The sequence below is a fragment of the Triticum urartu genome, chromosome 7 (genome assembly GCF_003073215.2).
Source record: "Triticum urartu cultivar G1812 chromosome 7, Tu2.1, whole genome shotgun sequence".
Taxonomy (NCBI): Eukaryota; Viridiplantae; Streptophyta; class Magnoliopsida; order Poales; family Poaceae; genus Triticum; species Triticum urartu.
In genome coordinates this window covers 687,530,689-687,602,777 of record NC_053028.1, presented here as the reverse complement: position 1 = coordinate 687,602,777, position 72,089 = coordinate 687,530,689, and the positions used below count along the sequence as shown (strand labels likewise).

General features: G+C 45.9%; 2 protein-coding genes and 1 pseudogene across 2 annotated transcripts; 1 reads left to right on the top strand and 2 right to left on the bottom strand.

The window, feature by feature from the left end:
- Positions 1 to 37,801: 37,801 nt before the first annotated feature.
- LOC125519420 lies at positions 37,802 to 40,236 on the bottom strand (annotated as a pseudogene).
- A 3,718-nt stretch (positions 40,237 to 43,954) lies between these two features.
- LOC125521571 lies at positions 43,955 to 46,520 on the bottom strand. Its single transcript, XM_048686634.1, has 4 exons — positions 45,507 to 46,520; positions 45,236 to 45,430; positions 44,883 to 45,162; positions 43,955 to 44,216 (listed from the first exon to the last, which is right to left on the bottom strand). The coding sequence occupies exons 1-4, from the start codon at positions 46,440 to 46,442 to the stop codon at positions 44,146 to 44,148; spliced, it is 1,482 nt and encodes a 493-aa protein (XP_048542591.1). The 5' UTR covers positions 46,443 to 46,520; the 3' UTR covers positions 43,955 to 44,145.
- A 23,565-nt stretch (positions 46,521 to 70,085) lies between these two features.
- LOC125523825 lies at positions 70,086 to 71,079 on the top strand. The gene is made up of 2 exons (XM_048688891.1): positions 70,086 to 70,510; positions 70,605 to 71,079. Exons 1-2 carry the CDS (start codon positions 70,222 to 70,224, stop codon positions 70,883 to 70,885), a joined length of 570 nt encoding a protein of 189 aa, XP_048544848.1. The 5' UTR covers positions 70,086 to 70,221; the 3' UTR covers positions 70,886 to 71,079.
- Positions 71,080 to 72,089: the final 1,010 nt, after the last annotated feature.

Here is a 72,089-nt window from a genome sequence, read left to right as displayed (position 1 = left end):
TCTCTTGCTCAGACTTATCCCACTTAGGCATTGCCACCGCGTAGCCACCTGGCCCCAGTTTATGGAACTGCTCCTTTTTTGCGGCATTGGCTTACTCTCAACCATTCCTTAGATAATTCTGATTCCTTGAATTTCACGAAATCGGGCCAGTGCTCTCTTTGCTTCTCTAGTGTTCCTGTGAATTCTGGAGTCTTCTTTCCTCCATCGGCGTACTTGGCCCATATACTTTTCTTGTGGTTGTTGAATGCAACTGCCATCTTCCTAAGAGCAGTGGCCTTCACTTTCTGCACATCTGCATCTGTGAAATGATCTGGTAGGGTGAAATGTTCCATGAGAGATTCCCAAAGTAGATCTTTTGCTCTGTCGTTGACCCAAGTAAGATCTGGACGTTGCTTTGCTGGCTTTTTTCCATTCTTGCATGGAGATCGGGAGTTGGTCCTTCACAAGAACTCCGCACTAACGAACAAACTTGTTCGCATTCTTCTTAGGCAAGATTTCTTCTCCATCAGTTTTGATGGCATCGATGTTGTACTTTACGCCCGGCTTCAACTTTTTGGCTGGGCCTCGCACTGTCCTGCTAGCTGATTTGCTCGATCTGGAGGGCTGAAAGAAGAAAGATCGATTGGTTAATATATCTTCAAATCATTTAAAACATGTGATGATCACCAGATGCCTTCTTATATAAATATACCTTGCCGGTCTCTGTTATTTCAAGATCAACATTTTCTTCATCATCATAATCATAGTTCTGGACTTCATCAATTCGCTCGTACCGATCGAATATCATATCACCCTCCCCGGTATTGTTAAGATATTGGGAGTCGTCATCTTCTTCATTCTGATCATCTGGTCTGCCAGGGGAGCGTATAATCTCGAATAGGGACTCTTCTCCTACTTTGTCGGTATTGTCCGCCATAGCTTTTATTTAACTAATCCAGAAGAAATATAAAACAATTTAGTATTCAAATTACAGTGCATACATGCAATCAATAAGGAAAAACTGAATCGTAGTACATAATATGCATCATCGAATATAATCTCGAATACATCGTCTCGAATATTATCGAATAATATATATATATATATATAATCTCGAATACATCGTCTCGAATAATATATATAATCTCGGATACATCATCTCGAATATTATATATCGAATACATAGCTAGCTAATAAAGATCGAATACTACAAAATAATCTAGTTCACTCACGGTTCCTGAGGCGCTGGCGGCGGAGACCTAAAGAGAAGGAACCATCATAGCATCATAGCTCGGGTGAGATCCCCGAAGAACCTGCCAGGTATTGGAGAACTTGATGTCCATAGCAGCCATGTAGTGACGGACGTGCTCTTCCTCCTCCCTGACACGGCGACGTACCACCTCCGGCGGGGCCGCCTCCCTCTGCACCGAAAGTGGCCCACGCGAACGCCACCAAAGGAGCTCAGGGTCGACGATGGGACCCAGCGCCGGGTTCCTCACCAAGCGGCGCCCCCTAAAGGTAGCACCTCCTAGTGCCAGCCCGGCGAAGCCCAGACCCGGACATGGGTCCTTTGAAGCAGGACGTCATCATGAACGGGTCGACGGCAAGGTCAAATTTTGCCAGGACAAGCGGCGGAAACGGCACCCCTTTAGTACCGGGTGGTGGCTCCAACCGGTAGTACAGACCCCCCCCCCCACCCTTTAGTACCGGTTGGATCCACGACCCAGTACTAAAGTGGGTGCGCTGGCACAGGTGCGGTGCGGCAAGTTTAGTCCCACCTCACTAGTCGAGGAGCCCCAACACCTGTTTATAAGCCCCGGCGCGGGCACTGCATTGAGCTCCTCTCTAATGCAGGCCTTCTGGGCCTAACTCTACTACTCTTCCCTGTGGGGCCTACTGGGCTTGGCAGCCTATATCCTGGCCCAACTACAGGTTGGGTTTCTAGTCGTATGCAGGCCGCTCTGGCCCAGTAAGTGGGCTTTTTTTATTTAGTTTTTTTCTATATTCTTCTTTTTTAAATTCTTTTATTTATTTCTGAGTTGTTTTTTGCTGTATTCAGAGTTTCTTTGTGAATATTTTTGCTTTAGGTACAAAAAATTACAAACTTTCTGTTAGTGCCAGTAGTTTTCAAATTTAAATAGTTTAAATTTGAATTATTTGAAATTTTTGTGAATAACTTAACTTTGAAAATAGATTTTCCAGTGATTATTTTTTCTTATGTATAATATTAGTGTGTTTTGTCATTATATTCAATTGCTAATGCTTAGGTTATTTACAAAATGAGATGCCTTTGTAACAGATGAGTTTTCATCCGAAACCCTGATACTTCAAAAGAGATTGTCCATTTTGTACACGAAGTGCATCCAGTTTTTGCCGTAACCCTCTCTACTTTTTTACACATGCTATGTGGGTGAAATGGTGATACCATGCAAACTTTCAACCTTTTCAGAGTTCATTTGTAGTGCTTTTCAATTTCAGGGTCATTTAGCTCAAAAAATTCAGTAAATACATGAAAAATAGAAAATGATGTCAGAAAGGTACATGTTTGTCCGAAGCACAAAAGTACACATTTAAAGTGTGAAAACACATAAGAACCCTAACTATTACAAACATATACAAGTCCAGAAACTCAATAGAGGAGAAAGTGATGACAGTGTCGCCGATCACATCCCAGAGTGGGATCTTTCGGCCATGTGAAACTTTTTCTTCACGTGTGTCCCCTTTGCGCCGTAACCATGGACAATCTTCATCGTTTAACTGGATGCTCGGGTCAATATTCACTCTGAATGGAGCAATTTCATCAAAATTTTCATAATCTTATGATATGTCTGTCTTGTCATCCACTCCCACGATGTTTCTTTTCCCTGAAAGAACAATGTGGCGCTTTGGCTCATCGTATGATGTATTCGCTTCCTTATCTTTTCTTTTTCTCGGCTTGGTAGATATGTCCTTCACATAGAAAACCTGCGCCACATCATTGGCTAGGACGAATGGTTCGTCTACGTACGCAAGATTGTTGAGATCCACTGTTCTCATTCCGTACTGCGGGTCTTCCGTTACCCCGCCTCGTGTCATATTGACTCATTTGCACCAAAACAAAGGGCGAATAAATTTCTTGTGATCCTCTAACATGCGCTGCAACTTCTTCTTCTCCTTGTCACTTGCGCAGTTTCTCTCTACATCGGCAATGGCCCGACTGAGGGAGTCCTGGATTAGGGGGTCTCCGGACAGCCGGACTATATCCTTTGGCCGGACTATTGGACTATGAAGATACGATATTGAAGACTTCGTCCCATGTCCGTATGGGACTCTACTTGGCGTGGAAGGCAAGCTAGGCAATACGGATATGGATATCTCCTCCTTTGTAACTGACCTTGTGTAACCCTAGCCTCCTCCGGTGTCTATATAAACCAGAGGGCTTTAGTCCGCAGGACAACATACAATCATACCATAGGCTAGCTTGTAGGGTTTAGCCTCTCTGATCTCGTGGTAGATCAACTCTTGTACTACTCATATTATCAAGAATAATCAAGCGGGACGTAGGGTTTTACCTCCATCAAGAGGGCCCGAACCTGGGTAAAACATCGTGTCCCCTGCCTCCTGTTACCATCCGCCTTAGATGCACAGTTCGGGACCCCCTACCCGAGATCCGCCGGTTTTAACACCGACATTGGTGCTTTCATTGAGAGTTCCTCTGTGCCGTCACCGTTAGGCTTGATGGCTCCTTTGATCATCGATAGCGATGCAGTCCAGGGTGAGACTTTTCTCCGCGGACAGATCTTTGTATTCGGCAGCTTCGCACTGCGGGCCAACTCGCTTGGCCATCTGGAGCAGATCGAGAGTTACGCCCCTGGCCACCAGGTCAGGTTTGGAAGCTTAAACTACACGGCCGACATCCGCGGAGACTTGATCTTGGATGGATTCGAGCCCCTGCCGAGTGCGCCGCACGGTCACGATGAGCATGATTTAGCTCTACCATCGGACAGTGTTCAGGACACTGCACCGGCAACCGCTCTGACCCTCAATTCGGAGCCAATTGCGCCATCCGTGGACCGGTGGATAGATCCTGCCACGGAGGCCGTATTCTCAGCGGTGATCGAGTCGAGTATCGACCTTACCCTTCACGGGAGCCGTGATGCCGAACTACCGGATTCTTCCCTGGCCACGGACTCCGAACCGCCTGCGCCCGTGCCTATCGAATCCGATTGGGCGCCGATCATGGAGTTCACCTCCGCGGATATCTTTCAGCACTCGCCCTTCGGCGACATACTGAACTCATTAAGGTCTCTCTCCCTGTCAGGAGAGTCTTGGCCGAACTATGTTCGGCAGGATTGGGATGCGGATGACGAAGAAATTCGCCGCCCACCCACCACCCACTTAGTAGCCACTATCAACAATTTGACCGACATGCTCGACTTCGACTCCGAAGACATCGACGATATGGACACGATGCGGGAGACGAAGAGGAACCACTGCCCACAGGGCACTGGACAGCCACCTCATCATATGATATATACATGGTGGACACACACAAAGAAGGCAATGGCGACGAGACAGCGGAGGATGACCCCTCCAAGAAGCAACCCAAGCGCCGACGTCAGCGACGCCGCTCTAAGTCTCGCCAAAGCAAAAGCGGTGACACCGGCACAGGAGATAATAGCACTCTGGACAGTGCTGAAGACGACAACAATCCCCTCCAGCAAGATTTGGAGCAGGAGGATGGAGAAGCCAGCCCTCCCGAGAGAGCGGCAGATGGAGAGGCGGAGGATGATAATTACATGCCTCCCTCCGAAGACGAGGCGAGCCTCGACGATGACAAATTGTTCGGGCCAAAGGATCCCGTCGAGCAAGAGCGCTTCAAGCGCTGGCTTATAGCCATGGCAAATAGCCTTAAGAAAAAGCAGCAGCAGCTTCAAGCTGATCAAGATTTGCTAGCTGACAGATGGACTGAAGTCCTTGCGGCCGAGGAATATGAACTCGAACGCCCTCCAAGAGTTACCCAAAATGCAGGTTGCTACCCCGACTAGAGGAGGAAGCATTAAAACATACATCTCCAGCATATGATGCGGCTGATCGGCCACCTAGTGGCCGCGATAGAGAGGCACTTCAGCCAAAAAATCAGCCTGCACCCCGACACCACTCAAATAAAAATGACAAGGCACGGGGAAACACGCTAGACTTGCAAGACGTATTGGAGGACAAAGCAAAACACGCAAGATCGATCTACGGATCACGGGGGCGCGCCACTACGCGAGACGATAACCGTCACGCCGGATACAGTAAAAGTAAATCCGGTCGGGCCGAACACGGCGGACAAGACTCATTCGAGCTACGTCGCGACACAGCCCACTACAGAGGCACCGCACACCCCATATACTTCACAGATGAAGTAATGGATCACCAAATCCCAGAGGGTTTCAAAACTGTAAATATCGAATCATACAACGGCACAACAGATCCTGTGGTATGGATCGAGGACTTCCTCCTGCACATACACATGGCCCGCGGTGACGATCTACACGCCATCAAATACCTCCCACTCAAGCTCAAAGGACCATCTCGGCATTGGCTCAATAGGCTGCCAGCAGAATCCATCGGCTGTTGGGAAGATCTGGAAGCCGCATTCCTCGACAACTTCCAGGGCACTTATGTGCGACCACCAGATGTCGATGACTTGAGCCACATAATTCAGCAGCCAGAGGAATCGGCCAGGCAATTCTGGACACAGTTCCTGACAAAGAAAAATCAAATCGTCGACTGTCCGGATCCAGAGGCTCTAGCAGCTTTTAAGCACAATATCCGCGACAAGTGGCTCGCCCGGCACCTTGGCCAGGAAACGCTGAAATCTATGGCAGCCCTCACGACACTCATGACCCGCTTTTGCGCGGGAGAAGACAGCTGGATGGCTCACAGCAAAAATATATCAAAGAACCATGGTACTTAGGATACCAAGGATGGCAATGGTAGGTCACATCGCAACAAACACAAGCGCCGCATCAACAATGACAATATCGAGGATACGGCAGTCAATGCCGGATTCAGAGGCTCTAAACCCGGTCAGCGGAAAAAGCCATTCAAAAGAAGCACTCTGGGCCCGTCCAGTTTGGACCGAATACTCGATCGCTCGTGCCAAATACATCGCACCCCCAACAAGCCAGCTAACCACACCAACAGGGAATGTTGGGTGTTCAAGCAGGCCGGCAAGTTAAATGCCAAAAACAAAGATAAGGGGTCACATGGCGATGACAAGGAGGAGCCCCGGCAGCCGAACACCGGAGGACAGAAGAGGTTCCCCCCACAAGTGCGTACGGTGAACATGGTATACGCAACCCACATCCCCAAGAGGGGGCGGAAGCGTGCGTTAAGGGATGTATATGCGTTGGAGCCAGTCGCCCCAAAGTTCAACCCATGGTCCTCCTGTCCGATCACCTTCGATCGGAGGGACCATCCCACTAGTATCCGTCGTGGCGGATTCGCCGCACTGGTCCTAGACCCAATCATCAACGGATTTCACCTCACTCGAGTCCTTATGGATGGCGGCAGCAGCCTGAACCTGCTTTATCAGGACACAGTGCGCAAAATGGGTATAGACCCTTCAAGTATCAAACCCACAAAAACGACCTTCAAAGGCGTCATACCATGTGTAGAGGCCCATTGCACAGGCTCAGTCACACTGCAAGTGGTCTTCGGATCCCTGGATAACTTCCGGAGCGAGGAGTTAATCTTCGATATAGTCCCGTTCCGCAGTGGCTATCATGCACTGCTCGGGCGAACCGCATTCGCGAGATTCAACGCAGTACCGCACTATGCATATCTCAAGCTCAAGATGCCAGGGCCTCGGGGTGTCATCACAATCAATGGAAACACAGAGCGCTCTCTTCACGGAGGAGCACACTGTGGTCCTCGCAGTAGAAGCGCAAAGCAGCCTCTTAAGGCAATCCACCAGTTCGGCGATTAAAACCCGGACACCTTCAAGCGCGCCCGGAGTAATCGGCAACAAGACCGCCTGGCACGTTCCGAGCTCACATAGAAATGTGGCCCCTACCCCAGTCCCAGCCAAACGGCGAAATCCGTGCCATGCGTACATAATTACGCATTGAAAATACCATGGGCACAGGTGGGGAGGGGGCACGACTACGGCACGCCCGAAGACGCGGCTCAACCGCACTAGGGGCTTCCCGCTTTGTTATTTTTTTTCTTTCAGTACGATTGCCGAACACACGATACAACAACCAAGGAGGCAGAAAGCTACGTCACATCAAGGAATTCTTAGGTGGTCTCTGATAACGAGTGAAATACCTGCTTTAAATACCATTCCTCAGCTTGCCCTTGGAGGGGACATGTCAAATAGTCCTACTTTTTGCTTATCGCACTACTTGTATCATTCTGCTTCGATGCACCTTTTTGAATAAACAATGCATAGCACTAGACTATTATCACATTCTTCTTATATATATATATGTTCATTCATGACATTCAGCAACCGTACACTCTGGTACGGCCAATACGCCAGGGGCTTAAGCGTACCCCATAATACGGTGTGAGAAGTCCGAACACTTTCGACAGTGCGGCACCCCGAACTTATAGCATTATATGCATCAGCTCCGAATCATGTCTTGGGTCAATAGTTGGGTTTTCCCGGCTCCCATGTTTTGGTACCTTACGTTCCGCTATATCGGCTAAGGTAGCACTGGGAGAACTACTGCGATTGTGACCCGGTTCATCTGGGCTAAGCACCTCAGTAGAGAAAGCTAAAACTGACTGTCATGATAAGGCGAGAGCTGGTCACTGTTCGAGAGGTCTCGAGTCCTTAAAGACTTATGCCGCTTAGAGCGAGGAGTCGGCTTTGTCCGGCTTAAGGCGTGTATAGCGCCCCAAATTCGGCCTTCCGAATACTAGGGGCTTCGCCAAAATTAAAAATTGTAGACTTCTATGGCTAAGTGGGAGTGATAAAGCATTATAGTCCGATTGCCTTGTTCGTTGTGCTGAGCTCCTCCCTTGAAGGACCCAACAATCGGAAAAAGAGTGCTCAAGTTTATCCCGGACACCCCAGCACTCGTGGCATGGGGGCAGAAGCCGACGACTGGCCATCTCTCAGATTTGATAAACAGCCGCACAGAAGGTAATATTTTAATTTCAAACAAGCGTTGCATAGCGCATATGAACAAGTTTTCATAGTACAGGATCACACGAGCAAGTTCATTCAAAAATTACATCCTTCGCACACTCGTCCGCCACAAGACGGGCTCCCTTCAGAACACCCTCATAATACATTTCGGGGTGGCGATGCTCCTTGCCCTGCGGCGGCCCCTCCTTCACCAGCTTCTCGGCATCCATCTTGGCCCAGTGCACCTTTGCACGGGCAAAAGCCCGGCGTGCACCCTCGATGCAGACGGACCGCTTTATGACTTCCAGCCGTGGGCATGCATCCACAAGCCGCCTCACCAGGCCGAAGTAGCTATTGGGAAGGGAATCGCCAGGCCACATCCGGACTATAAGGCCCCTCATGGCCTGTTCGGCCGCCTTGTGCAGCTCGACCAGTTACTTTAGCTGGTCGCTCATAGGCATCGGGTGTTCAGTCCCAGTATACTGAGACCAGAACAACTTCTCCGTCAAGCTTCCCTCCTCGGCCTGGTAATATTTCACGGCATCCAACACGCTGCGGGGCCAATCTGTGAATGCTCCTGGAGAGCTCCGGACTCGGGTAAGTAACAAGTAATTTACTTTCAGATGCTTGCTTTGCATATTGAATGCCTTACCCGCCGCTATCTTCCTCATCGCCTCAATCTCCTAGAGGGCCTTTTGGGCTTCAGCCTTGGCATGCTTTGTGCTCTTGAGGGCCGCGGCAAGCTCGGCCTCTCGCGTCTTTGAGTCAAGCTCCAAAGCCTCGTGCTTCTTCACGAGAGCCTGGAGCTCTTGCTGCACCTCGCCCACCCGTGCCTCTTGTTTTTCCCGCTCGGTGCGCTCCTTGGCCGCTTTGTTTTCGACCTCAGACAATGCTTGCTTCAGGGTCGCCACTTTGGTCGTGGCCCCTGGCACATCCCTGATGTTCCTACCATTTTGCAACTACATCTTATATATATATATATACATAAACACTATTCTGATCACGGGCTAGTAGTACGTTGAACTTCCCTGTGAACTAGGTTGAACTTCTGCCAACATTACCCAAATGGGGCTTGCGATATACCGTTGGAAAGCTATGGACCCCAATATCATGATCCAACTTAATTTTTTGGCAAAATATAAGCGGTTTAAGAGAAGTTTTGAAAACCGTTTTTTCTTCGCACAAAAAACGTGAATCGTATTTTCGATCGCATTTCTAAACCGTTTATCGGAATGAGTCATATAATATGGCATTGGAAAGCTGCTGCAAAACCGCTCCTTCCACATGTTGAAAGTTTTCTCTAATTCCCTATGGCTAAATAGTAATTTGAAAAAACGTAAAATTTCGTAAACCGAACAGCTGAGTTCATTTTTTGATGTCATTTCTAAACGGCTAATTCAATGGAGGCATATGATACGGCGTTGGAAAGCTTATGAAAATGCGCTACTTTTCATCTTTAAAGTTTTTTTCTAATTTTGAATGGTTTAAGAGTAATTTAGAAAATGGTCCAAGTCCTACCGAGTTCGTATTTTCAAGCTAATTTTTTAACCATGCGTCCGAATGCAGAAAATGATATGGCATTGGAAAGCTTGAACAAATGCGAAACTTTTTGGTATGTATTGTTTCTCTCAATTCTTTACGATTTTCAGTCAGTTTTGAAAATGGCGAAAAATGTATTTTCGCCGTAATTTCTACAAACTTTAATGGAAAGGCGCAAATAATATCCCGTTGAAAAGCTACAGAAAATGTGAAAATTTTTCATGTTGATGGTTTTCTCTGATTCTTAGCCGTTTTCAAGTAATTTCGAAAACGGCAGGATCATTCGTTCTACCTCTATCGCAAAACAGATTATTCCAAAATGCACCGCGTGAAGAACCTGAACTTCTCGGCGCGTGTACCTGAACTTCACTCTGTTTTTCACGTGATTTTTTTGCTCGCAGGTCTCCATCCACTTCTCGTAACTCTCCATCCATTCACCGGAATTGAGCAGGTGATATACCGATGGAAAGTTGTTGTAAGCACGCAAGTTTCCCGTGTTGATCGTTTTTTCGTACTCGCGACGATTTTTAAAGTTATTCATCTGAAATTCATTCAGTGCAGTAGTTGAACTTCCTGCTGTTTTCACGTTGAACTTCTGTGGCGTATTTTTGTTTGTAATTTTCTCATCCATTCATCTGTGTTACATAAATGATATTCCTTTTATACAAACCTCTCTCACAATAATTTTTTAAAATTTCTCCGACGAGGACTTGAACTTACACAAATGATATTCCTGCCATTTTGAAGTAATTTAGAAAATGACAAGATCATAATTTTTGCCTTCATCACGAATGGAAATGCACTGTGTGAAGTAGTTGAACTTCTCGGGCACGTTTGTTTGACCTTCACTCTGTTTCTGACGTGATGTTTTTTGCATGTAACTTCCAAATCACTTACCGGAATTGAGCAAATGATATACCGATGGAAAGCTTTTGCAAACACGCAACTTTTTCGTGTTGTTCAATTTTTCATACTCGCGATGTTTCAAAATATATTTTTTAATGCGTAAAAATGTGTTTTTAACGGTATACATAAAACTTTTAAACCATTCATCGGAATATAGCATATAATATACCATTGGAAAGCTTATGAATAGGAGCATCTCTTTCATGTAGACACACGTTACAAATTTTTATCGTTTGAGAGCAGTTTTAAAAATGGCAAAAACAACGTCGTTTTTTCCTGTTTTTTATACATAATTGAAGGTCGGACGTCTCGCGCTAGAGATCTTGAACTTCATCAGGAGGAGCACTTTAACTTCTTGCAACAAACCATTTTTAACCTTTTTCTTTTATATTTCTTATATTACTATCTGAAATGCATTCCTTGAAGTATTGAACTTCTCGTTGTTTTCACCTTGAACTTCTGTCACTTTTTTTGTTTAACCTCTCTCACAAGAATTTTTGAACTTTCTCGGGCCGAGCACTTAGTAACAAAACTTTCGGCCCTTTGCTTTTTGATTCTTTTTTTTGCATACCAATGCACATCGTGTAGTACGTGAACTTCTGGTAGTTATCAAACCGCACTTCTCTCGGTTACGTGAAAATATCTGAGTTTTTTATAGATAGTGAACTGATCTACCTTTTTTACTTCTAGCTTTTTTTAGAAACAAGAAAATTTGGTTTAAAAAATTAAACTAAAATATTTGTTTAATATATATATATCTTGATTTTCTAATAAATATTGAACTTCTTGTTATTATAATTTGAACTTCTAGGTTTTTTTGTAGAAATGAGTAAAATCCATTTCTCTATATTTTTTGAAGTGCTCTATTTATTCAAGTTGAATTTCTTGGTTTATTCATTGGTAACAATGGAAATCATAGTTTTTTAATAACATTTGAGCTGCTCCATCATTTAAATTTGACTCCTAGGTTTTTTTAGAAACGAGGAAATTTTGTTTTCTTTTGTTAAAAAATTAAACAATTCCGTTATTTCATTTTGACCTTCTTGGGGTTTTTAGAATTTGGAAAAATATATCTTTGTTACAACATCAAACACCTTTCTTATTTTAATTTTTGTTTAAAAAATATCAACAACACATGGCTCACTACATTTTTTTATTTGCACTAATTTTACTATATGTGAACTTGTCCTTATTTTATATTTGAACTTCTCACATGAAACTAATATTTTCATTGTACAAACTATGTGTTGCCAGCTACATTGGCAAGACACAAATGCATAATTTTTTGTAGAAAACATTGGATCCCCAAAGCACTCTGTATCTCTCAAAAGAATGTGTCGTTAACTTTTTTTTCTCACACCAAATGTCTCGAAAGTACATAGACAGAAATAACACATTAACGATTTCCACAATTTCTATGTCTCTCTCTCCATGAAACACAAGCCTCGATAGAAGCACACAAGAAGAATTAGCACTTCAGAGCGGGGATGCATTTTGGAGAAGAAAACTCCTTTTTCCCATTCATTTTTTGAAGGACCCATGAAACTGAAGCAACTTTTTTGCACCAATAGATACTACTGAACTTCAGACAAAAAGTCATTTTGAAACAATACATGGTCATAACAGCAGCAAGGAAGCGAGATTTCTGCTACAGGAGCAAATACAAAGCAGTAGTGATCTGATCATTTGTGTTTAAACTTAGTTGGGTTCACAACATAAACTTAAAAAAAATCTACACAGCATACATCACAGCACGCAAGCAACACACCCAGCGCTCACAAAAATGCCAGCACGCACACACACACCAGTGCATGAACAAACGCATTCAGCACGCACCCTACGTCTTGCTCAGGGAGCACTCGGAGGGCGTTGGTGGACTGGCCGCGGAGGTCGTGAGGACGCAAGGCAGACGCGGCGGCGGACGGGATGCGGAGCTCAGGGCAGATGGTGGTCGTGACGGCGCTCCATCCAAAAACGAGATCGCACACCACACAGTGCCTTGTATCCATTGACAAGATGCTAAAAGCAAGTAGTGCAAGTGATTAAGGACTCCGACGACCACAAAGAGGTAGAAGTTCAGTTTTCATGTAAACTTCAGATTCAGAGGTGCTTATCTTCCTCTATGAGTGACCGTACTAGCCAAAATTCAGAAAAGAAAACAGTGGTGAGAAGGAATGCTGATGTTTGTTGCACCTGGAGACATGCCGCGGGAGTGAGGCGCTGCGAAGGTGTTGAGGCACCTGGAGACATGGGCAGGTCGCGGGGGCGCCATGGGAAGGTCGCAGGGGCGCCATAGGAAGGTCGCGGGGGCGCCCTGGGGCAGGTCGCGGTGGCGGTTGACGGCAAACGGAGGCCACCTCCGTGGTGGAAGCAGGGGAGGAAGGCCGGCGACGATCTGAGTCGGCGGCGCGCGGCGGCGAGGTGGTCCGGGAAGGAGGCCGGTGACAGTGGAAGATTGAGGTTGGGGCGACGGCACCGGTGCTAGTGGATCCGGGAGTCAGCAGGGCCGGTGGAGCCGGGGCGCGGTGGTACGCATGGCCGGGGCTGGTGGCTGCACCGGCGGGTGGATGTGGTGGCCACTACACCGATTCGGCTTCCTGGCGGGGTCGACGGCGGCGGCATGGGGGTTCCTGGTGGTGGGTGGCCGCGGCGTTGTAGGTGGCCGGGGCCAGGCGACGGCGCGGGAGGTGGCCGGGGCCCGGCGGCGGCGCGGGGCGGGGAGGGAGGCGGTAGTGGCGCGATGCAGTTTGGTGGAGGCCAGATGGGATCGGGGGAGGTTAGGTTAGGGGCGGGGTGGGGTGGGGCGGTTTTTCTTTTTTTTCACTCATCGGGGATCTCAGGAACACCACGCGCCTTCTATATAGGGTCTAACGTGATCCAAATAACTATTCTAATCCTGGGATTAGAATAGTGTTGTCATATATATATATATATACAAGGCATTGCTTACCTTAGTTCTCCTCGAGCTGCCTCTTGGCAAGACCGAGCTCTTTCTCGGACCACTCGAGGTTCTGCTTTAGTGCGGCGACCTCCGCAGTCAATGCGGCAGAGGTCAGCAGCGAAGCCTGCATACGCATACAAACATACTTATATTAGACTCCTGCATATATTATTTGATCCTCTATTCGGCTTTTCTTTGTGAACACCAAACAGAGCATCAGGGGCTACTGTCTATGCGGTAATATTTTTCCCATATTTTAAATACTTACCTCAAAGCCTGTTAGAAGGCTGGCACAGGCTTCAGTCAGTCCGCTCTTGGCGGACTGAACCTTCTTGATCACCGCACTCATAATAGTGTGGTGCTCTTCGTCGACGGAAGCGCCATGAAGCGCTCCCAGTAGTTCGTCTGGTGCCTCTGGATAGACAGAGGTCACCGGCACGGACGGCTTGCCTCTCTTGTAAGAGGGCCGCCTGCCCGAGTCCAGAACCACTGGAGGTTCCGGCGTGGTGTCCGGTTGAGGGCCGAACTTGGAGCCTTGCTCCTGGAGTCCGGAAGGTCGCCTTGAGGCGCCTCCAGGACTGTCTCCCCCCGGCTCGGTGCCCCTTGAGACAATACCTCGGCATTGTCCGTAGGGCAAGGAGAGGAGGTGGTTGGAAGTGTATCACTATTCATGTCCGACGAGTCTAAGGAACCGTCCGACGATGATACGTCGATACGGGCTTGGGGCGGACTGCATAATCATATTCGACGTTAGGAGAAGCAGTGCAATAAAAGTATGCTATGAGTTACTCTGGTATCCGAATACTTACGACTTCGACAGGGGCTTGGCCCTGAGCAGCCACTCGTCTTCGCCGTCGGTGGCGGTGGTTGAACAGTCTGGAAGGAGAGTCCTTCCCTTCTTGGACCCTTCGGCTTCCCCGGTTGGGGCGGCCTTCCTCTTCTTGTCTCCCCGGCTGGAGGGGGAGAATCTTCATCTTTCTCCTCCTCGTTTTCACGGGAGGAGTGCGCCTCGGAGTTATCAGACGATGAGTCCGATACCACCTGGCGCCGGGAACTCTTTCGGGTTCCCTTGGCCTTATTCTTGGTCTTCTCCGGCACCTCATAAGGAGCCGGAGTCCGCATCTTCGTCAGGAGAGCGTCTGCAGGGTCTTTGGGCAAGGGGGGCGGACAGTTAATCTGCTCTGATGTCTCCACCCAGTCCTGTCAAGGCATGGGAGATCAGACCCCACACATGGTTAAGCTATGGGAAATAAATACCCTACTAGATGTACAGAACTTACCGGATTCGCAGGGTGCTTCACGCTTAGCCCGTGGTCCTCGGTAAGAGAAGGGGGACCTTGGCGCCCTTGAACAGCACCTTCCAGACGTCCTTATGCGTCGTGTCGAAGAGCTTGCATAGAGTCTGGTCCTGGGCCGGGTCGAACTCCCATAAGTTGAAATCCCGTTGTTGACACGGGAGGATCTGGCGGAAGAGCATGACCTCGACTATGTTGACAAGATTAAGTTTCTTGCTTATCATGTTCCGGATACACTTCTGGAGTCTGTCAAGCTCCACCGATGAACCGCAGGACAGGCCCTTCTCCTTCCAGGAAGTGAGCCGCGTGGGGATTCCGGATCAAAACTCGGGGGCCGCCACCTAGTTGGTGTCGCGCGGCTCGGTGATGTAGAACCACCCTAATTGCCACCCCTTTATGGTCTCCACGAAGGAGCCCTCGAGCCACGTAATGTTGGGCATTTTGCCCACCATGGCTCCGCCGCATTCCGCTTGTTGGCCGCCTACTACCTTCGGCTTGATATTGAAGGTCTTCAGCCATAGGCCGAAGTGGGGCCGGATGCGGAGGAAAGCCTCGCACACGACGATGAACGCTGAGATGTTGAGGATGAAATTCGGGGCCAGATCATGAAAGTCCAGCCCATAATAGAACATGAGGCCGCAGATGAATGGATGGAGGGGAAACCCCAGTCCACGGACGAAGTTGGGGAGGAAAACCACCCTTTCGTGAGGTTCCGGGGTAGGGACGATCTGCCTCGCGACTGGTAGCCGGTGCGCGATATCTGCGGCTAAGTATCCGGCTCCTCGTAGCTTTTTGATGTGACCCTCCGTGACAGAGGAGTCCATCCACTTGCCTCCCACTCCGGACATGTTTGGAGAGAGTAGAGGAGAAGTATGTGGACTTGGGCGCTGGAGCTTGAGTGCGTGAGAAATGGTGAGCAAGGAGGAAGAAGGCGTGGGTAGAAAAAGGTGAGACCTTATCCGTTTATAAGGGCGGACAAAACTATGTGCCCCCACAAGCCTGGTAAAACTCTTTTATCCCCCAAGTGCCGTAATTGATGGTGCGGTTGGGTTGCCCATGTTTGTATTGATGACAATCCTGTGATAAGGGGAACACGATCTCTACTTTGACAAGACGTGTCAAGAAACCGCCTCGCGTTATGTGCAGGGCTGGTTAAAGAAAAAACGGTTCAAATAATTACCGGACCGTGGCATGATGTCATGCTGCCGAAACGTGTCAGCAGATTAGATTTGTGGAAATATTATTCTCTCTACGGTGGAACTTATTTTGCAGGGTCGGACACTATCCTTGTATTCAAACTCTTCTGTGGTGTATTCGGAGGAGGAACCCACCTTGCAATGCCGAAGACAACACTGTGCGTCGGACTCATCGTCATTGAAGCCTGGTTCAGGGGCTATTGAGGGAGTCCTGGATTAGGGGGTCTCCGGATAGCCAGACTATATCCTTTGGTCGGACTGTTGGACTATGAAGATACAAGATTGAAGATTTCATCCCGTGTCCGGATGGGACTCTACTTGGCGTGGAAGGCAAGCTAGGCAATATGGATATGGATATCTCCTCCTTTGTAACCGACCTTGTGTAACCATAGCCTCCTCCGGTGTCTATATAAACCGGAGGACTTTAGTCCGTAGGACAACATACAATCATACCATAGGCTAGCTTCTAGGGTTTAGCCTCTCTGGTCTCGTGGTAGATCAACTCTTGTACTACTCATATTATCAAGAATAATCAAGCAATACGTAGGGTTTTACCTCCATCAAGAGGGCCTGAACCTGGGTAAAACATCGTGTCCCCTGCCTCATGTTACCATCTGCCTTAGACGCGTAGTTCGGGACCCCCTACCGGAGATCCCCCGGTTTTGACACCGACACCGACCTAGATCATCAGTTGGCTCATCTGATGCCTCTTCTTCAGCTTCTTCCCGCATTATTGGCTCAGCTTCTTCCTGCATTGCCGGCTCAGCTTCTTCCCCCATTGTTGTATCATCATATTCAGGGAACCCATGGCCAAGATAGCTATCATCATCCTCTTCTTCTTCGTTTTCTTCCATCGTAACCTCTCTTTCTCCGTGCTTGATCCAAACATTATAGTGGGGCATGAAACCGGACTCAAACAGGTGGACGTGAATGGTTCTTGAGTTAGAGTAATTGTGATCATTCTTGAAGCCAGCACATGGACACGGCATAAAACCATCCACCTGCTTGTTTGCCTGAGACGCAATCAGAAAAGTATGCACGCCCTCAACGAACTGGGGAGAGCATTGGTCATCGTACATCCATTGCCGGCTCATCTTCATTACACATCACCGAATAGACCAAATTAATACAAGTTCATACATAAAGTTCATACAACACTTATTCTCATAAAACAAACATATAAATAACTCTCTAGCTAAAGCATTTAAATGCAATAACAAATGCGATCAAGATCGCAAACTAAGGTAACAATTGATCCAACAACATAATGATACCAAGCCTCACTATCAATGGCATATTTTCTAATCTTTCTAATCTTCAAGCGCATTTTCTCCATCTTGATCGTGTGATCATCGACGACATCGGCAACATGCAACTCCAATTCCATCTTCTCCCCCTCAATTATTTTCAAATTTTCTTTCAAACACTCGTTTTCCCTTTCAACTAAATTTAACCTCTCGACAATAGGGTCAGTTGGAATTTCCGGTTCACATACCTCCTAGATAAAAATATCTATGTCAACTTGATGGGCATAATTTGTCGTAAATATGAAATGCAACAAATAGTTATAAAAGAAAATATACCGCATCCGAATCATAACCTGGACGAGGGCCGACAGGGACGAATATCAAAACCATGGCACTATGAATAACAAACAACGTACGGCTAAGATAATTATACAAGTAACTATATATCTAAATCACACAAACATGATTTTTTTTATAAAAAAAGATAAGAACAAGAGGCTCATCATAAGGACGTGGTGCCGGCGACAGGACGGTGCGGACGATCGACGGTGGTTAGGACGGAGACGGGAAGGCACTAAGTAAACCACACCTACATATGCAAACTAAGAGTTATTTTGAGCTCAAATTGCATATAAATCAAATAAACTACCACATATAATTCCTCCCAAATTGCTAAAACCCACAAATTAATCACTATATAAAGCATTGCAAGAGCTAATCTAGCAATGAGAGATGAAAGGACAAAGTTGCTTACCTCTCTGATCACTTGAATGGATGGGGGCCTTCAAATCTTGACAAATTTTGGGCAAAATGTGTGATGAGCTCGAGGAGGAGGGGAAGAACAGAGAGGAAAGGGGAAAGGGGAAAACAGAGCGAGCTCAATCACGGTTGGACGAAGGGTTTATATAGGACGACCTTTACTACCAGTTCATGGCATGAACTAGTACTAAAGGTGTTGGAGGGGCCCTAGTCTGACAACATCCTGCCACCACTCTCTTTAGCACTGATTCGTGACACGAACCGATGCTAAAGGTTCACAATGAACCGGTACTAATGAGAGCGGCCCGCCTAGCAGTTGGAACCGGCACTAATGGTCACATTAGTGCCGGCTCAAATACAAACTGGGACTAATGATCTGAACATTAGGCCCTTTTTCTACTAGTGATTCTCTCTCCCTTTTTCGATAAAGTATTCTCTCTCCCTTGTCGTGCTTTTTTACCCTCCCGCTTGTAGGTAATGCGAGCTTCTTGTAGGAAATATGCCCAAGAGGCAATGATAAAATAGTTATCATCATATTTCCTGTTCATGATAAATTTTTATTATTCATGCTAGAATTGTATTGACCGGAAACTTAAATACATGTGTGAATACATAAACTACACAGTTTCCCTAGTAAACCTCTACTAGACTAGCTCGTTGATCAAAGATGGTTAAGGTTTCCTAACCATGGACATGAGTTGTCATTTGATAATGGGATCACATCATTAGGATAATGATGTGATGGAAAGACCCAACCGTAAGCTTAGCATCAGATCGTTTAAGTTATTTGCTATAGCTTTCTTCATGTCAAGTATCTGTTCCTTCGACCTTGAGATCATGCCACTTCTAGATACCGGAGGGGTGCCTTGTGTGCTATCAAACGTCACGTCATAACTTGGTGATCATAAAGGTGATCTACGGGTATCTCCGAAGGCGTCTGTTGCGTTTCATGGATCGAGACTGGGATTTGTCGCTCCGTGTGACGGAGAGATATCTCTGGGCCCTCTCGATAATACAACATCATAAGAAGCTTCAGGTGACTAATGAGTTTAGTCACGAGATCTTGTATTATGGAATGAGTTTAGTCAACTATGGAGATACCAACGATCGAATCTCGGAAAAGTAACATATCGCCTGGTAAAGGGAATTGCATACGGTATTGACCGAATCCTTGACATTGTCTTCGTTGAATATGTAGGAATTGGTACCTCTTGAGAATGCGTTGGTTTTCCTTTGAAGAGGAAAGGGTGATGCGGCAAAGTAGCTTAAGTATTTCCCTCGATTTTTGAGAACCAAGGTATCAATCCAGTAGGAGACTACACGCAAGTCCCTCGTACCTGCACAAACAATCAAGAACCTTGCAATCAACGTGATAAAGGGGTTGTCAGTCCCTTCACGGCCACTTGCAAAAGTGAGATCTGATAAAGATAATAAGATAAATATTTTTGGTACTTTTGTTGTATAGATTGAAAAGTAAAGATTGCAAAATAAATTGCGATAGAAATAGCTAGTTGACAGGAAAATAATATAATGGAGAATAGACCCGGGGGCCATAGGTTTCACTAGTGGCTTCTCTCAAGATAGCATAATCTACGGTGGGTGAACAAATTACTGTCGAGCAATTGATAGAAAAGTGAATAGTTATGAGAATATCTAGGCATGATCATGTATATAGGCATCACGTCCGTGACAAGTAGACCGAAACGATTCTGCATTTACTACTATTACTCCACACATCGACCGCTATCCAGCATGCATCTAGAGTATTAAGTTCATAAGAACAGAGTAACACATTAGGCAAGATGACATGATGTAGAGGGATAAACTCAAGCAATATGATATAAACCCCATCTCTTTATCCTCGATGGCAACAATAAATACATGCCTTGCTGCCCCTGCTGTCACTGGGAAAGGACACCGCAAGATTGAACCCAAAGCTAAACACTTCTTCCATTGCAAGAACGATCAATCTAGTAGGCCAAACCAAACTGATAATTCGAAGAGACTTGCAAAGATATTTAAATCATGCATATAAGAATTCAGAGAAGAACCAAATATTGTTCATAGATAATCTTGGTCATAAATCCACAATTCATCGGATCTCGACAAACAGACCGCAAAAAGAATGACATCGAATAGATCTCCAAGAGAATCGAGGAGAACTTTGTATTGAGATCCAAAGAGAGAGAAGAAGCCATCTAGCTAATAACTATGGACCCAAAGGTCTGTGGGAAACTACTCACACATCATCGGAGAGGCTATGGTGTTGATGTAGAAGCCCTCCGTAATCGATTCCCCCTCCGGCGGAGCGCCAGAAAAGGCCCCAAGATGGGATCTCACGGGTACAAAAGGTTGCGGCGGTGGAAATAGGGTTTTGTGGTGCTCCTGGATGTTTTCAGGGTATATGGGTATATATAGGAGGAAGAAGTAGGTCGGTGGAGCTGCGAGGGGCCCACGAGGGTGGGGACGTGCCTGGCCCCCCTGGGTGCACCCTCCTGCCTCGTGGCCTCCTCGCTTCTTTCTTGACGTCCACTCCAAGTCTCCTGGATCATGTTTGTTCCAAAAACGATCCTCGCGAAGGTTTCATTCCATTTGGATTCCGTTTGATATCCCTTTTCTGCGAAACACTGAAATAGGCAAAAAAAATAGCAATTTGCACTGGGCCTTTGGTTAATAGGTTAGTCCCAAAAATAATAACAAAGTACATAATAAAGCCCATTAAACATCCAAAACAGATAATATAATAGCATGGAACAATCAAAAATTATAGATACGTTGGAGACGTGTCAAGCATCCCCAAGCTTAATTCCTGCTCGTCCTCGAGTAGGTAAATGATAAAAACAGATTTTTGATGTGGAATGCTACCTAACATATTTTTCAAAGTAATTCTCTTTATTGTGGCATGAATGTTCAGATTCGAAAGATTCAAGATAAAAGTTCAATATTTACGTAAAATAATAATACTTCAAGCATACTAACTAAGCAATTATGTAGTCTGGCCGAAGAAAGTTATCCCTACAAAATCATATAGTCTGGCTATGGTCTATCTTCACCACACAAAATATTTAAATCATGCACAACCCCGATGACAAGCCAAGCAATTGTTTCATACTTTAGACATTCTCAAACTTTTTCAATCTTCACGCAATACATGAGCGTGAGCCATGGATATAGCACTATAGGTGGAATAGAATGGTGGTTGTGGAGAAGACAAAAAGGATAAGATAGTCTCACATCAACTAAGTGTAACAACGGGCTATGGAGATGCCCATCAATAGATATCAATGTGAGTGAGTAGGGTTTGCCATGCAACGGATGCACTAGAGCTATAAGTGTATGAAAGCTCAAAAAGAAACTAAGTGGGTGCGCATCCAACTTGCTTGCTCACGAAGACCTAGGGCATTTTTAGGAAGCCCATCATTGGAATATACAAGCCAAGTTCTATAATGAAGAATTCCCACTAGAATATGAAAGTGACAACATAGGAGACTCTCTATCATGAAGATCATGGTGCTACTTTGAAGCACAAGTGTGGTAAAAGGATAGTAGCATTGTCCCTTCTCTCTTTTTCTCTCTTTTTTATTTTTTTATTTGGGCCTTTTCTCTTTTTTATGGCCTCTTTTTTTCGTCCGGAGTCTCATCCTGACTTGTGGGGGAATCATAGTCTCCATCATCCTTTCCTCACTGGGACAATGCTCTAATAATGATGATCATCACACTTTTATTTACTTACAACTCAAGAATTACAACTCGATACTAGAACAAAAATATGACTCTATGTGAATGCCTCTGGCGGTGTACCGGGATATGCGATGAATCAAGAGTGACATGTATGAAAATATTATGAACGGTGGCTTTGCCACAAATACGATGCCAACTACATGATCATGCAAGGCAATATGACAATGATGAAGCGTGTCATAATAAACGGAGTGGTGGAAAGTTGCATGGCAATATATCTCGGAATGGCTATGGAAATGCCAATATAGGTAGGTATGGTGGCTGTTTTGAGGAATATATATGGTGGGTTTATGGTACCGGCGAAAGTTGCGCGGTACTAGAGAGGCTAGCAATGGTGGAAGGGTGAGAGTGTGTATAGTCCATGGACTCAACATTAGTCATAAATAACTCACATACTTATTGCAAAAATCTATTAGTTATCAAAACAAAGTACTACGCGCATGCTCCTAGGGGGATAGATTGATAGGAAAAGACCAACGCTCATCCCCGACCGCCACTCATAAGGAAGACAATCAATAAATAAATCATGCTCCGACTTCATCACATAACAGTTCACCATACGTGCATGCTACGGGAAACACAAAATTTAACACAAGTATCTCTCAAATTCACAACTACTCAACTAGCATGACTCTAATATTACCATCTTCATATCTCAAAACAATCATCAAGTATCAAACTTCTCATAGTATTCGATGCACTTTATATGAAAGTTTTTATTATACCCATCTTGGATGCCTATCATATTAGGACAAATTTTATATCCAAAGCAAAATACCATGCTGTTCTAAAGGACTCTCAAAATGATATAAGTGAAGCATGAGAGATCAATAATTTCTAAAAATAAAACCACCACCGTGCTCTAAAAATATATAAGTGAAGCACTAGAGCAAAATTATCTAGCTCAAAAGATATAAGTGAAGCACATAGAGTATTCTAATAAATTCCGATTCATGTGTGTCTCTCCAAAAGGTGTGTACAGCAAGGATGATTGTGGTAAACTAAAAGGAAAAGACTCAAATCATACAATACGCTCGAAGCAAAACACATATCATGTGGTGAATAAAAATATAGCCTCAAGTAAAGTTACCGATGGACGAAGATGAAAGAGGGGATGCCTTCCGGGGCATCCCCAAGCTTAGGCTTTTGGTTGTCCTTGGATTTTACCTTGGGGTGCCTTGGGCATCCCCAAGCTTAGGCTCTTGCCACTCCTTAATCCAAAATCCATCAAATCTTTACCCAAAAACTTGAAAACTTCACAACACAAAACTCAACAGAAAATCTCATGAGCTCCGTTAGTATAAGAAAACAAACCACCACTTCAAGGTACTGTAATGAACTCATTCTTTATTTATATTGGTGTTAAACCTAATTTATTCTAACTTCTATATGGTTCATACCCCCCGATACTAGCCATAGATTCATCAAAATAAGCAAACTACACACGAAAAACAGAATCTGTCAGAAACAGAACAATCTGTAGTAATCTGTAGGTTTAGAATACTTCTGTAACTCCAAAAATCCTACCAAATTAGGAACACCTAATTTGTATATTGATCTACTTCAATTGGAATCAGCATTTTATCTCTATGTGGTTAAAAATGAAAATTATTCTCGTGAGTGCTTACTTTCTTTTTTTTCAGCAAAATCAAACAACAATCATCCAAGAAGATCCTAAAGGCTTTACTTGGCACAAAAACTAATTAAAACATAAAAAACACAATCATAAGAGAGGATATATGATTTATTTATTACTAAACAGAAATAAAAATAAAATTGGGTTGCCTCCCAACAAGCGCTATCGTTTAACGCCCCTAGCTAGGCATAAAAACACGAATAGATCTAGGTATTGTCATCTTTGGTATGCAATTCATAAGTGGCTCTCATAATAGATTCATAAGGTAATTTAATTTTCTTTCTAGGAAAGTGTTCCATGCCTTTCCTTAACGGAAATTGGAATCTAATATTTCCTTCTTTCATGTCAATAATTGCACCAATTGTTCTAACGAAAGGTCTACCAAGAATAATAGGACATGTAGCATTGCAATATATATCAAGAACAATGAAATCCACGGGCACATAATTCCTATTTGAAACAATAAGAACATCATTAATTCTTCCCATAGGTTTCTTAATGGTGGAATCCACAACATGCAAATTTAAAGAACAATCATCAAATTCATGGAAATCTAGCACATCACACAAAGGTTTTGGATTCATGGAAACACTAGCACCCAAATCACATAAAGCATAACACTCATGATCTTTAATCTTAATTTTAATAGTAGGTTCCCACTCATCATAAATTATTCTAGGGATAGAAACTTCTAATTCAAGTTTCTCTTCATAAGATTGCATTAAAGCATCAACAATATGTTTGGTAAAAGCTTTGTTTTGATCATAAGCATGAGGAGAATTTAGCACGGATTGCAACAAGGAAATAGAATCTATCAAAGAGCAATTATCGTAATTAAATTCCTTGAAATCCAAAATAGTGGGTTCATTGCTATGTAAAGTTTTGACCTCTTCAATCCCACTTTTATTAATTTTTGCATCAAGATCTAAAAACTCCGAATCATTGGGACGCCTTTTAACTAAAGTTGACTCATCTCTAGTCCCATCTTTATCAAGATTCATATTGGAAAACAAATATTTAATAGGGGACACATCAATCACTTTTAGATCTTCATCATTATTATCATGAAAACTAGAAGAACACGCTTTTACAAAGCAATCCTTTTTAGCACGCATCCTAGCGGTTCTTTCTTTGCACTCATCAATGGAAATTCTCATGAGACTCATTGATATCATGCTTAGGTGGAATAGATCTAAGTTTCAAAGAATCAACATCAAGAGAAATTCTATCCACGTTCCTAGCCAACTCGTCAATCTTAGACAATTTTTCTTCAAGAAAAGCATTGAAATTCTTTTGAGAAATCATAAATTCTTTAAAACTAGTCTCAAAATCAGAGGGCATCTTATTAAAATTTCCATAAGAGTTGTTGTAGGAATTACCATAATTATTAGAGGAATTACTAGGGAAAGGCCTAGAATTAAAGTTTCCTCTATACGCGTTGTTACCAAAATTGTTCCTACCAACAAAATTCACATCCATAGATTCATTATTATTCCCAATCAAAGTAGACAAAGGCATATCATTAGGATCAGAAGAAACACTCTTATTAGCAAACAACTTCATAAGTTCATCCATCTTTCCACTCAAAACATTAATCTCTTCTATCGCATGAACCTTTTTACTAGTAGATCTTTCGGTGTGCCATTGAGAATAATTAACCATAATATTATCTAGGAGTTTAGTAGCTTCTCCTAAAGTGATTTCCATAAAAGTGCCTCCCGTGGCCGAATCTAAAAGATTTCTAGAAGCAAAATTCAATCCAGCATAAAAATTTTGTATAATCATCCATAAATTCAAACCATGTGTAGGGCAGTTACGTATCATTAATTTCATCCTCTCCCAAGCTTGTGCAACATGCTCATGATCAAGTTGCTTACAATTCATAATATCGTTTCTAAGAGAGATGATCTTAGCGGGAGGAAAATACTGAGAGATAAAAGCATCTTTGCACTTATTCCCTGAATAAATACTATTTTTAGGCACAGAGGAAAACCAAGTTTTAGCATGATCTCTAAGCGAAAACGGAAATAGATTCAATTTAACAATACCGTTATCCACATCTTTCTTCTTTTGCATATCACATAAATCAACAAAGTTGTTTAGACGGGTAGCGGCATCTTCACTAGGAAGGCCAGCGAATTGATCTTTCATGACAAGATTCAGCAAAGCAGTATTTATTTCACAAGATTCGTCATTGGTAAGAGGAGCAATCGGAGTGCTAATAAAATCATTGTTGTTGGTATTGGAAAAGTCACACAATTTAGTATTATCTTGAGCCATCGTGACAAACAATCAATCCAACACACAAGCAAACAAGAGGCAAGCGAAAAGAAGGCGAACGGAAAAAGGGCGAACAGAAAAGAGGCGAATAAAACGGCAAGGGTGAAGTGGGGGAGTGGAAAACAAGAGGCAAATGGCAAATAATGTAATGCCAGGGATAAGAGTTTGTGATGGGTACTTGGTATGTCTTGACTTGTGCGTAGATCTCCCCGGCAACGGCGCCAGAAATCCTTCTTGCTACCTCTTGAGCATGCGTTGATTTTCCCTTGAAGAGGAAAGGGTGATGCATCAAAGTAGCGTAAGTATTTCCCTCAGTTTTTGAGAACCAATGTATCAATCCAGTAGGAGACTACACGCAAGTCCCTCGTACCTGCACAAACAATCAAGAACCTTGCAACCAACGCGATAAAGGGGTTGTCAGTCCCTTCACGGCCACTTGCAAAAGTGAGATCTGATAAAGATAATAAGATAAATATTTTTGGTATTTTTGTTGTATAGATCGAAAAGTAAAGACTGCAAAATAAACGGCGATAAAAATAGCTAGTTGACGAGAAAATAATATAATGGAGAATAGACCCGGGGGCCATAGGTTTCACTAGTGGCTTCTCTCAAGATAGCATAATCTACGGTGGGTGAACAAATTACTGTCGAGCAATTGATAGAAAAGCGAATAGTTATGAGAATATCTAGGCATGATCATGTATATAGGCATCACGTCCGTGACAAGTAGACCGAAACGATTTTGCATCTACTACTGTTACTCCACACATCGACCGCTATCCAGCATGCATCTAGAGTATTAAGTTCATAAGAACAGAGTAACGCATTAGGCAAGATGACATGATGTAGAGGGATAAACTCAAGCAATATGATATAAACCCCATCTTTTTATCCTCGATGGCAACAATACAATACATGCCTTGCTGCCCCTGCTGTCACTGGGAAAGGACACCGCAAGATTTAACCCAAAGCTAAGCACTTCTCCCATTGCAAGAAAGATCAATCTTGTAGGCCAAACCAAACTAATAATTGGAAGAGACTTGCAAAGATATTTAAATCATGCATATAATAATTCAGAGAAGAACCAAATATTGTTCATAGATAATCTTGGTCATAAACCCACAATTCATCGGATCTCGACAAACACACCGCAAAAAGAATTACATCGAATATATCTCCAAGAGAATCGAGGAGAACTTTGTATTGAGATCCAAAGAGACAAGAAGCCATCTAGCTAATAACTATGGACCCGAAGGTCTGTGGTAAACTACTCACACATCATCGGAGAGGCTATGGTGTTGATGTAGAAGCCCTCCCTGATCGAATCCCCCTCCGGCGGAGCGCCGGAAAAGGCCCCAAGATGGGATCTCATGGGTACAGAAGGTTGCGGCAGTGGAAATAGGGTTTCTTGGTGCTCCTGGATGTTTTCAGGGTATATGGGTATATATAGAAGGAAGAAGTAGGTCGGTGGAGCTGCAAGGGGCCCACGAGGGTGGGCAGCGTGCCTGGCCCCCCTGGACGCGCCCTCCTACCTCGTGGCCTCCTCGCTTCTTTCTTGACGTCCACTCCAAGTCTTCATATTAAAGCCCAAAAATAATACAAAAGTGCACTCGGCCTTTGGTTAATAGGTTAGTCCCAAAAATAATACAAAAGTGCATAATAAAGCCCATTAAACATCCAAAACAGATAATATAATAGCATGGAACAATCAAAAATTATAGATACGTTGGAGACGTATCAGGAATCACTATGGGTATCCAGGTCCTGCTATTGATTATTGATCGGAGAGGAGTCTCGGTCATGTCTGCATATTCCCGAACACGTAGGGTTGCACGCTTAACGTTCGGTAGCGCTAGGGTAGTATTGAGATATTAATAGTGGAAATCTGAAGGTCGTTCAGAGTCTTGGATTGGATCTTGGATGTCACGAGGAGCTCCGGAATGGTCATGAGGTAAATATTTATATATGGAAAGTTGTTTTCGGGGTTTCGGAAAAAAGTTTAGTTTTTCGGTATTGTACCGGGATGCCACCGGAAGGTTCCGGAGGGTTTCGGAGGGGTACGGAAGTCCTTGGAGGGTTCCACCACATCCCATATAGTAGCATGGGCTGTAGGGGGCGCCCTGGCCTTAATGGGCCAGGGGCACCAGCCCTACAAGGCCCATGCGCATGGGGGAGGGGAAACCCTAAGGGGGAGGGCCTCCACTTGGTTTGGAGGGAACTCCTCCCCCTTGGTCGCTGCCCCCTGCCTTGGGAGGGGGGCTAGGGCTGCCACGCCCCTCCCTCACCCCTATATATAGTGGGGAGGCGCGGGGGCAACCAACCCTTCCGTGCTTGCCCCATCTCCCTCCCATTACTCCTCCTCCACATTCTGTCAGTGCTTGGCGAAGCCCTGCCGGAGTTCCTGCCACCACCACCACTACGCCGTCGTGTTGGTTCAGATCTCATCTACCTCCTCTCCCTCACTTGCTGGATTAAGGAGAGGACGCGGCCGAGCCGTACGTGTGCTAAACTCGGAGGTGTCGCACGTGTGGTACTTGGATCGGATTGGATCGCGACGCGAGTACGACTACACCAACCACGATCTCTAGATCATTAACGCTTTCAGTCTACAAGGTATGTACACACCACTCCCCTCTCGTTGCTATACATCTCTTAGATTAGATCTAAGGTTTTCGTAGGAAATTTTTTAATTTTCATGCTTCATTCCTCATCACTTCTTCCCACCGATCGGCATGGAGGTGGTGCATGCAACGCCACAGCCTGTCAAGGCCGCTGTCAACTCTCTAATATGCGCCGCCGCGCAGCTCAAGGGCGGAGGAGCTCATTTTTTTCCCTCCCCCCAGGGTTAGTACATAGCTTCATCTGCCTCGACCCACCTCCATCGTGCTAGATTCGCCGATCTGCTTCGTCCACCTGCTGGACGACATCAAGTTCCCTGCTATCGAGATATTGTTTCTCTCGTGCTGCCTTGTCCACCTTGACACCTTGCTCCCCCGTTTCTCGTGTGTGTTGAGGGCTTGAGGCTGAAGTTCAATGACATTGAACACGTCAATGATACCTTGATGACACTCCAGTCGGCGTTGCTGCAGGAGTTTGTAGTCGAAACCAATGTTGTATGGACGCGCAGTGTCAACCTTGTTGCCCCCGCACTCAAGGATTTGGCAGGAGGTAGAGAAGCATATGGTGGCTGACTTCTCACGTGAGCTACATCTCATAACAGTCGGGCATGTTTTTGGAACACTCGTGTTTCATCCCTTTCGGATTAATTGGATTTCCATGCTATGCAAAGGCTTAAGATCGTCCTGGAGAGATCAATGGTAACCAATTCTCCGCTATGATGATACATCTCAAATGTACAATGTGTACTAGTTTACATTTAATTTTTTAGGTGAAAGAAGGGTGCCCATCACATTGTCCTTGTGAGTCTATGAAGTGGAGATCCCGAACTATCTCCTTCACTGATCTCGAAGAAGTGGAAATCAATGGCTTTGAAGGAGGGTATCATGAGTTCCATTTATTGAAACAAATATTCAGATGTGCGCCAATGCTTAAAAGAATAACTATGAAGCTGTCAACTTTCTATTTGAATGGCAAGTTTTAGTTTTTTGAGATTTATTTTTTATGGCAATTTTAGTGTAAAAAACGTGTTGACGGTACATGTCACACGTGTGGTAGTTATCAGCGCCAAAATTTTATGACATGCCAACTACGCATGGTACAAAAACAACGAAGCAACAGCCCAAAGAATCGTTGCCACAGATCCAAGCTGCAAAACAAACCAGGCCCGCAGAGTTGGTGCTCAAGATATTCCTGGTTTTATTTTGGGTTACCTTTCCATATTTTTTTTATTTTTGAGGGAAAGCCAGTTGACACTTTATTGCTGGTTTATAATAGTTACATCCTTCAAGACATGCGGGAGAAGAAAACTAGGGGGATGATCATCCCACCGATACATCATAAACATGCGGGAGAAGAAAACTAGTTTGAATCATACACATGTCTAGCTAGGAAATGTGCCAAATAGTTGGCTTGTGGGCAGTGTTCAAAACTAATTGAAGGAATATCGTGCGCCAATTGGAAGCAATCTGCCAGTATAGCTGAATAGGGAGCTAGGATATCTGAATCATCATTACATGCGTTGATTACCTCTAAGCAGTCCGATTCCACGGCCACTCGCGAGCATCCAATCTGGTGAAGTAGTCCACCACATATAGCCATCACTTCTGCTGCCGCTGCATTTACAGTATGGTCAATAGTTTCAACAACTCCTGCCATAGCCTCACCCCTATTGTTCCTTAAGATCGCTGCAACAGCCCTGAACCATCCTCAAAAAGAGTAATGCTACACATACAAAGGTTTACATGGATTTTACAAATAGATGAGTTGTGATTGGAGGTTAAGGAGGAGAAAGGGTCCACCCCATGAAAATCAGGGGAAGGGGGATGGTTAGTTACAAAGAAAGAAGCCTAGTCAGCGTGTAACTCTTTGTATGTTTAGCATTATTGCTCAAAAAAAGTGGCATCAGTATTCAAATACTACTATAATGAAGTCTGTTCAATTTTGTTCAAAACAAATCATGCCCAAATACGAGAGGAGAATCTGACCATTGGATTTCATAATGAACACAGATCAATCCTCGAGCTGAGGGTTCAGATGGATAAATATTCTGTTCATATGATACTATGATGCAGTAGTTGAGGAAACAGAGACATGTTTACGCAAATTTTAAGATTTCAAATACTCCCTCCGTCCCATAATATAAGAGTGTTTTTTACACAAATTTTAAGATTCCAAATACTCCCTCCGTCCCATAATATAAGAATGTTTAGTGTCAGCTTATATCTACAGGCAGTAATGTTAAACATACGAGGAGCATATATACTAAATTTCGTATCTTCCTCCTGGTTTAGTGTTTGGTGGGCTTTGATTCATTCCTCGACTATTTGCCTGTAACCCGTTCTGATGCCCTGCGCAGCATAGCAGTAGCTTCGTCCAAACCATGATCATCATTTCCAGTGGAACCAGCTTTATTTTGTTCCATGGTATCGAAACCGTCCTTGATGCTATGTTTAATGCTTGGTTTCTTGCCACCAGCAATTTTCCATGTTTCCTGGAGGGGGCACTTATGGCACCCCTGTTTTGCTGTTCCTTGGCAGTCCTGAATGTTGCCACTCTCTTTCTTGGCTTCAAATCATCATATGTTCTGTATCTGCCCATGCTTGACCTAGGTGAGATACTACTGCTTTGCCAGATTGGAACCCGATCAGCTTCTGCAGTTGTGGCACACAAGGAGTGCGAACCAGAGCTTTAGGGCCTGTTCGGCAACCCTCGACCTCTCAACTCCATTAAGTCCACAGTGGAGCTGAGCCGAGCGAACTCCATGGAGATCGAATCAAGAAGCTGGTTGTTCTCTTTAGATAAATTCGGGATGGTACAAGGTGTAGAAGTGAAGTGGTATTGCTCAAATGCTCACCCTGCCACCAGCTATAATGAATTCAATTTTCTTTCCCGCAATAAGCAGAAATTTGATATATCTAATCTAAGAAAGATGAAAGCCTGGCAAATGGTTACAAGAGAGAACATGACAACTGGTATTCCAGATGGTCCATTACACTTCATCATATCCCGTGACCAATTTTTTTCAAAGATTGGGACAATTTATTCAGGAATAAGACAACCACAATGGAACTTGAAGATGAACTCACCATCAGATTTACCAGGCTCGCTGCCCCATCAGTGGTGAAACAATCATTCCACACGAAAGCAGGTCACAATCAGCATCGACTTGGAAGCATATTTCACAACCTAATAGTGTCTTGGGTATTCTGCAAGGCTACATACAACAGTTACTCAAAACAATGTCAAATTAGAATAACCTCCTGGATGCTTTGGTTCAGTGGCTCAGCTCTCTCCCTTGTTAAGGTTGAGGCAATCAGTGATGGATGGGTTCTCGAGTGCAAAGAATACCATGAAGTCTGTTACAGCCAAGCAACAGTGCAGCAAAACAAGTGCAGAAGCTGCAGTAGTTTTATCGAAGGAACAGAGCAGCTTTATCTCCATGGTGTGATAGCCTCAGTTGTTCAGGATAAAATCAGATCGATTCAGGTGCATGGAATTGCTACTAATACTTTGTTGAATAACTAGTTGGAGGCTAGTAATGAATAATATAATAAACTAGATGATTTCCCGCGCGTTGCGGCGGGACTTTCTACATTTTATATGCAGCTTTAAAGAAAAGCACACATAGTATGAATGAAAAAATATGAAAAAAAATACATCAATTAAAGATCCAATTTGGATATAATGTTTACATATGAAAATTTGAATAAATGCGTTGTTTACAAACAACAAAGATTTAGCATTAACATGCAAGCATTCCTTTGGGTTGGCTTGAAAGAAATTGAAATAAACAAACATTGGGGGAAATAACTGGAAACACATCAAGAATCAAGTCTTCATCATTTGGTTACCACTCCATCAAGATCGCTGATGGGTGAGCGGAGGTTGCAATATCTTTTGATCAAACTGACACACCATATTGAGGTCACATGTGATTGGACAACAAAAAAAATTTAAGCATGAATTATATATCAAAAAATTATGTCTCATAGGTCAAGGAAAACATTCTGCAGTGTACGATAATTGCTTGACAATCTGATATAATCCTTTTATAGGTTTAATATTATCCATATTTATTATAATGATTAATTTATTTGTATAACAAAGATTTCCTACTGTTCCATTCAAACTAAATCATGAAACTGCAACCTTCCTTGTACCAAACCATCTTGTTCTGGTATAAGACATGAGATAGATCTCACAATTTGGCAACAACCCTGTAAACGAACTTATAAACATGGATCCTCGGGAAGTTGCCATGGCAATATATGAATGTTCATTCATCTTTGAGCAGAACTACCAAAGGCATGTACAAAAATAATAAACAAATAATGTGGAAACCAATAAAAATGGATCCTTCGGAAGTTCGTATGCCAAATAATATGAACGTTCATTCATCTAGAACATTACATACAGAATGTATGGTAAAAATAATAAACAAAAGTAGCAAGATAGTAGAGGAGGATTAGGATGGAACCATGGAGCAATTAGCGGATTAGGATGGAATCAGGTGCCATGGGATACACGAGTATTTCACCTTGTCCAACACGGTGGTGTCATGGGGGCGCCAGCAGGCAAGATACAGTCAACGGCGATGGTCTTGAAATTCGTCACCTGCACGTGGATTTACCCGCACCAGTTGTATTATCATAGATCGATCTACACACCACTTCAGATTCTCATGAACACACTGTATATGTTAACTACATCACACGCGCACGATCACCAAATTAAAATGAAATAGCAAGATGGGGAGGAAGAAGACAATGAACTGATTCATATATATAGTTGATTGATCCAGCAAGATAGAATGGAATCGTCTTAATGCCCCTACAACTTACCTGTCAATGCCAATGAGCCAATCAACCCAGGTGAGCTAGGAAGAAAACATATTTCTGCAGCGGCGAGGAGAGCATTAGACGTCCTCGACCATGCGGCATGGAGGAGGGCCTCAGCAGTGCCCGGCCTCGACCTCGTGCTTGTGGAAGATGCGGTCGCAGCCGCACGCGGCATGGATCAGAGAGGAGGGGGGCCAACGCCATGAACTCGCGGCAGCTGTATACAGCATACATATTGATGCCAAACGCCATGGTAGTGCACCACCTTGCCGTCATGTTGAGGAATAATAATATTCTAGCTGTGGTGGAGGCCATAGGAACAGAGCAGATCGGTTGCTTAAAAGGAATAACAGCTCTATCTGCAGTACAATCGTTTCCTTAAAAGGAGGAACAGCTATCTGTTACTCTTCCATCTGTTTCGGTGGAAGATGAAGACGAAGTAGATCGGTTGCCGGAGATTAATATAGCCACGTAATTAGTTGATGGATCGTGCAGGAAGCGGAGATTGAGAAGATGTTGGGGAAAGCCAAGGGAGGACGACTTTTGGATTACAGAGGCCTTTCGGTTTACAGACAATCGAATCATTTTTATTTTTATTTTGTAAAATAATGTGACTTGGTGAGATGCATGATCAAAATAATTAAGAGAAACTGATGATGTGGCAAGGGTGCTGAGGTGGATAGACTGCATGTCAAGAAAAATAGAATAGTGGGGATGAACTATTTAAGTATTATAGATATGTCATGGTTCCTTCCCTCTCTGTACAATTCAGCCTCTAGACATCAAGGCAGCGCTGTCCAACCCTCCGTCCCAGCCCTTACATTTCCAAGGCCCAATCTTTTTAAAATCAAAGGTTCAGTGCTGCATGATGCAGGCCTCACAATTTTTGTGCGCGATAACCTGGTTTAAAGCACCTCATCTGCAATCCAATTAACCAACGCCTGATATGGAACTACTGCTATTGAAAAAAGCAATATGTTAAGTGTGGTACCATTAAGAAAATACAGGAAGTTAATTCTGTATATCACAGGAAATAATTGTACAGGCAAAATCATCAATCGATTTGATGGAGGTCACCTGTCGAGTAAAAGAGCTTTTATTCCAACCTTCTCCTGTTCAATCAGTCCACAAAATTGTCTGCAAACAGACATCAGTCTCAATGAGACAGCATTCTGAACCTGCTCAGAAATTGGAGTACGAGTTTCACGGCTGCCAACATATACTTGAGTGGAAACGTGTGCACATGTTTAAAGGACAAGTAGTCCAGAAAAATTTAACAGTTTCAGGCTGCCACAATACTGAGTGAGCAACATCTACTTCGTCAAAATAATTAAATAGATCAACGGATAGTATAAAGTATATGCACTGAAGAATGTAGACAAGAACATTGTTGTGTGTTGTACATAGGCCCTGCTTGGCTCGGTGTAAGTTTGTACCACCTTTGGATTTAATTTACAGGTGAATCCGCCACGGGATGACGTCCGAATAGAAAGAACGGCTGGGAGGTCGATCGATACGGAGGATTTGGGAAGCAACCGACAATCCAAGCGGGTAGCAGTGATATTGAGGAAATCAGGACAGGCACGCTGACTTGGCTGATCATCTTGAATGGTAATTGAAGAAGAGAGTCAGCAAGTAATATCTGAACAGTAGATAATGACATAAATGTTTGGCCCTCTTTGCTAGACAAGATTTATGACGGCAAACATTAAATATAAAAGGTGCCAAGACACAAAATGTCTTGTCTAACCAGAAACAAGTTCAGTACAGGTTGGTTAGGTTTTAATGCCCATTATGAGTGGCATTTCTCAAACAAACAGTCAACTTAATGCGATTCAAACTGCAGGTCTCTGAGGCATGCTTTTGTCAACCAAGCGGGTTAGGTTAGTCTTTGGACTATGTACATGGACTCCAGTAAATCATGGGTTTCATACAAGTCCATCACTAAATATTTTGTAACTGTCAAGCCTTCTCCATCCTCTAGGTTCCTTACACGAAGCTAAGCTCTTTTCAACACAAGTGGGCCTACATTGTAAAGAGTGGAAAATGTTCTTCTTTAGCCTTCCCAGAGTTATCAGTTGCTGCTCTTCTTTTTCATATACTCTTACCAAAGATCTGAATTCGTTCGGTGGTTCTGTTCACCTTCACCAAGATTACCTCTAAGTTACTAAAAATTATCACAATTGGCATCCATTATGCTGGGGACATATCGGATGAGTCCAGATGAAATGAGAAAGGAGCGCTTACTTAAATTTAGCTAACTCAAAGGAGCTCACGATGATCTGTGTCTATACCATTATCAGAAGATATTTAATTTCCCATTCAGAGATTATATTTTTCAATATGCGTGCAATTAGGGCACCTCTGAATATTCAGTACAGAGGCATGTGTTACTTTGTTTCAGGAACTTGCAAGGGAAGCTCTTATGACACTTGTAAAGTGGCACAGATGACCTTCTGTTTCATCGTATAGGAGTGCAGTAGTTAGAAAGAAATAGGAAGATAAACTCTCAGTTTAGAAAATGAGCATCACAGAGCTCATTTTGGTTCATTAAGGTGAGCTATAAGCATAAAGGAGCCTGTACATGTACTGCTCATTTTACTTCCAATGAAAACATTGCAGTTGTGCCATCAAAATGAACGCCAGATAGCCAACTGAAAACCGTAGGTACACAGAATCACTCAGTTTAAGTAATCTGACTCCAACGTTGGGTGCATATACTTAAGTAGATTGAATGGCATAGAAACAAATCAAGATTAAATCCGCAAGCACCAGTATATATCTAGTAAACAAGTCCAACTGGCAAAACACCCGCAGATGATGCAGTTGAAATAACAAGCAAGTCTTTGAGACCAGGTCATGGACTTGGGTCAGCATGGGATAAGGATACCTTGTCGATGCAAAAGAGGTGAGATTCGTGATATACTGTCGAAGGGCCAATTTGGCTGCCTGCAATTAACCTGCAGCGGAGGCAAATTGAAAAGCCTGTTAAGCATCACAATGAGCAACATGTCAATGTGGTCACTGGCAAATAAACGAATGTGCTGAGAGCAGAGAACAATGGCAGTACATGCTGAAACAAATCTAACTCAGAACTAAATAACTTGTGCCAACCTGAAATTCCATGGAAATTCAGATGAGATAATAATTTCAGGTAATCAGAAACTGTCTTTTTTGGCTAATGAATACAGATGCAACCAGAATGTATTTCATTGGCAAATAAAATTGAAATACATGCTTCACCCAGATTACATAAGTTAATTATTAAACAAGATTATCACATTGACATCCATTATGTGCGAGGACATTACGGTGATTCATGGTGGTTAATTTTCGCCTTTTTGCGTTGCAGTAAGTTAGGGGCTATGATAGCACCAAGCATTTAAAACAACTGAAATATAACAAAACAACTTGCTTTTTCACATTTTCAAGTGTCATTTCAGCCAAATGCTAACAAAGAAAGAAATGGAAGCATATGCTTCCTCTTACTTCCTCTGTAACTAATATAAGGTAGTGGTATATTGCCACAAACTGCTTAAATAAGAGCAGACCATTGCTTGGCTACTCACTACAACTAGCTTCATAACCAATATGATAACAGGGATGGCAAAGCAGTTTAAAGAACATTGTAATAGAGTGCTAACTTAGTTGCAATAACAATTGTAAGTAAGAAACGAACTGCTGAAGAATTTCATAAATGAACCATACATTTAAATCAATTTGGGAAAGCGTGCCAAAACGGCAAACACTCAACAACTGGATGGCACAAGCTGTGATTCTGTGAACACTGTGATGCTAAAGAACACAGGAAATATGAGAAGGGTTCATTGTTCTTATTGCAAGGCAAAAATACTTCCAACTGAGCAGTCAACTGGCAACAGCCAGGAACTACTTGAAGGTGACACAGTAACAGCTTCGATATACATTGTATTAGAGATAAAATGACATCTGAATAAAACGGTCATCGACCAAATTACCTCGGTCTCATCATTCACACGATTCTTCCCAGTCTTCAACTTCGACGTCAGGCTGCAGTTGCTCACCGATTGCCCAACTTGGTGCTGCGCTGGATCCAGCACCAACGCGGGGAGCAGAACTGCTGGATCCTGTTTCAGTGCGAAGAGGAGGCTTACGTTTGTTGGTTGGCCCAGAGCTGGTTGCAGCATCGACTCCAGAGCATCAGCGGTTGATGAAACCCATGACGGAGCAGAGTATCACCACGTTCTTCCACACTGACCCTGAGCAATGACTGAGCACTGTCCCCGTCTCCAGTGGGTCGCTCAGATGAGAGCCTTCCATGGGCACTGAAACCCTCATCTCTCTCCAATCCACACATTGCTTCCAGAAGCCTGAGATGCTGCTTGGGCAACATGCAGACCCTGTAAGCAGGACCCATAATTCCAGCCGCCTCAGCCCGCGCTGGACGCTGGAGGACTGCAGCGCATTCTTGTCATTCAGCCGCAACCAACACTACTGCCCACCAGAACCTTAACTAGAGAGAACATCGGGCACCGCTGGCAGGTCCAGCTTGCAACGACGAGCCTCGATCCGATGTCTACCATGGGATCAAGTGGATTGGGACGCCGAGAACAGGGACACTCGCTTAGAGCCAGAACACGAGCAGGCCTGATCTTGGCTGACGGTAAAGCTTGGTGTCCAACCCCGGACGAAAGCTTCCACCTACTGCTCAATGAGCTGATAGATCTTCTTGTCCGTCATCATGTGACGAACATGGAACTATGTTGCTGAGAATTCCCCTCTTCCCAAGAACAAGGAACTTGCACTCCCCTATGGTCAGCACCCACTTTGGCTCCACGCCGTAAGATCGAGAAGCAATCGAACGCATTCGGTTCTCACCAAATGCATGTCATCCAGATTGGGCGGTGGTATGTCAAAAGCGTCTCAGCAGGACCTTTCCTTCCATTTTTGCACACTCCTCATCCAACAAAGTTTCCTCTGCCAAGAGGAACCTCTTGCCATTTGATTCCACTGGTTGGAGAGGCATTGGCAGCTGCTGCATGACGGAGTATCGAACGCACTATCACCATGTAGCTCACCAGCACTTGCAGGGCACAGCTCTGTAGTGATACGCCACAGAACAGGTATAGTCACCGGTGTTCACATCTCCATCTGGGCAACGGTGGCGTCTGGTTGCATGTGCAATTGCAAGTTGCTTGCTTTCCCTCCTTGGGACACCACATAACTGTCACATGAAACTCTGCCCCCAGAGCTTGAACTAGCTTCTCCATTTTGCAGGTGCGGGATCACATGGGCAGGATGCAGTCCTGCACAAGCATGCCAGATCCACATTGACGGTTCCTTTCACAGTGCTGGTTGCATCTGATTATCCTTTGAACCACAAGCGGACTGTTCCCAAATCACATGCCCCCACAATTTCTTGTGACTGGCACAACGCAGGTGGGCAGTCCCGAATGGCATTGATGCGAAGTCTGGATGCCCGCAGCTTGAGGGACCAATGCACTGGTGTGGGCATGATGGAGTGGTGTCCGCAGGCGTGTGGTGGGAATGGATGTCCTGCCACAGGCACAAGTTGAGATCATGGAAATATGGTCTCACTGCAGGGTCACAGTGACCGCTTGGCAGAGATGCTGGCAACCATGCTGTCCCAACGGAGCTTCTTGCACATGGGTACTGGGCAGAAATGGGATCCATGTTGTCACCTTGATGCTGACAAATGGCTTCGACAGAGGCAACAGCACTCACTGCACCTGTGCCTCCCGCGTTCTTCTTGCGGCCACAGGCTTTTGCAAACGGAACTCTTCCATCGAGACCTTGTGCACTCACCCATCTGGCCTGATGACCACACGAACCTCTGCTCGACACGCACCAGCATTGGTGGACACTCTCCTTCGTGGCACGTGACCTTGCACCTGTGCACTCCACACGGCAATCTCTTGTCGCATACCTTGTCACAGGTGGGGATTGGGTCAGAGCTACCTCTTCTCCTGCAGCCTTGTCTTGCCACAATGGGTCTGTGTGACCTTCCCTGGCAGAGCTCACACTCCGCATGGCCCGGGTGGCAAATCCTGGCAGGCATGATTGCGACATGCCAGATTGTGGCCACAACCCTACTGCAAGAGAACACCCATCCTGTCCGAGAGCTTCCCTTCAGCCCATCTCGCCGCACAGCAATGTCTCTGTTTCTTGCCACAGAAGCACTGTGCAGGAGTTAACTCGCAGTCACCGCAGGGCGTGTGGCGACCTTCTCGCAACGGTGCTCCGGCAGGCAGCCTTCTCGCACCGCTGCCACACGTGACAGGCGTGCCGTCGCGCCAGCGCGACGCTGGATAGACTGCTTGCGCGAAGAACAGGGCGCTCCGGAGCAAACGCCTTTGAGGGCGGGCACGCCAGGGGTGGCACTGCAGGACGCAGACGTGCGGGCACCTGGTGGCAACATCGTCGCCCTGGCGGCAGGATCCGCTTGCGAGGGGCTTGGAGACAGGGTCACCGCGGAGTCGCGTGAGGAATAGGTCGTGGCGGTCGCGGCGCGGCGCAGAGCAGGGTAGGCGATGTCGCGGCGCGCGACGTCCTGCACGGACTGCAGCCGGCAGCGCAGGCGTCGAGGCCGGGGCGGGGCGTCGGAGACGGAGGCCGGAGGAGCGCGCCACTTGCGGATGCAGGGAGGTGGAAGATGAGAAGCAGCTGCCGCAGGACCAGACGGGGGCGCGAGCGGCGCACCATGTCGTAGCAGATCATGCACTCCACCGCCCCGCGCCAGCTTGTCCTGGATCTCCTGCACCAGCTGCGGCACCGTCCCGCCCCCCGTCGCCGCGGCGCGGGAGCGGAAACCCTCTCTTGCCGCCGCAGCGCGGCGCGTTAACGGGCCCGGACGAGGAGCCCTCTCTGCCGCCGCGGGCGGGGGCGTTAGCGGGCCCGGACGGGGGAGCCTCTCTTGCGGCGGCGGGGTGGGGCCGTTGTGCGGTTCGGGCGGCGCTGGCGGCGGCGGGGCGCGCGGCGTCCGAGGCAGGGCCGGGGTTGGGGTTGGGGTTGGGGTTGGGGAGGGCAGGAGCGGGGCGGCGTTGTCGCGGGTGGCGGGGTTGGGGCGGGGGCCTCGGCAGCCGGATCGGGGGCGCCATACGCCGCGGGAGGAGGGCGCGGCGGGGCCGCGGCGTTGACCGGTGGGGGGCTGCATGCGGCGGCGGAGCGGGAGGGGGAGGCCCGATGCGTCGTCCGTTGGGGGGTGCTGGGGTGGTTGCGGGGAAGGGGGTGGGGGTGGAGGAGGTGAGGGGGCGGCGCCGAGGCGGAGGCGGAGGCGGAGGCGGGGGGGAGTGGCGGTGGTGGGGAGCGGAGTGGGAGGGGAGGGGGGGATTTGAGGGGGAGGAGAGCCTTGGGGGCGACGGCAAATGGGGCGAGGCCCGTGGGGACGACGGCACCGGGGTCGGTCGGTCCGCCGATCCGGGAGATTTCGAGACGGGAGGGGAGGGGTGGGGTAGCACGTGTGCGGTCGGGTTCCCTTCGGGCTCTGGGGTTGGGTCAGGTCGGTTCGCGTCCTGACGTCACCACGTGTGTGTACCGAGAGCGTGCCTCCGTGGGCCTGCCTCAACGCCTTATTTTAAAATCGAGCTTCTCAGTCGAAATTGGCCTTGGACGCTCAACGTGTTCGCTGCTTAGACAACTCGAACGCACGGACGTATTTCATCTCTTCGAGTTCGTTTGAACGGGCTTGGACAAAAAAAAAAAAAACACAGCCATTTCTACCGCCGTCGCGGCTTCCAACACAGGCTCATCGGCGGCCCGCCCACCGCTTCCGAAGTCCCCGGACATGTCAACAACCCCGTTGACGTACTGGTACCTTCCCGGACGCGATGCAGCCACGTCGTCTAAGGACGGCTCACCGAGATGGGTCACAATGTGCCGACGTCCACCGTGGTGCACCCCTTGATCCCAACTACACTCATGTGGACGGTCAGTCCACTAGGGCACACAGGAAGCCCCCGCGCGTGGTCTCCCCAGTCAGCTTCTTCGATACCTATAACCTTTTTAATGAAACACCCACACCAACATCACGAAATTGAGAAAACCAGATACTTTCCCCCATGAATCACACCTATGTTACCTATGAGAGCACACGTTGTGCTTCCTATATACAATATACGAGGAAAAACAAGAAAAATGGAAAAAGTATCATAGAACTAGAAAAAGTCAAGAAATCGAGAAAACCTCAAGGAAACCGAAAAAAAACCCACACATACGCCCTCCATTCCCGTGAACCTACTGTTTCCTATGGGATGCGCCCAGTGCATGACACATGATAACGTAGGAGAGCTCCCCATGAGTAACCCCTAGGAAGCCCACCCAAAGGGTATCTTTTAACTAGTTGCCTCCGAAGGAGATTCTCTATGTGCAATTCACAAAGTCAGGGGATAACTTAGCCACAACTTTCATTTTCTATGAACCTATAGCTTCCACCCACCCGCAACACGTGGCAGGGTAGGAGAACGCTCCTCGTGCTTCCCATAAGTGACCCCTAGGAAGCCATCCAGAGGGTGCCCATTAACTAGGTGCTTCCGGAGGAGATTCTCTAACATAGTTCACTAAGTTAGAGGATAACTTAGCCACCACTTCCATTCCCATGAACCTGTAGCTTATTGGTTGGGGTGCGCCCAGCCGCGACATTTGGTAGCGCATGAGCACTCCTCATCAGCGCCCCTTGAGAAGCTCACCCAGAGGGTACCTTTTAACTAGTTTCTCTGGAGGAGATTCTCTTACGTGCAGTTCACTAAGTGAGAGGATAACAAGGCAACAACGTGTAGCGGGTATTTAGGGCGGTTCCTATTTGGCATTTTCAAGTGCCCGTACTGTGTATTTTACAAACGGGTGCCTAAAGCGCCCCCGTGCTGGGCCAGCCCATGTAGGTTTTTTTCCTGGTTTTTAGATCCGGAACAAATGCACAAGTTGGTTGCAATTCGAACCAACAGCCTCCCTCATTGATACACGCTGGTGTAACCACCACACCACCCAGTGGGATCTAACAACTTACAACCTTTTCTTTCTTATATTCTTTCTTTTTTCCTGTTCGCTTTTTTTCTTTTTCTTTTTTCTTTTTCCTCTACCCAGTTCAACGATTGTTTGCAAATACGTGAATTTTTTCTTCAAATTGATGATTTTTTTTGAAATTTGATAAACCTTTTCAAATTTGATGAACTTTGTATCAAATGGATGAACCTTTTCACTTTTAGTGGTTATTTTTTGAAAATCCATGATCTTTTTTCAATTTGTTTTTCAAATTTGATGATTTTTTTAAATTGGAAGATTTTAAAAAAAATTATGGGTTTTTAAAATTGATGCACTTTTTTCATATCAGATGAACTTTTTTAACTTGATAATTTTTTTTTGAAAATCAATGATTTTTTCTCAAATTAGATGAACTTTTTTTATTTGATGAATCATTTTCAAATCGATGAACTCTTTTCCAAACTCGCGATTTTTACCTTATTTTTGCGCTTTTTTCAAATTTATGAACTGTTTTTGAATTTGTGGTTTTATTCCAGTTCTACCTTTTCTAAGCCAAACGGTCAAACAGCAACAGGAGACCCGCTCAACTTTCATTTTTCGAGAATCTGGAAGACCCGCTCAACTTTCTTTTTGAGGGGTGGGAGACCCGGTCAACTATACTTGCCCATGGGAAGCCCGACCCGAAAAAGCCCGACCCGGCCCAGCCCGACGCTGCTCCCGGGCTGGGCTCAGACCTAGATTTTGAGCCCGATGGCAGGGCCGGGCCCGTCGTTTTTACACTTTTCTGAAGGTCAGGCCGGGCCGACCCGGAGCCCGACGGGCTTTTACGTGTTCGGGCCGGGCTCGGGCCTAGAAAACAGGCCCGATGGCCGGGCCGGGGTTTTTCTGCGTCGGGCTTGGCTAGGCCTGGCCTGAAGCCCAGCCCGGCCCAAGGTATGGTCAGGTATACGCTCAACTGTGAACGAGCAAAGAAATCGGCTGCGAACCGAGCGAGTGAAGGAATCGGGACCGGAGCGAGCGAGCGTGTTGAGCTGGGCCAACAGCGTGGCTGCGTGAGCGCCAGTAGCGCTAAGGGCATGTACAATGGTTGATAAGATAGTCTTATTTTAAGTTTTGCATGTAATTTAGAGATGACAAAGAAAAATGTCTACAATGGGTCATCTCTTAGCCTTATTTTCAATAACTAGTAAATTTCTAAAAATATGATGAGACATATTGTGCTAAGATATCATCTCTTGTCTTCTCTTAAATAAGAAAAGACAAACCTTTTCTCTCTCCTTCACCTCATTATTTATCCTAAGATAACACCATTGTACATGCCCTAAGTGGCGCAGAGAGCGCCCAATAGGAGCTCCCCGTATTTAGCCCGGCAATTGCAAATGGTGCACGGGCACCACCATGGTGCCGGTTTCAAGAAAAACATTTTCTACAACGTAAAAAATGATGAATTGTTTTGTAAACACACACACACACACACACATGTATAACACATATGTACAAATTTTCATGACATTTTACTTCCACACGTGGCGTAGGAAAAAAATGTATTTTCTAATGGGCAGCTTTTTGTTTGTTTTTGGGCCAGAACTTTTTTTTTGTACAGCGTAGAAATTACATTTTCCAAAACAAAATTTCATGGATCCTAGTGAACACATACAAGTTTCCACAGAATTTTTATTAATTTATTTCGAAACTTCTAAATATGTTTTTGGATTTTCACACCGGCATTTAGCCTGATTATTCTCAGCTATCACAGAGCCATTTGGTTAACCACGGCTATAAGCAGAAAGAGCTGTAAGGTGAACATTCACTGCAGGTCATTTTACCCCCGCTGGAAACATGCAGAGCGTAGTCGCAATGAAACAACAACGCACAATTGTAACTGAAACCATAGGTTTAAAATGACAATCACCTTCAAGTAATTGACTGAAGACATAGATAGACTGCAGTTAACTTCAATAGTCAAATGGCATAGAAACCACACAAGATTTAACTGAGCACCTTAGATTATAGCTAGTACAGTACACTGACAAAAGAGCATGCCGGATGATCGGTTGAAGCAACCAAGCAACGTCCTGAGACCTTGTCAATGAACACCCTGAATCAACACACCCGAGAATCTCATCGACGGGCAATTTTGGCTGTCGTGCATTAACCCTGCAGAGGAGACAAATTGAAAAAAGATCCCGTCAGAGCATCGCAACCAGCAAATGTGGAGTTATATGTGTAGGAATGTTTGTCAAATAAAACACAATATACTGAGAGCAGAAAGAAACCGAAAGGCCAATGAAAAATTCAGATGAGACAGCAAACTTCAGGTAATCTAGAAACTGTCTTTTTGCTACTGAATAAAACGGAATACATGCTGACAACAGAAAGAAATAGCAAAGTCCTTGCTGAACAGAGTTTAACTGGGACTAATAATTTGTACGAAACCCCAAGGCCAATGAATTCAGGTGGGACAACTTCAGCTAACCAGGAAACTCAAATACAAACACACAATAGTAGGGCAAGATGAATGAAGAAGATTGTGAAATGCAAACGAGCAATTTTAGGTAAGGAAGCCTGAATAAAAATATTGAATTGTTGTTATCATCCAATCCACCAATCAGTTTCTATTTCTATCAAAATATGAGGGTGCGAGCACACAAATTCGGCTGAAATATAGTATGTTAAATTAGCTAATAAACTGGACATGCACAACCAAACTCTATAATTGGCATGCCAACCCCACATAGTTGACAAATCTTACACAACGATTAACAGTTATATCTTTGTTTTGTGTAGGAGGATGCTAATAATGTATGCCAAACATATACTCACCAGAACTGTGATAAACATCGCATTTCACAGATGAACATGCCTTGAAGATGCTGTATATCTTTGCGCATCCCTCATGACTTGCCGAGGTCTCTTCTGACAGCTGCACACTCATTCTTTTCAACGTCGGTGCACATCCAAGTATCAATTGTAATAAATCAAATTCATGATCCTCTCCTTCGAAGCCATCGAACTCCACTTCTTTCAGAGCAGCCAAGGAGATAGTCTCAAACCTCCAGTTCCGAAACTTACAAGGACAATGTAGCCGGCATCCTCCTTCCATCTAAAACCCAAAATGTATATCTGAATAACCACACAAAGTATTATTGGCGTATATAATCAGAGCAGAGAATTACCGCTGATCTCTTCAAGATGACCTTAAGCCTCCGTGTAGCAGCACGAATTTTATCCATCCCAAGGAGATGAAACACAAACCCTCCAAAAGCATGCCCCTTTGCTGTGAGATGTAGCTCTAAACAAGAGAAGGCAACAACCATATGTTTCTCTATCTCCCGCGTAAAGTTGTCCGCCTGAGCGTGTAAAAACGAGTCCTGAAAAAACAATTTGCCAAGATATACATCATTCAGAAATTAATTTAGTCAAGAGCTTGCAGTAGAGGGGACGCACCGCACGGGCATGAATTTGCAGCGAGGATAGCTGTCCTTGTCTCTCTGCCGTCTGTAGCCGCAGCGTCTTGAGGCTCCAAAGACCAAACACAATGTGGTGCCCCAAGTAGCAGCAGTTCCACGAAACCTTCTCCACCATTGGTGCCAGGACGGAGATGCTGATCTCCCCGCCATTGGCAAATGAGAGGGCCAATTGCTTAAGTGCGGGCGCAACGATGTCCACACGTTGTGTCTCTCTGATCCGGTGGTGCACAACAAGCTCCTGCAGCGATGGGGAGTTGACCATAATGTCGCACTTGTAGTTAGGAAACAAATCCCTGGTGACGCGGAGCGTGCGCAGGCGCGGGCAGCAGGAGAGCAGGGCGTCGAGCTCGGTAGTGCAGTACGACAGGGACAGCGCCTCGAGTCCGGGGAACTGAGCGCCGGCTGGCACGCGGAGGGAGAAGGGGGTGGAGAGGCCCAGCGAGATGGAGGTGGCGCGGTGCGAGCAAGGCAGGTCGACGGCGACGAGACGGTCTGCGAAAGCAAGGCCGGTTAAGCGGGAGGGGAGGCGGAAGTCGAGCTTCTCCGGCTGGAGCCGCGCGGCGGCGCGGAGCAGCGAGTTGACGCCGGCGCTGTCTGTCCGCTGCTCCTCGGGGACGCAGATTTCGAGCAGGGAAACCGCGTGCGGGGGAGGCAGGACGCGGCCGAGCGCCGCCTCGAGCGAGGGGAAGGGCACGTCGCGGAAGACGATCTGGCGGAGGAGCGCCCAGAGGCCGCGCCACCGGCGGGAGAGGACGCTGGTGCGCGCGGCGGCGCTGGCGCAGGGGAGGCGGGCGAGGAAGAGGAGGAGCACCTCGTCGGGGAGGGCGCTGATGAGGTCCGCTCCGCCGCCAGGGCTGCCTACCTCTTGGGTGGAACTCCGGCGAGGCCAGCGAGGCCCCGAGCTCCCCTCCATCGACGCCCGGATCTCACCTCCGACGGAGTGACAAAATCAGATGGGGATGCCTGGACTAGCGGACTACCAGTCGTACAGCATCTCCCTTTCCTTTTTCTTCAGAACGATAGGCCTTCGAGCATGTCTGGCGGATGTGCGTACATTTCCTGGCCCATTAGGCCTCCTTTGGTAGAAGTGGGCCGGAGGGGTTTTCAGCAGATTTTCCTCGCGTGGCCCAGAACCCTTGTAAATCCCCGTTAGCCCATTTGGTATGCGGGGTTTCGACGGCCCAACCCCCTCCGATCCCCTCCTATACCCCCTTTCCACGCGGTTCAGAGCCTTTGAGGAGTGAGGCGTGGATTTGGGAGGAGACAAAGCCGCCCGCCGCCTGCTCACCACGCCGCTGCCCGCCGCCTGCTCACCGCATTCAAAGTTTAAGTGTCGCATTTGGTGTAAATAAAGCACCTCATCTGCAATCCAATTACCAATGCCTGATATGAGCCATTAGAAAAAGATGTCAAATATTGTAGCGTCATGAGAAAATAATACAATAAGTTAATTCTACATATCGTACGAAAACATGATTGTAGAGGCAAGAACTTCAGTTGACTCGATAGCAATCACCTGATCAAGTAAAAGGGCTTTTGTTCCAATCTTCTTCCTGCTTGACGAGTCTGTAAAATTGTCAACAGACATCGGCGCAAAAAGAGCATCTGGACCTAGTTTAGAAAATTGGAGGAACAGTTTTAGACTACCAACGGTACTTGAGTGAGCTAACTTGTACAAGATTTCAAGTATAACCAGGTAATTTACTTTGAGCTTGTGAAAACACCTACATCATTGAAAGTGCGTTATATCGACTAGAGGGGGAGTGAATAGGCGATTTTTATGAAATTCTTCACTGAGGAATTTGCTGGTAAGGAAATTCCTTAGCGAAGAACTATCAGCAGCGGAATGAGTACTCAAAAGTAAACATAACAGAATACAAGCATAGTCATCATGATGAAATGAAGACAGACACATAGTACAGAAGCGTAAACACAGGATAACACAGGATGAAGACAAACAGACTGAAGAAATTGAACTGAGGAAATTAAGAAAGTCTTCAGTCAAAGTCTTCAAACACAGATATGAACAAGCACACAACATAGTTATGAGGAAATGAAAGAGTTGAGAAAATAGAACCAGTAAGCTTGGTGAAGACAATGATTTGGTAGACCAGTTCCAACTGCTGTCTCAGTTGTACATCTGGTTGGAGCGGCTGAGTATTTAAACTTGAGGACACACAGTCCCGGACACCCAGTCCTGAACACGCAGCTCAGGACACCCAGTCCTCACCGTATTCTCCTTGAACTAAGGTCACACAGACCTCGTCCAATCACTCGTGGTAAGTCTTCAGGTGACTTCCAAACCTTCACAAACTTGGTCACTCGGCGATCCACAATTCCTCTTGGATGCTCTAGACCATGACGCCTAACCGTCTGGAAGAAGCACAGTCTTCAAAGGTAACAAGCGTCGGATCCACGCAGGATCAATCTCTTTAGTGATGCTCAATCACTTGGGGTTTGTAGGTGTTTGGGTTTTGGTTTTTTGGTTTTTTCCTCACTTGATGATTTTCGTTCAAAGTCCTTGGAGGATGGGTTGCTCTCAAATGACAAGTGTCAGTTTCTCTCGGAGCAGCCAACCAGCTAGTGGTTGTAGGGGGCGGCTATTTATAGCCTAGGGAGCAGCCCGACATGATAAGACATAAATGCCCTTCAATGATATGACCGTTAGGTGGATAGATATTTTGGGACAGCTGGCGCATAGCACAGCAACGGTCGGAATTTTGAGTAGCAAAATCCTCAGGGCTATCATGTTCCTCACTGTGTAGGAAATCCGCACTGGCGAATTCCTAACTCCTCAGTCAGAACAAATTCCTCAGAGACCAGAAGAACTTCGTCTCTGTCACTGAAGAATATGACTGGACTGTATGAGATTTCCAATGGCTTCACTCGAAGGGATTGGTAGGTGTAGGATTTTGAGTTGAGCATCACATGGAAATTTTTCCTTAGTATTTCCTCGACCCCCCTTTAACAGTACGGTGTTTCCTATGACTCAAGAAAGAGAAAATGAAACTATGAAAACAAAAGTCTTCACGCTTTATGTTCCTCGAATGAATACCAAGTTTTCAAGGTCACACCATTTTCTTCACTTTCAAAGTCTTCAGAAAGTCTTCAGAATACCAAAGTCTTCAGACGAAGAACTTCATTTTTAGGGGTCGACTTTCTCTGTAAATATCAAACTCCTCATAGACTTATAGACCTGTGTACACTCATAAACACATTAGTCCCTTAACCTATAAGTCTTCAATACACCAAAATCACTAAGGGGCACTAGATGCACTTACAATCTCCCCCTTTTTGGTGATTGATGACAATATAGGTTAAGTTTTCAACGGGGATAAACATATGAAGTGTAACTACTAATATTGTGGAACTTGATTACAAGATATAGAAGAACTCCCCCTGAAGATGTGCATAGTGAGGAATTTGCTTTTGAAGCAATGCACACTTGAAGAGTTGAATCATGGAGATCTCCCCCTATATCTTGTAATTCATACACGCATTTGATATATAACAGTGAAGAATTTGAAATGCATGATGAAATATGGTGACTGATGTAATTCAGCATGCGTGCAATAATATTAACGAGGAATAAGCATGCAAAAAAAACGTATCAAGAGTATCAGAGCACCATCGGGTTTAAGTTTACAACTCGATCCAATAAAGTCGCAGAAGAACGAGAGTTGTAGCTTAACAAAAAACGCCCATATAGAAAGACCCGCTTGAAGACTAACTCAAAATTCTCCCCCTTTGTCATCAAATGACCAAAAGGAACGAATATGAGGACTAACGCCCCTGAAGAATATCAAGTTGATGAAGGAGCGCCGGCGTTGTTGGGGTCGTTTGTTGTAGTAGGGCCTGCCGCAGTGTCGTCCAAGTCTTCATTTTCATCAGTGTCGCGCGATGAAGAATATGAGCTGACCACCAGAGAAGGAACCTTGACCTTCTTGAATTTCTTCGGTGGAGGTGCAGACCAGTCAAAATCTTCTTTGAGACCCATGATCTTTAGATCTTCTTCACCATACAGATGTGACAGGATTGCCCAGGTGCGACCGAAGACTTGATGGAGGTAGTAGTGGTTTTTCTTCACTGCATTGTGTGTGGCAGTCATGTTGTGAAGAAGTGAACCAAACTGACGCTTAACCCATTTGTGATTTCGATCCACCTTCTGGTGAAGACTAAGCAGAAGTTCACGGTCAGTCATCACGCGCGGAGCAGTGGCTTGAGGAGTGGACTTGGGTGCATTGGCAGAGTCATATGTGGCAGAGTCATCATTGATGGAATAAGATGCAGCTTTGCGAAACTGACCATCCAATGGACGAATGCCTTCATCTATTACAGCTGATGCCTTGCCCTTTCCATCAACTGAGGAATATGTCTGCTTGAGGACTTCAATTGGGGGCAAGTAGCTGAGGTGATTCTGGAAATCAGCTTTGTAGTTGAGTGAAGACCTTGTCCTAAGAAATCTCATAATCCAAGGTGCATAAGGCTTTAGCTCAAACGGAGACAGTGCAATATTGGCCATAGTCCTCATGAAGAAATCGTGATAATTGACAGGAATGCCATGAACGATGTTGAATACCAGATTCTTCATGATGCCAACAATTTCCTCATCAGATGAGTCGTGGCCTTTGATAGGACTGATTGTCCTTGTAAGAATACGATAGACAGTTCTGGGCACGTACAGCAATTCCTTCACGAGGAATTTGGTTCTTCGTGCCTAACCTGGCTTCAAAGGTTTCATCAGCACCTGCATGTAATGATGTGTGAGCTCAGGTTCACTGTAGATGCAGCGAACTTCTTCAAGGGGAGGACTGAGTGGTAGAGCACGAAGCAATTTAGAGGCTGGTGTAGTGTAGTGAGTGTTTTCAGACATCCAGTCCAACACCCAGGAATTCACATCTTCAGCATCTCCAGTGATGTGCAGCGTTGCATAGAATTGAAGAATCAGTTCTTCATTCCAATCGCAGATGTCAGAGCAAAAGTTTAGCAGTCCAGCGTCGTGAAGAGCACTGAGGACTGGTGCAAAGCACGGCAGAGATTCCATATCCACGTGAGGAATATGTTCATGGTAGAAGATCTTCTCCTTATTGAACAGCACTGAGAAATAGAAATTGGCTTGACTAGCAGTCCAGAAACGCCTCTTCCTAATGCTAGCAGAGTTATATGGGTTGTAATCTTCGAAGAATATGTGCTCGCCGAAGAAATCATCAGCCTTGAACTTTTGCTTGCGTGAGAATGGGTCCTTTGGCTTCGGCAGAGGAGTGTCGGTGAGTTGCATCACGACCTCAGGAATCTCAATCGCAGGTTCTTCAGGCTGAGGAATTTCTGGTGCCTCCTAAGTGACAGTCTGCGTCATTGGTTGTTCAGCAGCAGCAGTTTCTTCAGCGCTAGTGGCTGGAATTTCCTCATGGACAGATGCAGTGGGATGAGTTTCTTCAGAGCCGATATGTATAGTTTGTGTGGAGGGACTGAGGAATTTGCTGTAGAGGGGTGAACATTGGAGAGTTTGGATGCTGACTTCCCAGAATTCATCACTGTTTACGGGTGTGGAGCAGCCAATGTCCACATCTTCATCTTCCATTTCTTCAACACCAGCCTCTTTAGCTGTGAACTGAGGCATAGGCGAGGAGATGATAGGTGTTGAAGGGAGCGCATCCACTTCAATTTCTTCATCCAACGGTTCAGACGAAGCAGCGGAAGGAGTTTCTTCATCAGATCCGCAGGGGATCACATATTCTTCATCAAAAGGAACAAGGTCCTTTGATGGCCTGGTTGAGATGGGAACAGCATCAATCGGATTTGCAAATGAACTTGTCATAGGCTTCATTTTTTTTGGAGCTGAAGAATCTGAAGTAGCTGATGCTTTCCTTTTCTTTACTGCAGCACGCTCTGCAGCCTTGGTCTTTTTCACATCTGATGCAGATGGAAGGATTGGAGTTGAAGTTGGTGCAGGAGCAGCTGAGTACTTTGGCGGAGGAGCTGAGGACTTTGGAGGAACAGGAGCAGCATGAGGAATTGGCTGTGAGGGCTTTGAGGATTCTGGCCGTGAGGGTATTGCTGAGGAACTTGGCCTTGAGGACATTATTGGTGAAACACTTGGCTTGCGTGCAGGCTTCTTTGACATAGCCTTCTTTGGCTTGACAGCAGAGGCCTCAGCAGAGGCAGCAACAGCAGCAGAGTCTTCATTGAATTTCCTCACTGCTTCTCTAGCTTGCTTAGCCAACTTGGCTTGGCGCTTGGCCCATTCATCAGGATAGTCCTCACCGCGCTTGAGGCTGGTGGGATCAGCGATTTGGCCAGGTGCCAATGGAGGTCTTGGGCATGGAGGATTGAGTGCGAATTTCTTCATGTACTTAGGAGTGACATATCTGTATTCTCTCCACTCTCTTGCCCATCTCCTCTCTATCTTCTGAATGCGCACTTTGCGCTCATTCTTGGTTTCCTCAGAAGGTGTGTAGTACCCAGCATATATTTCATCAGGGATCTCAAACGCTGTATTTACCTCAGGCCTCTTTCCTCTCTTCTGTGGCTTCTTACCATCAGCCATTTTCTTCAGTTGAGGAATTTGAACAATTGAATTCTCTGAAGAAGTATGCAACTTTTCTTCGAGGAACGCTGCAAATGAGTTAAGTTGACGAGAACCTAGTGATTCAGCAGCTGACATGTGTACCTGTGAACAGAGTATAGTTGCGAGGAATTTGGAGAGGTCATATGCGTTCTCAGAAGGTTTCGTAAAAAGAACAAGTTAGAGGAATTTGACCAGATGAGTCTTGAAGAATTTCACTAAGCGTTCTTTGTCTTAGGTTCCAGAGATGTGTAGATTAAAAATCCACACATTTGAGGAATCTTGAAGAAAAACATGGCTTAGAGAAACGAATCAAGAACAGATGACCTGTGAGGTGTTTAGTGTGTGAATCTATGAAGAAAAACACCTTTAAAGATTTTGAAGATAATCATTCGAATCAACGAGGGTAGTAAAAGTAACTTTTAATTACCCTAGACGAAGAACACGACGAACTGGAGTGAGGAGATGTGAAGTTTGTCTGTGCAGATCTTCCACGCCCTAACTTGGCGGAGGAAGACGACTACGGCGACAGCGGAGTGAAGATTTCCGCGGTCGGCGCGAGTACGTCGGCGACGAGGTCGAGGCAGTGAAGCTCTTCCTCACGGCGACGATGAAGTAGTGGCGGCGCTAGGGTTTGAGAAGCTCGAGCTGGAGAGAGATCGAGCGGAGTAAAAGAAGTGAGGAAGGGAAGGAGGGGTATTTATAGCCACGGTGAAAAACTGCTCGCCCGAAGAAATTGGACGAACGTGCCTAAGGGAGTCCTGGATTAGGGGGTGTTCGGATAGCCGAACTATACCTTCCGCCGGACTCCTGGGCTATGAAGATACAAGATTGAAGACTCTGTCCCGCATCCGGAAGGGACTTTCCTTGGCGTGGAAGGCAAGCTTGAAGATACGGATGATCAGATCTCCTACCATTGTAACCGACTCTATGTAACCCTAACCCTCTCCGATGTCTATATAAACCGGAGGGTTTTAGTCCGTAGGACAACATACACATCAACAATCATACCATAGGCTAGCTTCTAGGGTTTAGCCTCTCTGATCTCGTGGTAGATCAACTCTTGTAATACCCATACCATCAATATTAATCAAGCAGGACGTAGGGTTTTACCTCCATCGAGAGGGCCCGAACCTGGGTAAAACTTCGTGTCCCCTGCCTCCTATTACCATCCGGCCTAGACGCACAGTTCGGGACCCCCTACCCGAGATCCGCCGGTTTTGACACCGACATTGGTGCTTTCATTGAGAGTTCCTCTGTGCCGTCGCCTTCAGGCCCGATGGCTCCTACGATCATCAATGGCGATGCAGTCCAGGGTGAGACCTTCCTCCCCGGACAGATCTTCGTCTTTGGCGGCCTCGCACCGCGGGCCGATTCACTTGGCCATCTAGAGCAGATCGAAAGCTACGCCCCTGGCCGTCAGGTCAGATTCAGAATTTTAAACTACACGGCCGACATCCACGGGGACTTGATCTTTGATGGATTTGAACCACTGCCGAGCGTGCCGCACTGTCACGACGAGCATGATCTAGCTCTGCCGCCGAACAGTGCCCTAGAGGCCGCACCCGCGTCGGCTCCGACCCCTAGTTCGGAGCCGGCCGCACCGATCGAGGACGGGCGGTTGGACGCCGCCTCGGGGGTTGAGATCCCAACGGTGATCGAGCCGAACACCAGCCCTGCACTCCGCGAGACTCGTGACTCCGAGGAGCCGGACTCCTCTCCGGACTCCGAACCCCCCGCGCCCGTGCCAATCAGATCCGATTGGGCGCCGGTCATGGAGTTTACTACCGCGGACATCTTTCAGCACTCGCCCTTCAGCGATATTCTGAAGACACTGGAGTTTCTCTCTCTATCAGGAGAGCCCTGGCCGGACTACGGTCAGCATGGTTGGGATTCGGACGATGGAGAAGTTCAAAGCCCACCCACCACCCACTTGGTAGCCACCGTCGACGATTTAACCGACATGCTCGACTTCGACTCCGATGACATTGACGGTATGGACGCCAATGAAGGAGATGATAAAGAACTAGCGCCTATTGAGCCCTGGAGCGCCACCTCGTCATACGACGTATACATGGTGGACGCACCAAAAGATGACGACGAGGAGCGGAGGGACGCACAGAAGGATTGTTTTCTCGAAAAGCAGTCAAAGCGGCGATGCAAGCGCCGCCCCAAAACCCGCCTTGACAGAAATAGCGATCACACAGACCCAGCGCTGGAGCAGGGCGAACCGCTGCCGAACAACGGCAATCCGGATAATCAAACTGAACAAACAAATCCTATCAGGGATAATGGTCCGGACGACATAACGCCGGACAGGCACCCGGAGCAGCAGAATGCCCGTAAAAGGCTCGTTGCCACCGCGAGGAGCCTTAAAAAGCAGAAGCGAAGGCTCAAGGCCGCGCAAGACACGCTCCAATTCAGATGGAGCAAGATACTCAACACTGTAGCAAGGTACGGTGACAATCTCCCCTCCAAGAGCTACCCAAAGCGGAAGCTGCTACCCGAATTCGATGAGGAGGCCTCAGACCCCCCACAACCAAATATCAAAGCAGCCACCCGGTCGGATAAACGACCCCTCTACCACCGCAGAACGGCATGCAACGCCGCTCACAATACAACATGCGACCCATGTGAGGGCTCGCACCCAAAGGACGGTGCAACAAGATCCATCTATGGACCACGCAAGCGCGCCCCAGCATACAATGCAACACAATAAACATCCGAACAACGCGGCGCACCCAGCTACAGGGGTGCTGCACACCCCCTATGTTTCACCGATGAGGTGCTAGACCACGAATTCCCAGAGGGATTCAAGCCCGTAAACATAGAGGCATACGACGGAACAACAGACCCTGGGGTCTGGATTGAGGACTATATCCTCCATATACATATGGCTCGAGGGGATAATCTCCATGCCATCAAGTACTTACCTCTCAAACTCAAAGGGCCAGCTCGTCACTGGCTCAAAGGCCTCCCCGAAAGCTCCATTGGAAGTTGGGAAGAGCTCGAAGACGCCTTTCGGGCAAACTTTCAAGGGACGTATGTGCGACCTTCGGATGCGGACGACCTGAGTCACATAACTCAACAACCCGGAGAGTCAGCCCGAAAGCTTTGGAATAGGTTTCTTACTAAAAAGAACCAGATTGTTGACTGTCCGGATGCCGAAGCCTTAGCGGCTTTCAAGCACAGCGTCCGCGACGAATGGCTCACCAGACACCTCGGCCAAAACAAGCCGAGAATGATGGCCGCATTAAATAACCTCATGACCCGCTTTTGCGCGGGTGAGGACAACTGGCTAGCCAGATGCAGCACTAGCGACCCCAGTACATCTGAAGTTAGAGATGGAAATGGGAAATCACGGTGCAATAGCAATAACAAACGCCGGAATAAAGAAGACAACATGAAGGGCACGACAGCAAACACCGGATTCAAAGTCCCTCGGTCAAACCAAAAGCCGCCCTCCGAAGGCACCAGGGATGAACTGTCCAACCTCAACAAAATCCTGGACCAAGTATGTCAGATCCATAGTACCCTTAGCAAACCTGCTAATCATACCCACAGAGAATGTTGGGTCTTCAAGCAGTCCGGCAAGCTTAACGCCATACACAAGGGGGAGGATACACCAAGTGAAGACGAGGACGACCCTCCCAAGCAAGACAAGGGGGGACAAAAGAAATTTCCACCCGAAGTCAAGACAGTAAACGTGTTACACGTGATCAAGAGAAAAAACAATGCGGCACTCCCTGAAAAATATACCCAAGTGCCTGTCACCGTGAAGTCCCGCCACTGGTCGTCCCAACCGATCACCTTCGACCATCGCGATTACGCATCAAGTACCCGGTATGCAGGACGGGCTGCCCTGGTATTAGACCCAGTAATTGGCGGATACCACTTCACACGAGTCTTGATGGATGGCGGCAGTAGCCTAAACCTAATATATCAAGATACAATCCGCGGGATGGGGTTAGACCCAACACAAATTCGCCATAGCAATACTACCTTTAAAGGAGTAACGCCAGGCCCAGGGGCTCGTTGTACGGGCTCCCTCCTACTACAAGTTATATTCGGCTCCCCCGATAACTTCCGTCGTGAGCATTTAACTTTCCACGTCGCTCCGTTTAAAAGTGGCTATCAAGCACTACTCGGACGCGAAGCTTTCGCTCGCTTTAATGCAATACCACACTACGCCTCCCTAACACTCAAGATGCCCGGTCCTCGTGGCATCATTTCAGTGCACAGAAGTATCAAGCGATCTCTGCGCGCCGAAGAGAGTGAGGCTGCCTTGGCAGCCGCACAATAAAGGCGCCCGGACCAGCAAAAGCATCCAATAGGTCGTCAAGACCTCAGTCACAACTAATCAAGTCCGGCGCCTCTACTCATATCGAATAAACGGTCACACCCCTATCTTTCAAAAGTACAAGGGGCTCAACGCACGCAGACGAGTGGCGATTTCTTCTTATCTTGAATTATACATGGTTTCTTTAGAAAACTATCCTTTTGCACGACAACCTTTTCACCTAAATTCCTCTCTTTTACAGATGATCATCATGCTACACCCGTCCAGGATACGGCACAATGGAGACACAGGCGCAGACGTGCAGCAGGGACCCGACCCAAGGATTCTTTTTAGATTAAGACCCTGCGTAAACCTTTTTTACTGTCTCTTGTTGATACATATCCACTGTTGAGTAGGATGCTGACATCTTGGCATGTGGCCACGCCAGAACAATGCACGTACCTGGACACAAGGGGCTTCTTACAAAGGCCATTCTTCAGGCCCGGTTTATACCACAAAGACCGAATACCTTAGGGAGTGTTCGGCGTCGCGAGTTTGGCTCTATATGCATCAGCTCCGAATCATTGTCTTTGGTCAAATGTTGGGTTTGCCCGGCTCCTGCGTTTTGGTGCCTTACGTTCCGCTTTACCGGCTAAGGTAGCACCAGGAGAACTACTGCGATTGTGCCCTGGTTTATCCGGACGAGCACCTCAGTAGAGAAAGCCGAAAACTGACTGTCATGATCTAGCGTGAGACTGGTCAACCACTCGATGACTCATGGGAATGTTAGAATTCCTCCGCTTTAACGAAGGGCCGCTTTCCGGCCAGGCATATACGCACCCCGGGATCGGGAGAGTGCGGAGCCACCAGGGGCTATCTAGTAGCCCCACTGTCAAACTCCTATGGCTAAGTGAAAGTGTTAAAGCATTATAGTCCGGTAGCCTCGCTCGCTCCGCTATCACCTCCTTAATAGGACCAAGACGTTGGGTTAAGTGTGAACGTGTGTTTCTGTGAACACCTCCGCATTATATGCGTGGGGGTTGAAGCCGACGACTGCAATCTTTCAGGTTATACTCATGTATACATAAACGGCCACCCAGGAGGCATCACATTACTTTCAGGCAAAAGTATAAAAGTAGCCTCATAAAAATTTATAAAAGCATTTCGCTTACAATGAGATTACACGTCACTCAAACATAATATTTTTTGAGCACTGGGTCTCTATCAAACGAGCACCCTCAAGTACTTCCTCAAAGTAGTGCTCAGCAGCCCTTCGACCTATGGCCGAATCCTGCGCTGCAACAGTGGTAGCATCCATCTCTGCCCAGTACGCTTTAGCACGGGCAAAGGCCATCCGTGCGCCTTCTATGCACGCCGACCTCTTCATCACATTTATGCGCGGCACCACATCGAGGACCTGCTGCACCAAGCTGAAATAGCTACTCGGTTTTGACCTTCCAGGCCATAGCTGATCCACAACAGACCTCATGGAGAGTCCAGACAACCTATTCAGTTCGTCCCATTCGGCTAATTGGTCCATCAACGAAAGCGGACGCTCGGGAGAAAGGAACTGCTTCCAAAACAGCTAGTCTACTTCGCGGTCCGTATGACTCTGGAAGTACTTGGCCGCATCGGCAGCGCTCGCCGCCAAATCCATATACGCATCCTCCGAACTCCACAATCGATCCAGAGGGGCATACCATGGATCTCCGTACTTCCTCTACAGCATAAAGGACTTCCCGGCTACAATATCCCCGGCTTCCCGCAGCTCCTCCCTCTTCGCCCTCATAGCAGAGCGGAGGTCTTTTCCCGTTATAGCAGCCTTCTCAAGGTCCGATGCCTTCGCCTGGTTTTCCTTTTCAAGAGTCCGGCAACGGTCTACGGTGGCTTTTAACTCTACGGCCATATTGGCCATCTTCTTCTGGCTCTCTCCATGTGCGGCCTTCTCGGCTCGCAACTCTTCGGCCGCCTTCAGAGCAGCTGCATTACCCAATCTTGTTTGTTCCTTGGCTCGGGCAAGTTCCGCCCGCAAGGCTTCAACAGTGGCAGCTCCATCTGCAGTCATAACATGTTAAAAACACTGGCATCATACTCTTCCTATTTGGCGTTTACCAGACAAGGATACTTACCCTGCGCCTCGTTAAGCCTTCTGTTAACAAGCTCGATGTCGGCATCTGCCGCATCCAACCGCCGTTCTAAACGGGCAAACTGGCTCGTCCGGCTGGCCACCGGAGCTTCCATCTCCTGCACATAAAGGCAGTATGGTTATTACCTGGGAATATGATCCTCCATTCGTCATTGTTTCCGACGACAACCAGAGTCTCAGGGGCTACTATATACACAGGGCACACGTAGCATTTGCAGGACTATTACACATTCCTTTTTTACGTACCTCAAAGCCTGTCAGTAGACTCATAAAAGCTTCATGAAATCCGCTTTCGGCGAACGATATCCTCTCCATCACCATATTCATCAGCACACGGTGATCGTCTGAGATGTCCGCTCGCCCCACCAACTCCCTCAGAACGTCCGATCGCACACTAGACCGTGCCGGACTCTTTTGTCCACTCTCTTCGGGAGCCAGACACGGGGAGCCTCGGGGATCAATAGGATCGCCTTCTGGCCTCTCCGAACTCGGAGAGGCCCTCCGCGACGACACTTCAGGGTCGCCCGCTTCCGGAGCGAAGGAGTCCGGAGGAGGCGTCTCGCTCTCCATCATCTCTAGAAGAAGATCCCCTGAAGACGAGCTCATTTGAGAGGGGCTAAGGCCCGAACTGCACAAATGTATGCGGTGGTTATTTTCTTAGAAGAAAGGGATGGCATATCTGTACTATTAAAGTTTTCGGGTCACTTATGACTCTCGGGAGAATTGATCCCCCCGTGGACTTGGTGCGGCAGCAGCACCCCCCAAGGTAGGGCCCCCGACGGAAGATTTCTTCTCCCGTTTGGAAGCTTCGGCTTCCAAATTCCCGGGCGCGGTCCTTTTCCTCTTCTGGTCGTCTTCCTTCACGGAGACGCTCGCTCCCTCGGTTAGAATAGGTAGCGTTGGGGGCCCGCATCTGCCCGTATTATCCTCCACAGTGTCTTCCTTCAAGGGATCCGGGCAAGGTGCGGCCTGGAGCATCTTTTCCAATATCGGATTCTCCAAACCCTCAGGGAGGGGGGCCGAACACCGAATCAACTTCGCCTTTGCTAGCCAGTCCTGGTCGAAAAAGCAAACTCTCAGAAATAACTTCATAACGAAGGAGAGATAATATGTTTGGCCGGAAGATTCCTTACCTGTTCGGCGGCGCGGTTACTATTCAGGCCCACGTCCTCGGTGAATTCCGGACACTCTACTTGAGATCCGAAGAATAACTTATACATATCCTCGTGCGTCAGGCCGAGAAAATTTTGAATGGCACGCGGGCCCTCGGGATTGAACTCCCACAAGCGAAGGGGCCGACGTTTGAAGGCTGGACTTAACGGACCAGCATAACTTGTATTACCGCGACCAAACTGAGATCTTTGTCGAAGAGATCTCGAATGCGGCTTTGTAATAAGGGCATGTCCTTGGCTGGACCCCAGCTCAGGCCTCTGCTGATCCATGACATCAGTCGTGGCGGAGGGCCCGAGCAAAAAACGGGGGCGGCCGCCCACTTGGCGCTTCTAGGAGTCGTGATGTAGAACCACTCCTGTTGCCACAATGCAGACACCTCTGGGATGGAACCTTTGGGCCATGAAGCTCCTGCCATATTGCGTATTGAGGCGCCTCCACACTCTGCATGTTGCCCCTCAATCATCTTCGGCTTTACTTCAAAGGTCTTGAGCCATAAACCAAAGTGGGGGGTAACCCGGAGGAAGGCCTCGCATATGACAACAAAGGTCGTGATATGCAGGAAGGAGTCCGGAGCTAGATCATGAAAGTCTAGCCCGTAATAAAACATCAAGCCCCTGATGAAAGGATCCAGTGCAAAACCTAGACCTCGGAGGAAGTGGGGGACGAACACGACGCACTCGTTGGGTTTGGGAGAGGGGACGGCCTGCCCCCGGGGAGGCAGCCGATGCGATATTTCGGCGGTCAGATACCTGGCCTCTCTCAACTTTTTGATGTCCTCTTCCGAGACGGAGGAGGGAATCCATCGGCCTTGAAGGCTGGATCCGGACATGACTGAAGGTTCGGAGCACCTGACCTGAGCTTCGGGCGTTTGAGCTTGAGGTGGGGGAAGGATTCGATTGAGCACGGGAGGAAAAAGTAGAAGCTTTGCCCCTTTATAAAGAAGGGTGGATATCAAGCGTCCTCCCCGTGTCCGTTTGGACTTGCCTATGATCTAGGAGTCCTAGAAGCGGTTGGGTTACCCACGCCCGTGTTGATGAGAATCCCGTGATAAGGGGACACGATCTCTTCTTTAACAAGACGTGCCAAGGAAACCACCTCGCATGACACGCTGAGGTGGGTAATTGAACGACTCGGATAAAGGCTTGGTCGTGGTGTGTCGCGCCACGGAATACGTCAGCAGATTAGATTTGTGGTAATATTATTATTCTCTCTATGGCAATATGTGGAAACTTATTTTACAGAGCCGGACACTATCTTTGTGTTCAAAATCTTCTATCAAGTACTTGGAGGAGGAACCCGCCTTGCAATGCCGAAGACAATTTGCGCGCCGGACCCATCGTCATTGAAGCCTGGTTCAGGGGCTACCGAGGGAGTCCTGGATTAGGGGGTGTTCGGATAGCCGAACTATACCTTCCGCCGGACTCCCGGGCTATGAAGATACAAGATTGAAGACTCCGTCCCGCATCCGGAAGGGACTTTCCTTGGCGTGGAAGGCAAGCTTGAAGATACAGATGATCAGATCTCCTACCATTGTAACCGACTCTATGTAACCCTAACCCTCTCCGGTGTCTATATAAACCGGAGGGTTTTAGTCCGTAGGACAACATACACATCAACAATCATACCATAGGCTAGCTTCTAGGGTTTTGCCTCTCTGATCTCGTGGTAGATCAACTCTTGTAATACCCATACCATAAATATTAATCAAGCAGGACGTAGGGTTTTACCTCCATCGAGAGGGCCCAAACCTGGGTAAAACTTCGTGTCCCCTGCCTCCTTCTACCATCCGGCCTAGACGCACAATTCGGGACCCCCTACCCGAGATCCGCCGGTTTTGACACCGACAGTGCCCCTGACCCTTCTCATTCGCATGACATGTGTCACCCACGTAGTGAGAGGTGGAGATCGTGTTAGATCGTGGGTGAGTGGATAAGTGTATCGTGGGATGCGGAACGGTTTGAGCGGCAAAGCCGAAAATTTCGATAAGATAGGTTTTAAAGTTCCGTTCGCAATTTCTTCAGCTGACAAGGACACAGTGAAGATTTTGAACGAGTTTCAAATAGAACGCACATGAAAAATTTGTGAATAGATTGGGTTGAGTATAGCATAGAGGGGAAGGGTCCGATCACATTCACTTAGCAGAAAACCAACTTGAAGAAATAGCAATAAGTGAATGCTGTAGAGGACATAAACTCATATATATATAGCCAATGAAGAAAAACGACGGAACCAGTGAAGACTATGCAAAGTTGAAGAATATGAATAATTTGAGGAATTTCAACTTTTGGTGGTGGCGTGATCGACCGTATAAGAATGATGATTTTAGACACCGCGTGCAATTATCGTAGGGTTCTGAGAATCAAATTCTTCATTAATTTCTTCACACTAAGAGTGTTATTCTTCATTGATTGAAGAAAAACGTTTCTTCATGTGTTGCACATCTAAGTCATCAATTTTGCATAAGTGTTAGGATGAGTGTCCTTTTCAAAGAACATTCAAAGATTCTAGGATATTTAGCTCACACCGCAAATTGCTAAATCTCTTCTCATCCAAGGGCTTTGTGAAGATATCGGCTAGCTGTTCTTCAGTCTTCACATGCTCAATAGAAATGTTGCCCTTCAACACATTCTTCATGCTGACGCCGTAGTCCTTGAGAGTTTGCTTCATCCATAGCAATTGGGCACAGCAAGAACCAGTGGCAATGTACTCAGCTTCAGCAGTAGATAGTGATACGCAGTTCTGTTTCTTCGAGGACCAACAGACCAAAGATCGTCCGAGGAAATGACATGTACCAGATGTTGACTTGCGGTCCACACGATCACCAGCATAGTCAGAGTCAGAATATCCAATGAGATCAAAAGCCGAGCCCTTGGGGTACCATAATCCAAGTGTTTGTGTGTGAGCTAGATATTGAAGAATATGCTTCACAGCCTTATGGTATGATTCCTTTGGTGTAGCTTGAAATCGGGCACACATGCAAACACTAAGCATTATATCTGGCCTAGATGCACATAAGTACAATAAAGAACCAATCATGGAGCGGTATACCTTATGATCAAAGTCAATACCATTTTCATCAGTGCACAGATGGCCATTTGTGGGCATAGGAATTTTGACGCCTTTGCAATCTTGCATGCCGAATTTCCTTAGTACATCCTTGAGGTATTTCTCCTGAGATATGAATATGCCATTGCGTTGTTGACGAATTTTAAGACCTAAGAAGAATTTCAACTCTCCCATCATAGACATTTGATATTCTTCACTCATCATATAGGCTAATTCATCACTATAACGTTGGTCAGTATAGCCAAAGATAATATCATCAACATATATTTGGCACGCAAACAATTCACCATCATAAGATTTAGTGAAAAGGGTAGGGTTGAGTGAACCGGGTTTGAAGCCTTTCATCATGAGGAATTCCTTCAAAGTATCATACCAAGCCCGTGGGGCCTACTTGAGGCCATAGAGGGCCTTGTTGAGTCTGAAGACTTTGTCAGGATTCTTTGGATCTTCAAAACCTGGGGGTTGAGCAACATATACTTCTTCCTCAAGCTTACCATTGAGGAATGCACTTTTCACATCCATTTGATATAAAGTGATATCATGATGGTTAGCATAAGCAAGTAATATGCGAATAGCCTCAAGTCTAGCAACAGGTGCAAAAGTTTCATCGAAATCAATTCCTTCAACCTGTGTGTAGCCTTGAGCTACAAGCCGTGCCTTATTCCTCACCACAAGGCCATTTTCATCTTGCTTGTTGCGATAGATCCACTTTGTGCCGATGATATTGTGCTTGCGAGGATCTGGATGTTTGACCAGTTCCCAGACATTGTTGAGCTCGAACTGATGTAATTCTTCTTGCATGGCCTGAATCCACTCAGGCTCCAAAAATGCTTCATCTACCTTAGTGGGCTCTGTAATAGAGACAAAAGCATAGTGCCCACAAAAGTTAGACAAATGTGAAGCTTTTGAGCGTGTGAGAGGACCTGACGCTTTGATGTCATTGATGATCTTTTCAACTTGCACTTCTTTTGCAATGCGAGGATGAGCTGGTTGTCGTTGAAGAATTTGATCAGCGTTTTCTTCAGCACCATTTTCTTCAGAATTTTCTTAAGGTGCATTAGCTCGACGTTCTTCATGTTCTGGAATGAATTCTTCAGCAGATTCTTCAGTAGGAATGACATCCTCAGTAGCCTTGAACTTGATAGTTTCCTCAGGTGCTGGTTCATCTATCACAATAGGTAGGTGCTCTCTTTGCGAGCCATTAGTTTCATCAAACCGCACATCTACAGTTTCAACAACTTTGTGAAGAACGCTGTTGAAGACTCTGTAGGTGTGCGAGTCCTTTCCGTAACCAAGCATAAAACCTTCATGTGCTTTCGGTGCAAATTTTGAGTTGTGATGAGGATCTCTAGTCCAACATTTAGCACCGAAGACTTTGAAATAACTTACATTGGTTTTCTTATCAGTGAGGAGTTCATAGGCAGTCTTTTTGAAGAATTTGTGAAGATATACTCTGTTGATGATGTGGCACGCAGTATCAGTTGCCTCAGTCCAGAAACGACGAGGCGTTTTGTATTCATCAAGCATAGTGCGAGCCATCTCAGCAAGAGTCATGTTCTTGCGCTCCACGACGCCGTTCTGCTGAGGAGTATAAGGAGCAGATAACTCATGAGTAATACCAAGTTCATCAAGATAGTCATTGAGACCAGAATTCTTGAACTCAGTGCCATTGTCACTTCTGATGTGCTTGATCTTCACACCAAAGTTGGTTGAAGCCCTCGAGGAAAATCGTTTGAAGACTTCCTGCACTTCATGTTTGTAAGTAACAAGGTGTACCCATGTGTAGCGAGAATAATCATCAACAATAACAAAGCCATATTGAGATGCTTCATTTGAAATAGCAGAATAATGATTAGGACCAAAAAGATCCATGTGAAGCAATTCAAATGGGCAAGTGGTGGTCATGATAGTCTTCGCTGGATGCTTGGCCTCGGTCATCTTCCCAGCTTCACAGGCTCCGCATAGGTGATCCTTGAGGAATTTGACATTCTCGATGCCAATGACATGCTTCTTCTTCGCAAGCGTGTGCAAATTCCTCATGCCTACATGACCAAGTCGTCGATGCCAGAGCCAGCCTTCTGAAGCTTTTGCAAGTAAGCACACGGCTGGTTGTGGTCCTATAGAGAAATCAACAATATACAGGTCTCCTCTCCTAAAGCCTCCGAAGACTTTGGAATTGTCAGCTTCCATAACCGCAACACAACGGTACTTGCCAAAGACAACAACCATATCAAGATCACAAAGCATTGAGACAGACATAAGGTTGTATCCTAAGGACTCAACAAGCATGCCTTTGTCCATGTGTCGATCCTTTGTAATCGCAACCTTACCTAGACCCAATACCTGACTTTTTCCTTTGTCAGCAAAGATGATATGCTTCAGATGCGACGGAGATAATGGAGCATCCATCAATAGATTCTTGTCACCAGTCATGTGGTTTGTACATCCACTATCGAGGACCCACTCAGTGGCTTTGGGTTGATCATCCTGCAGATGAATTAGTGCAGCTTACAAACTCATATACTTCATTAGTGAAGAATATGACATCAATTCATCAGATCAATTTCATCAAGTAAAAGAATTAATAAAGCAATATGAGGACGTGAGAAATGAAAGTTCATTTCTTCATGATTAGCCTGCATCCTATCAGGCATACTCAGGTCTCCAGCAAATTCTTCAGACGATTACGTACGTCTGGAGACCTGACCCTACAGAAGGGATTAGTTCTTTTTCTTCACCACCCACATCTGAAGGGGTGACAAAGAGTTCATCATTCTGCGAGCTCCATATGAGAAGGATGGCATAGAAGCCAGTCCATTTCGTTTCACATAAGAGGGGTTAGAGTAAGCATAAGAGTATGCAGAGAAATTCTTCGAGGAATTATGGACATAATGATTTGAAGAATAATGCACATATCCATAATCCATAGATCTTCCCTGCGAAACAGACGGGTTAGCACGATGATGTTCATATGAGGACTTTGATCCATATGAGGAATTTGGTCCGTATGAGGACTTGAATCCATATGAAGAATTTGGTCCATATGAAGAATTTGATCTGGGGTTCCTATTCTTCATAGGTGGTGTCATGATGACATTCACCTGAAGATTTTCAAGGCATCTTTTGGGAACCCAGATTTTCTTCATAGGGGAGCCGTTCCTGCAGTTAGTGCCAACATATCTAGCAAATACTTCACCATTCTGATTTTTGAACAGTTTATAGTTGGAGTCAATTGACTCATCATCAGAATGAGGAGATTCACATGCAAATCCAGATAAGTTAGATGGATCAACTGGAGGTCCCTTTGCAGCAACCCATGTAGTTTTGGGGTACTGCTCAGGCTTCCAATATGTACCATCAGCATTGAGTTTCCTCTCAAAGGCAATACCCTATTTCCTAGGGTTCCTGTTGAGGATCTACTTTTTAAGCACATCACAAAGAGCCTGATGCCCTTTGAGGCTTTTGTACATGCCTGTCGTGTACAATTCCTTCAACCCTGCATCATTCAGTGATACTAGCAATGTCCTCAGATGAGGAATTAGTGATAGCAGAGGCATGTGAAGAATTTGAAACATTAGCAGCATTTGAACATTCAGGTGAAGAATTAGCAGATTCACGTTCAATGCACTTCAAGCATGGAGGAACAAATTCTTCCTGAGAAGCGCTGATATGTTGAGCAAGTAATGAATCGCGCTCCTTCTGAAGATCTTCATAACTCACTCTTAGCTTCTCAAGATCTTGCTTTATTTGAAGAAATTCATAAGAAAGCTTCTCATGATCAGATAAAAGAGTGTTATGTTGATCTTGAAGGGTGTCATACTTAGTATGAAGTCTCTGAAGACTTTCAGCCAAAGCTTTTGACTGATCCATTTCTTCACCCAACATATCATCGCTCTTATTTAGCATGTAGTAAACCTTTTCCAAAGCTCTTTGTTGTTTAGTGGCAAGGGAAGCAAATTTGACATAGCTGGGTCCAAATTCATCACCAGATTCATCATCACTAGACTCGGATAGGTAGCATTCAGTTACCTCAGCATCTTTTGCCATAAGGCATGATGCAGAAGATGATGATTCTGGTTCGAATGTCATCACTTTGAGAGATTCCTTGAAGTCCTCAAACCAAGGATCATGACAGGTTCGATGACCTTCATAGACCTCAGAGAGACGGTCCCAGACGAGCTTCGCATGATCGAGATGCATGATATTCCTGAACTGATTTTGTGATAGACTGGAGCAGATGACATCCTTCGCCATGAGGTTGAGAAGAGTGTACTTGCGAATGTCATCAGCTTCCGCCATCTTGCACAGATCGGTCAGACCAATCTCAGTGACGGTCCACAACTCGCTGTTCATCGCCATGAGGCGTTTCTTCATCATGGCCTTCCACTTGGGATACTCATGACCGTCAAAGATGGGGCATGTCACTTTTGTCATACCTGCGGTCGACATAACTAAAACTCCAGGCGGTTAAACCAAAGTCGAACAGAACAAGGGAGTACCTTGCTCTGATACCAATTGAAAGTGCGTTATTTTGACTAGAGGGGGGTGAATAGGCGATTTTTATGAAATTCTTCACTGAGGAATTTGTCGGTGAGGAAATTCCTTAGCGAAGAACTACTAGCAGCGGAATAAGTACTCAAAAGTAAACATAACAGAATACAAGCATAGTCATCATGATGAAATGAAGACAGGCACAGAGTATAGGAAGCATAATCATAGGATAACACAGGATGAAGACAAACAGACAAAAGAAATTGAACTAAGGAAATTGAGAAAGTCTTCAGTCAAAGTCTTCAAACACAGATATGAACAAACACACAACACAGTTATGAGGAAATGGAAGAGTTGAGGGAATAGAACCAGTAAGCTTGGTGAAGACGATGATTTGGTAGACCAGTTCCAACTGCTGTCTCAGTTGTACGTCTGGTTGGAGCGGCTGAGTATTTAAACTAGAGGACACACAGTCCCGGACACCCAGTCCTGAACACGCAGCTCAGGACGCCCAGTCCTCACCGTATTCTCCTTGAACTAAGGTCACACAGACCTCGTCCAATCACTCATGGTAAGTCTTCAGGCGACTTCCAAACCTTCACAAACTTGGTCACTCGGCGATCCACAATTCCTCTTGGATGCTCTAGACCATGACGCCTAACCGTCTGGAAGAAGCACAATCTTCAAAGGTAACATGCGTCGGATCCACGCAGGATCAATCTCTTCAGTGATGCTCAATCACTTGGGTTTGTAGGTGTTTGGGTTTTGGTTTTTCCTCACTTGATGATTTTCGCTCAAAGTCCTCAGAAGATGGGTTGCTCTCAAATGACAAGTGTCAGTTTCTCTCGGAGCAGCCAACCAGCTAGTGGTTGTAGGGGGCGGCTATTTATAGCCTAGGGAGCAGCCCGACATGATAAGACATAAATGCCCTTCAATGATATGACCGTTAGGTGGATACATATTTTGGAACAGCTAGCGCATAGCACAGCAACGGTCAGAATTTTGAGTAGCAAAATCCTCAGGGCTATCATGTTCCTCACTGTGTAGGCAATCCGCACTGGCGAATTCCTAACTCCTCAGTCAGGACAAATTCCTCAGAGACCAGAAGAACTTCGTCTCTGTCACTGAAGAAATTGACTGAACTGTATGAGATTTCCAATGGCTTCACTCGAAGGGATTGGTAGGTGTAGGATTTTGAGTTGAGCATCACATAGAAATTTTTCCTTAGTATTTCCTCGCCCCCCTTTAACAGTAGGGTGTTTCCTATGACTCAAGAAAGAGAAAAAACAAAACTATGAAAACGAAAGTCTTCAAGCTTCATATTCCTCGCATGAATATCAAGTCTTCACGGACACACCAATTTCTTCACTTTCAAAGTCTTCATGAAAGTCTTTAGAAATATCAAAATCTTCAGTCGAAGATATTTATTTTTAGGGGTCGACTTTTCCTGTAAATATCAAACTCCTCATAGACTTATAGACCTGTGTACACTCACAAACGCATTAGTCCCTTAACCTATAAGTCTTCAATACACCAAAATCACTAAGGGGCACTAGATGCACTTACAGTAATCATGTGAATTTGATATGTGTTCGACATTTTGATAATACTAGTACAAATGCCCGTGCGTTGCAACGGGCAAAAATATAATAAATAAACATGACATTGCGCAACACTTCTTACATCCAAATTTGGCAAACGTCAGAAATAAAGTTACATTGAGCATAGCATTTTGGACCATAAAATTTGAACGTGAAGAAGCCATCCTAACGGCGTCCGCCAAGACCTACTTCAGATTATGTAGTTTCATTCGATGAACGAGTAGTCGCGTGGAATAGTCTTTAAGTCGATTTTTTTGGTTCAAAAAAACATGAATTTGAGAACATTTCTAAAACATGGAATCATTTTTATGGTGATGAACATTTTTTTGAAAAATTATATTTCATTCATGATCAGGACCTGATCGACACATACACAGACAACACGTACTCTCTTCCCCTTTGCTAAAGAAAGTACTCTCTTCTCCTAAAAAAGACGACACATACTCTCTGTTACTAAAAAAATCAATTCTTTTTATGTCCGTAGCTTGATAAATTCATTTAAAACAATGGTTAATATTGAACAATTCATGTTTTTTTACGGGAAGAATAATTCATGTTGTAACGTTCTGAAGCAGAGCATCTCCATACTTCCAACGGAAGCCTGGCTAAGGAGGGTCTCTTGTTTGTTTTTCTTCCCCATTAAAAGGTGCAAACGGAACTACATAATAATATTTTCATTTCTACTTCTACATATCAAAATCATTTTATTTCTTCAACATGAAACTACATAATAATATTTTCATTTCTATTTCCATGTCGCCCAGACTCAGTGTCCTGTGGGTTGGATAATTCAATCAACAGATCAGTTCATAGAGACATAAGCATAAAGTATTTATTTTGTGCAGGATACATAAAATTGGGGAGTTCTTATTATAAACAGAATGCCAAGTGAGCCTTTGGGATATTTTTTGGGAAGTAGCTGTAGCTCCCGGCCAACATCTGAAACAACGTACTGTTGCTATAAGTCATTAACAAATAAGTCAACAAAACAAAGAATTAAAGTACGGATTGACTCCGTGGGTTCACCGTCACAATGCACTTTTTCCTGTGATTTTACGCTTTTAGTTTAAATTTTAAAACATAATCGAGGTGGTACTAAATTTTGTCTCTGCTACTTGATTGACCGGTACGCTCTCATTTAGCTGGGTTGCGATCTAGTTGGGCCTTGGCCCGTCTCTCTATTCTGACCACTACGTCTCTACATTTCGTGAAAAAAGTACGTTTTATCCAAACGCTCAGCGGACAAGTGAAGGGCGGAACTGTGGCAGAAGAGGCGGCGCAACGGAGCAAAAGGGGCGGCGCGATGGAGCAAGAGAAGATGGCCGAGAAGATGTTTAGGCGCGGCGCGGCAGGTGGAGAAGAGTTTTGGTGATGAGCTTGTGGCCACGCTGGACCAGCTGCTGCAGCCCCCCTGCGCCGTCGCCATGGGACGCCTGCATTCTGCTGCTCCGGTGCCGGCACATGTCCCTATGCGGTGTCGTGCTCAGGAATTTGGTGAAGAAGGCGGCTGCCGTGCTTGCGCGCGAGAAGGGCGCCGGACCTCGTTGGCGCTGTGAAGTGGGCACAACTCAGGTTGGGTACGCCGTTGGCCAGCACCGACGGTGGGCACGCTCCGCTGTGACCTGCCTGCCACAGTCATTCCTCTCCCGCCTCCCCCGACGTAACCTTCTCAACCTCTACATCTGCTCCCGTGTATGATTTGGATGGAATTGCGGTCTCCTTGTCCAACACAAATCGATTTGGATGGATTGCAGTCTGTGTCCTTGTCCAACGCAAATCAATGGAGCTGCCGACCCGGATTGTTGTTGGCTGCTATAAGAAGGGAGGGTCCTCGGCTCGAATCTCCATCAGGTCAATTTTGGACGAAGCATCCAATGTCGACACCGAGTTCGCCGCAGGAAGAAGCGCCGAGTTTGCCGGAGGTAGAAGAAGCGCTGAGTTCGCCGAAGGTAGAAGAACAACCGTCGAGCTGTCCAATGTCGCATGCGTCGGCTACAGTAGAGGTATGTATCCCCTTGACCCCTGTTTTGAGTAATTTTTCTGTTCCCTATTTCTCTGTGTACCTTCTAATATGGAGTTCAGAGGTAAAGATATTGTTGCGAAGTACGTCAGTTTAGATATTGTTGCCTTCTTGTGCTTGTAGACACCCATGTTGTATGGTTGGCCTGTTGAACGAAGCACTGGAACTGACAGCAATTCCTTCAGATAGTGTTGTTCTCTGAACAGAGAAAACAAAATCCAGTAATTGCTGGTGGGTTCTGATCCATCTGGGCAACACGAACCACCAACATATGCATCTTTTGCTGCATGGCTATACATTCTGCTATTCTTTACCTTCCTGTTAGTGTTACATATAACTAGGTAAAATTTGGACGGAACTGAACTTCTAAACATGCAGAAGCATGTTAGATAAGTAGAACCGACTGAACTCACTTCAGGCTTTGCTATAACTTGTCAAGTTCAAGCGGAGCCAAGCACCCCACATAGACTTTGCATTTCAGCGCGAAAATTCTAGACAAGAAAATCTTGCTTTAGTTCCATTCGTTGAGCCTCAAACTAAAAAAATGTCAACAACTTTACACTCAGATATACCACCAACCAAGGTTACCAGGTAGCAATTGTCTGCTAAATGACCAAACAATATCGGGTTGAGATGAATTTCTCTGTGAGTTGCATGTGTATCACTACTGCTGCCTTTTGCGCTGTTGGTTGGCTTTGTTTACTGCTGCTGAAACCTTGTACATGGAGAGACACATATGTGAGCCCTGGTACGTGTACAAAGCTGGCTACTAGCTACCTGTTGGATTGATCCTTCTGGTCGAAAGGTAGATAGCTAAGAAGCAATCAACTGGCTTCAGAGAATATGAAATAATGCAAAAGAAATAGATTGACCAGCTTGCAAGCCAAATCATTTAACAAGCCTCGTGTAGTGCAGATTGTTGTGTGTGGCTACATAGCAATCTATTCAGACTTATCTATTGAACGATTCTGATTTGGTGTGAACTCAGGTGTAGTTAGTGGTAGATAGCTGAGTGTGTTTAACTTATGATTTTTTACAAGCAGTTCGTAGAATGGCTCCTGGCATCCTTTTTGGTTGCTTCATTTATGATTTGCATCTTTGATTTTTTTCAGGACCTTAAGATGAGCGATGAACATACGTCGAGCCGTCCAATATTTCCTGTGGCAGCAACACCAAAGGTATGTATCCCCTTGAAAGATAATCAGTTCATAGAGCCTCT

What these genes read in the sequence shown, in the direction of transcription:
- LOC125521571 (XM_048686634.1), bottom strand. Translation starts at nt 46,442, where the DNA reads ATGGAGGGGAGCTCGGGGCCTCGCTGGCCTCGCCGGAGTTCCACCCAA. An exon ending in TGCAAATTCATGCCCGTGCG is followed by an intron (nt 45,431 to 45,506) that starts GTGCGTCCCCTC and finishes TTGTTTTTTCAG; the next exon opens with GACTCGTTTTTACACGCTCA. An exon ending in CGATGTTTATCACAGTTCTG is followed by an intron (nt 44,217 to 44,882) that starts GTGAGTATATGT and finishes TCTCCTCTGCAG; the next exon opens with GGTTAATGCACGACAGCCAA.
- LOC125523825 (XM_048688891.1), top strand. Translation starts at nt 70,222, where the DNA reads ATGAGCTTGTGGCCACGCTGGACCAGCTGCTGCAGCCCCCCTGCGCCG. An exon ending in CCTCTCCCGCCTCCCCCGAC is followed by an intron (nt 70,511 to 70,604) that starts GTAACCTTCTCA and finishes GATGGATTGCAG; the next exon opens with TCTGTGTCCTTGTCCAACGC.